At 41.2% G+C, this 72,089-nt stretch overlaps 2 protein-coding genes across 2 annotated transcripts in view; both read right to left on the reverse strand.

The window, feature by feature from the left end:
* Positions 1-11,229: 11,229 nt before the first annotated feature.
* Positions 11,230-53,693, reverse strand: LOC309576606 (vesicle-associated membrane protein 2-like; the record flags this gene model as incomplete). Its single annotated transcript, XM_082288015.1, has 5 exons — positions 11,230-11,365; positions 13,494-13,545; positions 15,519-15,677; positions 19,022-19,139; positions 53,455-53,693. 5 exons carry the CDS (start codon positions 53,691-53,693, stop codon positions 11,349-11,351), a joined length of 585 nt encoding a protein of 194 aa, XP_082144141.1. The 3' UTR covers positions 11,230-11,348.
* Positions 53,694-66,386: 12,693 nt separating this feature from the next.
* PIK3CB (phosphatidylinositol-4,5-bisphosphate 3-kinase catalytic subunit beta) overlaps positions 66,387-72,089 on the reverse strand; it is a 67,948-nt gene continuing 62,245 nt past the window's right edge. Inside the window, exons 20-24 of the mRNA XM_082288016.1 lie at positions 71,187-71,354; positions 70,635-70,758; positions 69,416-69,561; positions 68,436-68,568; positions 66,387-67,961 (exon numbers count right to left, since the gene is read on the reverse strand). Of these exons, the coding sequence (XP_082144142.1) occupies positions 67,824-67,961; positions 68,436-68,568; positions 69,416-69,561; positions 70,635-70,758; positions 71,187-71,354 (709 nt within the window). The 3' untranslated portion in view covers positions 66,387-67,823. The remainder of the gene's footprint in view (positions 67,962-68,435; positions 68,569-69,415; positions 69,562-70,634; positions 70,759-71,186; positions 71,355-72,089) is intronic.

Below are 72,089 nucleotides of genomic sequence, written 5' to 3' on the forward strand. Positions count from 1 at the left end.
CTGTCTCCCTGGTCATTTGACTCAGACTAGTGAGAATTTTTGGTTTTCTCTCTTCTGTACCTTTCTTGGAACATTAGGAAGGAAGTTTAACAAAACCTGGATTGGTGCAGGGCTGTATGGTGCTGGCAACACCCCTGATCTAGCCAGCTCTTTCAGTGCACTGTCATTATGGATTACTACAGATTATATCACAGAAGCATGCACTGTATGGTATTGGGAAGCCTTTCCAGCTCCTGGTGAAACTGGACCATGGAGCAGGTGTTTTCTAGGCTAAGCCAGGGAAGATGTAAATAGCTTGATGTTGTATTGTACATTTCCTAGTAAAAAGAACAACCTGCCAGTCATTAGATAAGTACTAGAAGTCAAATTATCAAACCCACTGACTACATTCTGCAGAGTAAATCTGCTTTATGGCCTACAGAATGTAGAAACACCAGGCTTTACTTGCCTTTGTAAAGCAGTCAGCCAACAGCTGTTGAATTATAATTACACTGTTCAGATGATAAAGGAGAAGACAAGGGTGTTACTTCTGCAGAATCATTATAAAAACTGCCTTAAAAGTGTAATAAGTCTGTGCCAGGAAATTCCCCTAGTAAAATGTTCTCTTCATGGTTACCTTGGCGTGGTAAGAGCTTTTGATTGGAGCTGCCCAACCACAGGCGGTGTTACAAGGTAATTTTCCCCTAGACTAAAAACTCCTGGGAAAGCAAAAAGAGCTGGCTTGGCTCTCTAGTAGTTACCACTGCCTTTCTTTCATATGGAACTCAAGCAGTTTGCCAACTTTTCTTCTCAGATTGCAGTTTTGACCATCTTTAGTCATGTGAGACTTTTTTTTTAAATTTTAAAACTGTCAAAAGTACTTACAAGTATCGTATTCATTCACTTACCTTCAGGACCTTCAGCTTACAAAGCAAAGTGTGTAGGCAGTCACTTCAAGGATTGTTTTGTCTTTGAACTATCTGGTATTGACTTTCCAAAGCATATGCATGTCCCAGGAGTTCGTCACCCCACATAGTTTAATAACCCCTAGGAAGCAGTTCTTCTTTCTGCTCCCTGAACTGTCATGAACTATGCAAATCTATCTGACCAGAATGAAAGATAGATTTTTCATATAATCTTACTGATTCTTCCATATCCATCTAAATATCTCCATTATTTTAAACATAACTTCATTTTCACTTGGTTTTGTCATTTTCTAGAATTCTGTGTAAGCTCAAAAGTCAGAAATTGGGATTTTTTTCAATAAAACTGAGCTAATTACGCAACCTTGCTGTAAGAGTGCTAGTGGAGCATCAGCCCATTGTACTCTCTTAATAAGCCTCACTTTGGCTTTGATCAGCTTCCTGTGTTCTCTAATATCATGTTCACATGCACCAGTCAACATAATTCACTTTCTCACTTGGTCCTTATTTGCTATTTCACATAGACCAGAATGTGCAATGTATGAAATCAGTGATTGCTTTGTCCCAGCTCCTCCTTTTAGACAAAAGTGTCTTCAACTGATTGCCAGGTGCACTGAGTTAGCAAAGACAAATCTATAGTTTTGCTAATAAAGAACCTTCATACAAAAAGGCATCTTGACATTACCTGGGTTTGGGGTGGGGAGAGACAATAATGTGCCTTTTATGTGTTCTGAGACCATTTGCAACAAAATTAGAGTTGTTGAATAATGCCCCGAGTGCATTGAAGGTGTGGAGCTACCCGGGAGTTACTGTGATGCTTATGCAATTTAAAATTTAGATGTAGGCGCTAGGAAGGGGAGAAAAGCAGCTTCCAACTCTTGTCCCTTCAAAGGGCTTAATTGTTCATTAGGAATAACCGTGGCAACAGTTACCATGCCCCATTAATCCATCACGCAAGTGGCCAGCACCAGCTGCTTCAAGTTAAGGCAGAAGAGGACCCTGCAAGAGAGTCTGTATTCCTCTCACTGAAAACCCTTCTTTCTTCATCTAAAAACTGTCCAACGTACACCAAATTGGTGAACTAACAGTATTTCGTGGCATTGAGTTCCCTGAGTTAACCATGCCCTATTAAAGGAAAACCCATGTTACCATTAAGAAAATTAAGAATATTGTCAAATGCACTAAATACATTTTCTCATCTGCTCCTATTCACAATTTGTTAATGATTGTATATTTTTGTACAGGGTTCATTACTGTTTATACAACAGTGATGCTTTTTTTTTTTCTATTACACTGAACATGTAAAAACTCAGTGTGAATTAGAAAATCTTCATTTCTAGAAGTCTCCCATACTTAACACAGAGAGGGAAAGCTGAAGCTGCTCAACTGTCCTTAAACTGTGTGTATTGGGAAGAGAATGATACAAACCCGAACTTCTTAAAACAAGATTTATTGGCACAAACATACATGTTACAAATGTCTACGATATTCTTGGAAAATATGTTCACCACTTCAAAAAAATCACTGTTCACAAAAAAGTACAGTAATATCAAACTTTGTAAGTCATCACAATTTCAGCATCAAAATGCATGCATTCTATCATTTATAAATGAAATTCCACTGACCTCCAGGTAAAGCACTTTAAGAAATGTCCTGGTCTCCACAGCATTATTTTTCCTCTCCAGATAGTTCCAATAAGGTGCAAATGGATTGTTTTCTGTAGAGGCACAAATCACAACTCCTTGCTCAGTACAGCTGAGTCTATGAGGTGAGAGATGCTATTCTCAGCACAGACTTTCAGGTCCTTTCTGAGTGTATTACTACATAGCTTAACACCACTGTGTGGCCCTTAAAAGAATGCAGTTAGACCTTTGGTCTGGGGTTTGGGTTTTTAAAAGGGCAACTGAAAACTTATTTCTGATTATTCCTATTACAGGAAGTAAAGCTTGAAGAATTACAGGGAAAGAGGTAGAAGAAAGGTTTTTATTTTGCACTGCCATTCCATCAGCATTTGAAACAGGTGTGGTATTGCCAAGGTGACTTGTGAGGAGAAAGAGTAATCTCAGTAAATCCTCTTCTTTCTTTGGTGCCAGTCTAGTAACTGAATAGCCACTCAGGATTGTGTCACTGACCTCAGACAATACAGAACAAGACTTCACCAGATGTTCTGGACCTGATTCTATGCCTATTCCCAGTTTCACGGTCAGAGAAGTAGGCTTCACACACTCAGAGGAGAGAGAATGCATTGATATCCTCAGCATGATCTGGCTTAGACCAATGGCAACAAGAAAGAAAAAATTTCTTGATGTCAGTGGAAGTCCTTTGAAAAAAGGGGGCTTGCACTTGCTTCCACTAGATCTGAATTTTATTCTAATCAGATAAATGTGCAACCAAAAAAAAAGGCAAAAACACAAACCACATGCACTTACAAAGGTGTTTCCTGCACTTTTATCAGCCTTGGTAGGGCATTGAACATACCCAATGACAGAATTTGTTGTGGAGTCAAGGGCCTTGGAGATTTTCAGAACTCATCAAGACAATACCTGTACAACCTGATCCAACCTCAAAGGCAGCCCTACTTCGAGCAGGACATCAGACCAGGCATCCCCAGGGGTCCTTTTCTCCCTAATGTTTTTCTCATTCAGATGAAAGGTTTTTCCTCTTCTGAATTAGAACATATCAGGCCTGGATTTAGCAAGGACAAATGAGGGGTTTTTGTTGTGTTAAACAGAAAATAGAAATTCACTATATGCTTAGGCACATGTTGAAGTCACTTCCAGAACAGGGCACGCCTTGCTCCTCACTCCAGGCTGGCGAGTGTGAGATACTACAGTGCTGAATTGATTACATAAACACCTCCAGAGGCTGCTCTTCTGTGTTAAGACTCAAGCATAAGTCATTAAGGAAAATACTAATTAGCTGGCTATGAACTCATTTCCTGCAATGAGCATAACAAGTTTATAATAAGAGTTCATCTATTGCCACTTAGAGAACTTTTTATTTTGCAAAACAAACTAAAGGTTTGCTCACAGTAGATACTGGCTGTTTCATCTCTTTCATACTTGGAAGGAGAATATCTCGCCTAAATGGCAAATGCCTGTATACATATATAAGCACTTCCTTTGGAAAGGGGAAGGAAAAAAGAACAGGAGTTGTCAAATAAAAATTTAACCTCTACACAGTTGGTGCTTCCCCCTCAGAATGTATTTTTGCAACAGACAAAGCATGTTTTTAAGTCCCACTCTTGAGTAGGAGGTACTAATTTCTAATCTTTCAGTGATGCTGATAAACCTAATGTGAGTAATATTTTACCAGGTTTATGGCTGGGGGAGGGAGGATGTTTCATTTACAAGACATTTTCATGACAAGTAGTGTGCTATCTGTAACATTTTATTGTGCAGACCTGTGAGTGTGTCATAGCAACATTAGCATTTTATTGTCTGGGGAAAAAGTAGATGGAACATAGATTGAAGCTAGCTTTTCTAATGAGAAAAAATATTATTTAATCTATAGTTAGGCTTTGAAAGCTAATTATTTTATAATTATTTTGTAATTATTATTTTCTAATTATATTATTTGACTATTTTTATAGCTGGCAATTGCTTAAATAATACTTAAATAAGTAATGGTTAAACTTTATACCCATAGTCTTTCCCATACATTTCTACTTTTATTCAAAATATTTTTTCCCTTTGGGTTTCATGAAGGGTTAAACTTGCATTATTTGGTAGCTTGTTAGTGCCATGGTAGTCATGCTGATCACTGAATTTTTGGTTCCAGCCAAGACTACTTTCATTAATAAAGAAATTTTAGCAAACTTTCAGATCAATACTATAAATATTAATAGCCAAACTTCTGAAAAAAATTATGCATTGTGCATCATGAGTTTGTAGGTCCATTATATGCACTATCTCAATCCTTGATCTTACAAAGAAAATAATTGCAGTTGCCATTATTTAGTTTTACTTCAAACAAACCTGCAATGTATCAGGGGGAAAAACTGATTTAATTCTTTTAAACTTTTCATTACAAAAAGCTCAGGCCACCACCATGTGTTCATATATATATATATGTGACAGGAATGTAATGGATTCAGCAAAGGGATTTTCCATCCTCACCTTAGACCATTTATAGGTGGAGAAGCACAGATACTGGAGTGGATCAAGGGTAACCCAAATAATTATGTTGCATCATGAAGATTCCATTACTGAGACCAAACTGCTCTAGGACAAAGAGGACATTCAGTCTTTATCTTTACTGCACCAGTCCTGATTTGACTTAAGTCCTTGACCACTTCTGCAGCTGGCAGCAGCCCCATGTCTTGGCATAGAATACCCCAAATGGTGCTCTCTGCAAAAAATGCTACACCAGCCTGCCTGCATGTATCTCCCACATTGTCCAGGAAAAAAAATCTACCATCTGTCATAGTTCATTTAAAGTATTTGAATTTAATAGACAAGCACTGCTTAATTTTTATATAAAAGAGGTGCTCTTAGGTAGAGTCACTTATAAAAAGGAGGTTACTGAATGTTAGTGATATTTCACTTGGACCATTTCCCAATTTACTATATTGTAATTAGCACAATATCCTTATTTGCTGTTTCCTCTTTCCAACAAAACTAATGAAATTACTGTTACAAGAACTGTTAAAAAAATTTAATTCAAATTCCAGTGTTACAATTTAAAGTCGTATAGCAAAAATGCTGTTGTTTAGCCTTCTTTTGTATCACATAATTTTGAACCAAATTAAGACCCAAGAGCCATATTCTGCCTCAGGTGTTCTCAACCACCTGCAAGAGTGGAGGATGGTTTGAGGAGAGTTGGGCATTATGGGGAGGAAGTTCTGCTTCACCCAAGGCCTGTCTGAGCTCTGGCTGAGGGCAACAGTGACACTATGGCAGGAGGCAGGGAGTCAACCGAGAGGGCAGAACAACGCTAGCCCCAATATACCGTGTTCCAAATACACTACCTCCAAAACCACAAAGGCTTTCTAAGAGAACAGAAAGAGACTTGAAGAATAATGGATAAGCCAGACACTGTGAGAAGAGCTAAAGAATGGAGAAGGTTTTTTTATAATTGTCTTTGTTGTTCTCTATGATATTTTCTCTTTGAGAACAAGTACTTTGCCCTTTTAAACTTATAGCACATGGCTTCTTTGGTTGAATAGAGTGTTATGTGCAAACCATGAGGCTGTATTCATGTTTGAAACCAGTGCAGGTTATGGTTTTTGCTTTGGAGAGTTAGCAGATGTGATACAGTCATGACAGAATGAGGTTACTGCAGGAATGACTCATTGTTGAATAATCAAGTGTTTGCTCCACCAAAACTGCATGTAACCAGACTGCCACAGTTTTTCTGCTTTATTCTAAGATGTAGCTTTTAAATGTCAGTGCACCAGGAAGGAAGGTAAACTCCTCGGGTGGCTGAGATCTCTTTTTATGCATGTGTTTAAAGGCAGAGAGTCTTACAGTTCTCAATGGAGAAGAAAACTACTGAGCACATCAATTGAGACATACATTAATGAACTAAGGAAGGGAAATTACCTGAAGAGGAAAACAAAATCCTTTCTTGAAGTGGAATAGAGAAGTATTTCTGAAGGAGACCAGACGGAGAAAGAACAACTGGTGTGAGGTTTGGTTGTTTCATACATCCCAATCTAGTATCCCTCCTGACAATAATGTTACCATTTGAGAAACCTTCAGGCAGTAATTTCTCTAGCTACAATTCATTTTTTTCAAACTACTTTCTTCAGCCTTTTAAATTTTGCTTTTAAAGAAGCTAATTTGAGGGTGCTTTTGCTTTCTCTGGCTCAAATGTATCTTGTCTAGCAACAGGGACCTAAATGAGATGAGGAAGAACTGGCTGGAAGAGCATCTCAGTCTTCTGACTACATAGAGGGCCCAAAGGTTATGATCTGTTAGTTCAGGTCAGGATGCAAATCCAGATCATAGAGACTTTGAGACCTTTCTCATACTCACTGTGTACATTGGGAGGGACCCCAGTGCCTTACATGGCTGCTGGTTCAGCCCTCTTCCCCGTTTAAAGGGCAGGAGAAGCAGGGTTGAGATCTAAATCCTGGATCATACCCAAGTGCTCTTTAGGTTATTTGTAAAGGTCTCTCACCAACATGCAATCAAGGTGCTCTCATAAAAAAAATAATAGATCATACATATTCCCACTGTGTGGATAATCTCCCATGGAATAGAGAAAATTCACTCTGTAAAAGCATCAAAGAGCTGAGTAACATCGAGCTTCTAAAAGTTCCTGAAGTTTGAGTCTCCCATGGTAGTTGCACTTCTGAGAAGCAGACATCACCATTTTGCAGGTATGTTCTAATACCGATGCCAAGTCAAGAACTTGCTCTTAAGAGCTAAAATCCATTGTATTCAGACAAGAAGTAGTCCAGCTGCTCATAAAATTAAAGTTAGGTGAAGCCCTGTCAAAGGACTAGTGACAGAGAAACAGTAGAATTTTAAAAGGTCTTGCTACTCAGACAAAAGCATAACAGATTTAGGCTGTTCTAATTCAATCCTTGCACAGACAATAATGTCCTGCTCTTCCATCACTGAGAGTGTTTAAGTCACTTATTGCAGATCACTATATAAAAAGAAAAAAGCCAAATATTTTACTTGCCTGAACTGTTCCCAGGGCTAACATCATGCAGGTTCCAACAAAATGGAAGTGCCAGCTTTAAAAATGACTACATTTCTAAATCACTCCTTGTCTTACAGACTCCAGGTTACATTCAGAATCTTTATCAAATTCTTCCATCCTCCTTCTAATAGTATTGGATTAGGTTTGACTGTGTTGGATTGACTGTGCTGTTACATAATGTTGTCAACTGAAAATCGGGTCAAGTACGTCGTTAGGGCTTCCACACTAAGTTTTCCTGCCAAGTTATGTGCAACAATGTTTTCAGGTTTAAAGCCACATCTGTGTTACTGTAACGTGAGCTAAATTTGAGAGGAAGTGTAATGCCCAAGCAGGACCTCACTAGCCTGTTGATAGAGGGTGCAAATAACACTTGTTCAAGCTCAGGAGCTGATGTACAATCATTGACAAGCCAAGCAGCAGCCATGGTACAGGCACGGACCAGCTGTTAACCACTTCCTTTCAGCTATGCTCTGTGTGAAGGGCATCTCCTGCTATACAGCCTCTGAGAAGTACAGCTGTGGTCCAGAAAGCAGAGGAAGAGCTTCTTATAAGGATGGAATATGCAGGTCTCAAACAATGCCTAATTCTGGATAAAGATACCAAAAGCATTGTTTCCAGCCAGAAGAGTCTTCAGTTTGGTCCCCAAGGTGGCAGTCAGAAAGCAATGGCCTTGGAGTGCCCTGAGGATTTGCTACGGAGTCAAAGGGAAGCCCTTTTGTGATGTTTTACCAGCCCAAGGGAAGAGCCTAGGCAGCAGTCAGTGGTGCAAAGCAGGAGCTGAAATTCTAATCAGTGGTGACTGATCAAGAATGGCTTAACCTCTTCATGGAAAATTTACAGTCAGGCAGTTGTAACTGCACGGACATTTAAAATGTAGGAGCAGCGAGTTGAATGCAATCAATCCTGGCTTCAACACAAATAAGATCTCCAACTGTGTTTATACAGATTGTCCTCTGCACCAGTCTGCACATATGTGATGCTGTTGCACAATCTATGACCCTGAACAGTTCGATATTACCATACTCTCCTTGCTGAAGATTTAACCCTCTGCAAGAGCAGTTGAGCTCTGGGAAAGACACACTTGTTCATGCTTCCTGGGCTGAATTAGAAAGGTTACATGGTTTATCTTACCAATTACAACCAACCACCATGGCACAAGCAGTAGCAAACATTCAGCATTCACAAGCACACTGTGGGCAAACAACTTTGAAAAGTTAAACATATTAATTTATCATATTTCATTACCACACAGGAGGAAATAGTCTCTTCACAAACATTCTACAACCCACTAGAAGGTAGATTTCTTAACTCTTCCTTGCAAAGTCTCACTAACATTTAGCAGTCACCCCCATTCGTTACAGTTTTGAGAGAGAATGGGTCCACATTCCACAAAGAGCAATTTCTATTCTCCACTCTCACCTAAAGGTCCCACTTTGATTATTAACTTGCTTGAACTACATTAGCTGGGAGGATGTAAGCTTTGCATCCTCACAGCACTTTCACTACAGTTTCATTTGGGAGCTTTGCATGGTTGTAGCTAGAGGATTCAAACGATTTAATGTGTATTTGCAGTCCTATCAGCTGAGTACTCAGTTCAGCCTCTCAGAGGAGAAGGAACATCTACATTAAGGCTCAGTATCAGCATATCACCTTACTGATTGCACCACCTCCAGTGAAAGCTATCTTCATCTCATCAGTCTTTTCAGTCGAGAAGCTCTGTGAGGACACCACGCTCAACATGGGTGTGGGTGGCAGGGTCTCACTCTTAGGAGATAATTCTTTCGTATCAGCTATCCAATTATCTTCGCAGTTTAAAAGGGTCCTGAAGTTGGATGGCTTATTCCTCTACCAGTGAAAGCTCAATTATACTTAGCACTCAGGTGTGTCACCTCATGGAGTCAGGCCTTTCATCATCCCTATGATTTTTGTCTGACCCATGAGGATTTCAGAATTGTTTATATTCTCACCCAGCTGAAGGACTGAAGTGAACAGGGCATACCAGGGAGTCCAGGATCAAATTAGTAACTTTGAATATTCAGCTTCATTAAGACTGGAGCCACTGATGACTTAATGATATGAAGCAGTACGCATGACTATAAAGTAATAAATATTTAGGGGAGAATGCAACTGGAACCTTTCAACTGATCATTACTTATTCTCTCTGCAAAATTCTACTTCAGCACAATTTATATATAGATTCACGGCAACAAACTGCTCAGGGTATCCATTTTTTTAATCTAAAACCGTATCAAGAGAGATACTCCACAGTGGGAATATTTACACTACTATTACCACTGTTTCTATTCCCTAATTAAATTGCAGACAAAAAACCCCAACCCACCAAATTATTACGTTTTAAATTCTATGAATTCTTTTTAGAAATTCTGAAGGAGTTATCCTAAAAAGACCCTTTTCTGAATTTCCTGGTTCAAAATGTGATTAATTCGTTTTTAGTTTGGTTAAGGATGATTAAACTATTCACTGCTTTAAAAAGAAAGAAACAAGAAATTCACAAGACCATACAAGAACTTTCTCTCAAGCCACAATATATAATTTCTTTTAATTACATCAAATGTTAGTTTAAATTAATTAAGTATAATAGGTATCTCAGCTGAGCACTTTATAAAGATGACACTTTAGTTTATGAACTATCCACATGCACAAATTAAATTTTTTTTTTTTTAAGCTTTTTAACACCACTACTTTGAACAGTGTTTCTCTTCCTTCTTCTTCTTCAGGAAAGCTTTGCTAGGCACCCTTCCCTTTCTCAGCCTCTCTCCACTGTTCCCCCCTACCTTCTTCCTGATTTTTGAACGATCCTCACAGCGGGGACCATTTCTGCAAACTGGTGCAGAGGCAGCTTCCTACAACAGAGCTGGAAAGCCGCAGACAGCACCAGCGCTGCTCGTGTGCTTTAAGTTCAGGCCTAACTATTGTGGATTAGTATTCAAGAGATGTCCTGTGAAACGTGACAAACAGTGCCTTGAGGTTTTAGCAAGAGACTGTTTCTGAGTAATTTGTGATGCCTGTATTACCACTTCTGCATTTCACCTGGCTTTTTCAGGACTGTGCTAGCTAATGCTTTTTGGTTGTCATACAGCTTTTATTCTTTCCGGCTTTTGTATTGAGGCCATCTTGGTTGTTCCAAACACCATTAGGTGTTTTCCATAAGGAAAAAATTAAATCCATAAAAGATGATAAACCAGTCTTATTTATTTTCTGTAGACAATGTTTTTAGACTTGGATTCTACATCTAATCTCAAAAAAATCTGTGTTTGGTTGGCTAAATTGAAATGTGATATCTTACATGAATACTTGTAGGTATCACTCTCTTCCTTCAATGGGAGTAAGAAACACATCTGACAATGGATTTTGCCATCCAACTTTAGGAGCTCAGATTGAGAATTTTGGTCCTAATGTTTGCTGCAACCTTCGATTTGAGTCCAATCCACCTGACAGTGTCCCTTTAAACAGGAGCTTCCCCACAGCTGCATTCTCTGATTCGGAGATGTTTTAGGATGCTTTTCATATACTACAGTTTCTGAAGGTCAGTGCATACACATTTTAAGACACAGTGATTAGACAGTGTATGGAACTACTTGGCAGTATTTAGCTGGTACGGTTTCTTGTGGAAACAACAGAATTCCAAAATACACCACACTGAATGCTTATGGGTTATTACAAGCAAAAATCCCAAGACACCGGGAATTAAAAAGCGGAGTTCAACAAAGGAGCACTGATATCGTCGGTTGATATGAACAAAGTTGTGCCAAGTCTTCCTTCTTTGCTTTTTCAAGTGGAGAAATAAACTGGGAAATGAAGCAGAAGGAAAGAAAGATTAAAAAAAAAGACAAAAACCAACAGTTATTACAGAGTTACTGTTGTGCTTTATCTTACAGAAGCGTGTGATGTCAGAGAATTGCAAACATCTTTAGCACATCTTAGCTGAAGGAGCATGACATGTCTTGCACACAGTATTCCTTTCTAGCAGACATGGGGATGGTCCTCCTGTGTCAAATGGAATTTGGAGGGGAAACTGGAGTAGAAAGCAGGGGAGACTGTGGCTCAAATGAGAGAAAGGGCAAGGACTGACAGTGATGTTATCTGCTTTCCCCAGCTCCAGCAACACCTGCAAAGCCATGTGTTGTATTGCTTCCTCCAGCAGGCAGCTTGGGCCATTTCACCACCCATGGTAGCTTGCTGCTGTGAGGAATGGCTCAGCTTATCTGCATCTATAGCCACCCCTCATGGAGGGTATGATCTTGTTCCCATTCAAATCCCGGACTGGAAAAGTCATGCAGGCCTTGTGTCTAACAGCACTTGGATGCTTGATGTCTATAGGATTTAAACATATACTTGAGAGCTACTGTGAATAAATACAGCATTGAGATAAATACACAGGGTCCTTCCTGAAGCTGCAACCTTTAGGCACTTACTACAGAAGAATCAGATAGCCTGAAAAAATAATTTGAACAACAGGTACACTTAGATCTCACTGACCTGGTACTAGATCTCACTATGGTGAGCCATGACCTGGGTTGAACAATATGGCACTCAAGTTTGTGATTAAATACCCTAAACTCAACCTAACCCATATCAAACCTGCAGTCTTTTTTTTTAAACTTACCAGGACAGGCATTCAACACTTTAAACCAGGAGTGAAACAATGTTCTTACTTATATATGGTTCAGCCTTAACTTCTATGGAGGAGTTACAAACTATCTTGACCGCTTTTTACTTTCTTGTTAAGATCACATAATGCTCAATGAGGCGTATATACACAGCAATTAGTTCAATGGCTGCACATCTTCTTTTGTCTGGTTGCTGCAGAAGAAGGGCCGGTCTTTCTCTTGAAGCCAGTTGCCTTGAGTACCCAGTTAATATAGTTAATTAATATCTAACCATTTCCCATTCTTGCCGTATCAGTGTTACGAAACCCTGGAATTATTCTGGGTCACGCTGGTGCCATGGTTCATAAGGCTAATAAACTGTCACATGTATCTCATTCCATTTAGTCATTTTTACAGGTGATCCTGTAAGCCTCCTTTACAGGAGCAACAGAGGAAAATGGAAACATGTTTAATACGAGGCATGTAATTTGAGAGCTGGGAATTAACTCACATCCACGGTCTAGCCTTCTGGTGAATCTCTTCTGGGTTACTACCTGGATTGCCCAGCTGAAGAAATCTCCCTTTTAGGAGTTAATGCCATATTACAGTTATGTCACATAACAGCTGTTGCTAACATAGGGTTACATAAATGAAATGTTCAATTCCTGTCATTACAAGATCCCTGAGTCCCAAGCAGCACGACTGCTATTATTCATTCATAGCTAACTTTACTACAACAACTGCATGGAATGAGATGATCTTTTGAGAAAAGAAATCAGTGAGACTTTGGGCCATCTTTTAACAACATTTGTGCATTCGAGATGCCAAAGGATCTTCAGAAACACTGACATCTCAAATTCTAGCTGATATGGTAGAAACTAGGCACCTACATGCTTTTAAAAATTCATCAGATGCCTGTTTGCCTGTGTGCCTTCACCCTCTTTTTATAGGCATGAGGTATTTCAAGAATTACTGTTCTTAGTAGAAAACACCAGGACTGTGGCACTCATCATAATGAAAGGAAGATCTCTGAGACTGCATAAAAACTTACTTTAAATATAAAAAGGGAGAGTTTTTAATCCTAGGGAAAGTTATGTAACGTGCTAATGTAAAAAACATTAAAATGTCAACAAATTCTGCCAATATGTGTCCAGGGAGTTTGCAGTAATTCTCACTATAAAAGCATAACACTAGAAGGGAAATTTCACAAATTAATCAGTTTAAATATTTTATATCCTTTTTTTGTTGTTTTGGTTTTTAATATAGCAGCCATTCTTAAGTCACAAGCCATTGAGATCATAGATAAAAGAGAAAACGAATTACTCACTTATAATTATAATGAGAATGACTGCGCATACTACACCAAGGATGATCATCATCTATAAAAAGAAAGTTATAAGAAAAAGAGAAAGTCAGGTTTTCACATGAAAGACATTAACCCCTCAATTTTTTTGCTTTTACTTAATGACTCATTCCTCATACTTTTAACTCTTGTAAAGACTCACTGCAACAGACTTGTTAAGGCCCCAGATTTAGTGTCAATTTTAAAACCAGCTGACCACCAACAATGGACATAGCCTCTTGTCAAAGCTAGCCAGTTCTTGCCTGTCAGCTAAAGATGCAGTGACCAACCTCAACCTTTTCTAGCAATAAAGAAAAAGTTAATTTCCAAAGTAAAACAACTCCAGTGGCTGGGGTCACACATGGCCATGTACCACTTTATACCAGAGTCATTTGATCCCTTTTCCCCATGTTCCTGAAGTCAGTGAAGAGGCAGCTGGAGATGTCTAAAGCCCAGCAGCTATTTGTGCTGCTTTGTATGCTTGTGCTGTTGGGAGAAGCAGCCCATGCTAGCCAGAACAGTTTCCAGCACGTTCTCCTGGAAATAGCTCATTGCAAAGCAGGAGTCTGCTCCCCCAGGAACAGGTAGAGCAGAGGCAGCTGTGCACAGATCACAGCAGCACTGAGCTGTGTGGCTCAGAACCCCCACTTGAGACTCACTGAAAGCTAACGAGCCCTCCAGGGATGCTGCAGTCCAGTTGCCATTATTACCCCAGCGAGTAGTAAGACTGAAAAACAACAAACATGGGCATGTCAAATCAAGGCCTTCATTCCTCCTAACATGTGTCTGGAGGACAGAGCCAACCATTGGCTTGCAGGAGATTTTTTTTTTAATTTCTACCCTCTCTTTCCAGAGACTGGGAGCCAGAGGAAGGATGGGGAGATTGTTTGTCGGGATAAAGCAGGAAGGGACAATGAGGAAAGGAGAATGAGGGTAGGTTTGACGGTCTAGTGTAGTGCAGATCATTCTGATGACTGCAGTCACATGGGTGAACGTAACTCAAAATCTGTGCTTGTAGCTCCCAAAAGTCCTGCTGCCTGCACTTCTAGGAATAAAAGAGGCCCAGAGGACCTACTCAGTTGAATTTCTAACCTAGATGCTTTTATTTCTGGAGTGTTTGTACATGTGGTTTACCCAGAATATTTTTTCTTGCTTTACATTTCATAGAACTGTGGATTGAAGAGACAAAGCAGACAACAGGCTAGTGAGGGATATATGTGGCATTCTCCCTTAGGAACAGGTGGTTTTATTTTGGGTGGGCATAAGTAGTCAGCAGGAAAGTTGGTATTGAGAAATGGAAATGAAGCTGAACTTTTGGCATAGTGTTCATGTTGGCGGTGCATGAGTAGAAAGAAGCAAAGACGTGAGTCTTAGAAGAGTAAGAGGAAATGAAGTTTCTGGGTCCAAAATCCACAAATACTGGAGAAAGTCTGAAAAAGCAAAGGAGAGTGAGATTCCCTCTGCTCTTGGGAAAGGATTAGACTTTGAAGACAGCAGAGAAGGCAGCTGGTCACTGAAAGTCCTGCTCTATCCTAACCAGCCCCTCTTTATAAAAGACTGTAATTTCCTCCATTCTCACAGCAATTTGTGGAATCCAGTTTGGGGTATTTTTTATAGTTTACCATCCTGAAGGAAAATCAAAAGGCTGATGATCCCCACAAGAAAAAAGCTTCTTTTCTCCCATTGCTAGAGTTCACTGCACCTGACCAGGTTTTGCGATTCACACAGAGAACTGACATGAATCAACATGGAATGCCTTCCCATCCCTATTTGAAGGCACTGGTGAAGCACCAAAAATTGTATCTACATTTTACATGCTGCACAAATTATGGGTTCTGGTAAAGATCAAAGTTGCTTGACCTATGGAGTCTCAAGGTCAAGGCACCTCTTTCTCGCCTTGACAAGAAGAGATGACTCAGAGGTGCCATCCTGCAGGCAAAGTCCCACTAAATGCAAGTGAAAGCAATTCCTGCCATGAAGTGATTCTCAACAAGAATTTATATTCCTTACCTTGCAATTTTTCCACCAGTATTTCCTCTTCAGTTTGGCTGCACTGGTCTCAAACTGTGAGGCACCTGCTTGCAATGCATCTGCCCGGTTGTCAAGCTCCGACAGCCTCTGGTCTCTTTCCAGCACCTTATCCACGTTCATTCTCATTATGTCAACCACCTACAAAGGCACAGACGCATGTGAAACTCCTCACACAGGAAAGCTGAAGGACACCTGTCTGTTCACACCCTGAAATACCACACATCATCCTAAACTCAGCCATTTGCCATTATGATGTGTGATGGCATTACCTGAACTGTGCCTCAAAATCCCAGCCTATGGAAACACACCCAGTGAAAACAAGGTGAGCACAGCTGCACTGTGCTCAGGTGCTCTTAAAGGTAGAAAATAAAGAGACATCATGAAATACCATAGTTAGTTTTATTAAAGTTTTTGATTTCTTTTACATAGATACAAAAACCTGATGAAGATCTCTATACCACAATTTGATTGACATCACTAAGAACAAGCCATTATTTTCCTTATACTTTTAATATCTTCCTTACTTGAACTAGAGAAATTATCTTGATAAAGGCCACTCTAAAGGGAACTGTATGCATTTCCTCACCAGAGAATTTTCTCATTCTGCAGATCTTTTGGGCAAGATGACTTCTCAGCCATAATTTGAAGTCCTGCTTGAAACTGGAGGAGGAGAAGAATGTTTTACCTGAGCAAATTCAGCCTGAAGAGTAGCAAAGTGTTCATGCCACCTTACTGCACAGCCAGTACACCACAGGTAAGGGCTGTTCATACATATATTTTATACCTTGGGTAAGATGAAAATCCTCTTCCAACAAGCCAATAACTAAATGGAAATCCTGTAGAAATTCACCACTAATGCAAATGTCAGACAGTGTAACTACCTCAGTAATGCTGTGTCCAAGTTTTCTAGCAGTGAATGAGGCTGATGATCTGTAAATTCTCATACTCTATAAAAAGGAATTCCATGTTATACATATTTAATAAGATTTAACTATTACCTGCAAAAATCCAGAATTATTTAAAAGATACATTATTCAAATACAGTGAGATGAAATTGGTAGTGAAAGAATCTTTAAAAGGACTAGCAGAAGTCTCAAAAGATTTGTTCCACTTGTCGACCAAACCTAAACCAAAATGAAATGTTTTGGTCGATCCAAATTTCTTACTTGCTTTTCCAACCCAAAACCTTCCAAGCATTTAACTTCATATAAAATAATAATAATTTTTTACAGTATTAATTTCTCAGCTAGTATTTAATTGAGTTTTAACATGGTACAATGATTTGGAGAGAAAATTTTAAACTATTTGAAAATGCTGAAGCAAAATACTCTACTATTTCCTACCCATTCAGTTAAATTTTTATGGTTTTTTCCCCTCCAGAACTACTTACTGAATCTAACCTGGCTGCAGTGAACACTTGTTCCAGATGAGATTTCATTTTTGTCAAATAAATAAATGTTTTCCTGGGCCTTAGAAAATAAGCTCTACGACGTCTGGAGGAATCAGATGAGAAAACCCAATAGAGCTATACCTGAAATGCTATATGGGCATTAGTCTAGCATTAAAAAGATCAGTGGTTTCATGCAGACCCAAGGCTTCCTGCGAAGCCGGGCTGGGGAGCGGCGCTGCCCGTGGCTCTGCTGCCACCTACGGGTGACTTCCCCGCACGGCACGGAAGGAAAACAGCCGGAAAAGGTCTGGGAGAAAGGTCAAAGCCATGCTCCCAGCCCGGATCCTTCGGTATTGCAAACCAGCGTCACCCCAGTGACCGCACAGTGCTGGAAGGGCCGGTTTGCCTCCCTCGGCCATTCTTATAATTGTGATTTCCCTGTTAAAAAGGACCTGCTGACCACGTGCTATCAGCTCCAAACCCGTATCAACTGCAGCCTCTCTCTCAAATGGAAGGCAAACCCCCCACGAACCCTGAATTTCACCCACATAGTCCTCAAATCCAAGAGCTACTCATTGTCCCCTCACACTGGGCAAGAGTTCCTGCCAAACTTATGTCATCATCTTCACAAAAAGACAGATTTTCAAGTGTCCGAGTGAAAAGTGTCAGAATGCAGAGTATCTTAAACACAAAGGAGGGCTTCACTATCCTTACTGATGCCATCTCTACTGATCTACTTGAAGAGCCCTATGTATCTGACAGGCATCACTCATTTTTAGATCATAAAAGGCAATTATTTTTCATCTTTTAGGGACAGTTACTTTTACTAACACTCACATAATCAATTACAGGACCACCATGATGTAACATGTTCAGGACAAGAAGGTTATTTCATTATTCTGACCCAAGACAAAAGCTAAAATGTAACATTCCTTTCCCCACTGGAAGAAATACTCCACTAATGTCAGTAAAGTTAGTGGGATGTGAAAATCAGAGATAAAGAGAGAACGTGGTCTAGACATTTCTGCAACCAGAGGATGTTGTGAACACATCCGAGCACCAACAATGGGGAAGACCAGAAAGTCACTGTTCCAGATTTTCAGCAAAGAAAAGGTTCTCAAAAAGACAAAGCCCATTTTGACAGGTGCATTTAACTCATCTTAAGAAATTCATGTGAGTTGGATATTTTGAGGTCTTCTCTACTATCTTTAAAGCATGCCTGAAGCTTTTGAAAATAGAGGCCTTTATGCATGTAAGAACATGTTTTCTAATGTGTATTTTATCAAATTGGCATTTAAGAATCACACAAGCTCTGCACACTTCACCATAGACAGTAAGCAGTTAGTTACTTAAGTCTTTGGAGGGGTTTAACAATATTCTTTCCTTAATACCCAGCACACAAGTGCACACAGCAGTTGTGTAAGGACGCTACAGCTTCTATTGTCCTTCTGGTGTACTCAGGGACCACACCCATGAGCAGTGGTGTGCTCACTACTACCATTCCAAAAACAGATAGATGGACACTGGCATTACAGCCAAGGTGCAACAAGATTTTAAGGATCCAAGCTGGAACAGGCACATGGTCCTCCAAGATCAAGAAAAGAAGTGGGGATTTGTTAAGGATGCTGTTATGACGTCATGTGTGGGAATAAATTGTGATGATTAATCAGTAGAGCTCTTGCTAATGAACACAGCCCTCAGCTGCTTAATTCTGATGGTTTTAATCTATCTATGAGAAGCTGATGGCCTGTCTCTGTGAAACAGTCTGCGAAATTAGCATCTAACCTTTAGGAGTGCAGGAACACACTAGAAGAGCTGCTTCCACTATGATATTTCCTCCTAACCAGACTGACTGGGAGGAATTCCTCAATTGGCACCAATGCCCACATTTAATCTGCCAAACTGTTACTGGTACAGGGATGTTTATATTCAGAATCCCTCTTGTACTGTCTGCCTCCTCATAACTGCCGTCCTTTGATAAATCTCATTTCCCAGATCCACGGCCTTCAGATGAGCAGGTGGGAACCTGGGGGAGGAAACCAACCACAGCAGCACCATTGTGGTGCACAACAGATCACTTGGAGCCACTTACCTCATTCACCTGGGCTTGTGTCTGCTGCAGCCGCTTGTTGCTGGACACATTGGTAGCAGGAAGAGGCCCTGCAGCCCCTGCAGCACCGGTGGGACCTTGGGTAGAAGCTGGAACAGACCTAGATCAAAACCAGAGAACGTAAGTGACTGAAACTATCTTTATTTGCTCACTACCCCTTCTCTGGAACTAGTAGAAAGTACCTATCTCTTCAAAGAACTTTTCCATTGTTTCAACCCATGTTTTCCATTCCTGGATCACAACCCTACTATTCCATGCCACAATCAGTTTTCACACTATTTCTTGATAGGACTTTATCAAACTCTTCCACCTCCCTTGCTGCCTTTCTAAGCAGCAAACAATTCAGATTATCTACCCTAAGTTAGGCCAATGGCCAAACGGATCACAGGCCTGACTAGCAGGGCAGAGCTTATGTCCCACTAAGGAAACACATTCTGCTCTGGGTACTCTGTGTTAACACAGTAAGAGCCAGGGCTGTGACCCTGTCTTCCTTCTCAGTGTGCTGAGTAAAGCACTGCCCTGCTCCTTGGTGTTTGGACTTAACCAAGTAAAGATAAACAGAAGGAGAGGAGAAAGACATGGAGGAGGAGGTGGGGGTGAGAATTGCACACAGCATGGGGTTAGTCATCGCTGGCATTCAGCAATGCTGAACCTCCCCACTGGTGGTCACCAAATGCCCCACCAGAGCAGCTTAAGCATCTGCCACAGACCCTAGATGAGTATTTGCAGCAATGCTGTGAATAAAGTCCTGATCTTCTGCACAGTAGCTCTTAAACTTCAACACTGGCTTTCTCCAGTTTGCTCTATAACAAAGGACAAAAGAAAGCGTCCTGAAAATCCAAGAACAGATCTGGTCTGTCTCACAGTATGAGTTTGCACAGACAAATCACCCTGCCAGCCTGAACAGGGTCCTTTAACCTTAGCCACTCATCCTTCACACCCATGCTTTAACCTGTGAAACCTCACCTTTTCTTTCAAGGGACCCCTCTCACTTATTCCCACAGGGAAATAAAACCCTTCCTGAAGCTGCAGAGGAAATCCCTAAGCATGTGAACTGAAAAATATCACAAATCCCACTCATGCATTACCAATGCCTTCCCACAGTGACAGACTGAGAGAACACAGTGTTTCTCTGTGAATCATTCCCTTCTACATCCTGGGGTCTGATTAATGCTGCTGGAATTATGGCCTCATTAATACACTGTCAAAACGCCTGGGGGCACTCAAGTTAGTTCCCCAAAGGTACCTTAAGCTGCAAAATTCAGTTTGACAGTATTGCCTGAGGGCTGAGATCCCTGTGGATAACACTGGCCCTCAGAAGCTCCCAGAGATGGAGCAGCTGTTTGCAGACCTGCAGCACTGCTGTAACTTACACTTCACTTTTTAACTGTGGGTGAGAATGTCATTAGCAAGCTTTAGCTGAAAGAAAAGAAACTGAGCCGTGCACTGCTTGCTCATCCTTTGAGGACCTCACAGCCACAACTAACAACATAGAAAAACAGATGCTGCTGCCACCTGCAATGGAATCACTCCATCAATGGCCATGGGCCAGCATCCCAACAGGATTTATTCTGAGTTGTCACAAAGGATAAAAATCTGACTATTATGCACATCACACTCACACAACACAAAACAAGATCTCCCTGGAGCATCAACAGCTTCAAAGGGAGATCCTGGTACAACAACAGAGCCAAAATTGAAACTGTAAAATGTCTTTGCAGTTAAGGAAGTAAATAGGCATTTTCCCAATCAAGACAAGCAGAATTTTTTCTGTGGAAACACTGTGTTACTACCACAAACATTAAGAGAGCTTCTCTCTTGAGTTACACACTGTTAGAATCCCAGAGACTGCAGAAGGGGAGTATGTGAGAAGAGTTTTTCCCTGCCACATGTTTTGCTGTAAGTGTATCTTTAAAATGCAGTGATGTTCTTGGTCAGAGCTACGAGAGAACTCCACAGTTTGGAGCTCTGCCATGTACCTTTCCTGCCTAGTAATTCTCATCTTTTTTTTGCACCTCCCAAGCTGTCCTTAAAATGACTTGACATACAGTAGACACTTTCAAGGTTGTTCTCTTCCAGCATTCTTGCTGCCATCTCATTTGGTTTCAGCTGCATTTTCTGGGGCTTCTCTGCTCCCTGTATAGGGGAGGAAAGGATGGGAAGAACGGGTGCTTTTACAGCTGCCCTGACCGTCCAGCAGGAGTTACTGCAACCAACAAAGAGAGATGACAATCTTTATGCTAAGGCACAGCAAGCTTGTAATTAACATACCCATCTTAATTTAATTACCTAAAATCTAATTCCAGAGTAACCAGAGCTGGGTGCTGCCTGCAGTGCAGAGCTACTCTTTCCAAACCTTTTGTCTCTGGAACTGTGCTCTCCTTCCACAGTTAGAGCAGCAGCCTCGGTCACGGCCTCGACGGTCAGAGCACTGAGCTGCCCCAAGCAGAAAAACACTCACCCAAAGAGAGAGGGACAGCACAAGCTCCCAGACAGGCTCAACAAAGGCAGCCCTGAAGCTCATGGCTTTAATGCCACCAGCAGCCCTTGCAGGTTACCAAGGCACGAGCCCTCTCCCATCATGAGGCAACACACAATATCAAAAACAAATACACAAGATACCTGCATCCCCTCCTGGCCTCCCAGGGCACTACAGAACAGGACAGAGGGGTCCCAGTGCTTCTGGCTCCGCCCTACCAGTGTGTGAGCCCTGTAGAAAGCATCCTGGCTGGGAAGAAGACAGCACCTCAGTGTGCTAACGTGGCTCCAGTCCCACAGAGCAGCTAGTAAGAGTTTGGTTTTGAACCTAAGATTTCTGGGAAAGAAGGGAACTGAAGGCCTGCATCACTTGAAAGCACAGACATTCTCTGTGGTATCATAGTGCAAAAATCCCAGAATTGAAGTCCAGCCTACATTTACATAATTCTTCCTGTATTTACATAATTCTTCTATTATTGCCTCTGTACCATGTCGTATCAGTTTATAATTTCTCAGAAGTGTTATTCAAAGAAATTTATGCAAAAATATTAGCACTATGTTGGAGAAGCCTCCTTTTGAAATACATGAAGCATCACAACTTTAAAATATAATTTTTCATGGTCTGGCATGATTTTGTGGAGCTACAAAAGAGTGAAAAATCCATATAAAAGCTCCACCACTAGGCCCCTAGCCATCAGACTTGTGTACTTTTTTTAGGAAAAGGAAAACAATTACCACTGGTGCTGAGAACCTCCATTCCCAAGAACAAGTCAAATTAATTCTGAAAGAGGAACAAAATTCTATTATTGCTGGTGAAAAAGGATATGAATCCCTAGCAAATACTCTTAAATGGAAGCACTCTGTGACATCAGAGCACTGGAGTACACTCTGGGAGAGTGATGAGTACACTTACTTCGGGACAACTACACCACTTACTTAGAGCGTCAGCAGCCAGGTCAGTCTTTATATAACATCAGTTTCATCCCCACTCCCCACATGCCAGATTTGGATCAGTTAGCACATGAGCAACCCAACAGACTGAAAGCACTGCAGGGTCTGTGTATGCAGCCACCTTGGAAGAAACATTCAGGGACTATCTGAGTGATTCAGCAAAATGGTCTCAGCTGACTCAGACATCCTCAGTTCTTCTAGTTGGGCCTGAAACTGGTAGGTCAAATTCATGACTAAGAGATTTGTCATCTTGCTTAGATGTTTTGCAAGCAACTTGCAAAAGTTAGATCTGACAGTTAAAGGGAGCTGCGACTCTTAATTGAAAGAGAATTGGAGATATCCAGTGTTACTGTTTTGCATTTCAGCACTGGCTGAAGGAACACTAAGGATGATTGTGTATCTAATATTTTGGGAAACCATCTGACACACACTTTCATTTTTGTTCATATGTGTGAGCTACATAGCAGATTTTTTTTCACTTTGTCAGGCTAGGGAAGGGAGATTCATGATGCAAATTCCAGGAGGACACCTGGCCACCACTGTGACTTGGTACAGTTTACATTAGGACCTCCAAGGCTGCTTTCAGCATCTTCTTTTATCCATCCAAAGTGCTTTTTAAAGCCTCCAACTATAGGACCTAATCCCTTCAAAGTCTTTATCCTAACAACACTGCAATAAGCTAAGGAAAAGCTATTATCCCCACATATGGCTGGGAAACAGGTACAGGGAGGTTAAGTGACTTGCTCCATGGTACAGAAAGCCTGTGGCAGAGCAGCCCAGCCCTCTTCATTGTCATCCTTCTGCTCCTCTCCAACTACTGACTCAAGTCAAAGCTCACAACCTATTTCTAATAGCAGGAGTTATTTTCTACCCCTCAGACTTAAACAGTGAGAAACACAGCTAAAGCTGACAGCACAAGGAAAGTGAGAATCACATCAGACAGCTTTAGGGGGTGTCAGCTGGCAGAGCTCAGGGGAGGGGCAGTGAACGTGCAGCAATGCAGCAGATTTGACTAATGATCCCTACCAAAAATGAAATGAAGCAGGCAACTTTTTAAGAACCCCAGTCGGAGTCCTCTTTCCTCAAACCCTTTCCCTGTTGTTCAAATAAAACAAAATTGCACTGCCTCTCTTCCTACTTTTTTTTTTTAACTGTTCAGGTATCATATTCATGTAGTACATATTTACTGTTGTAACTTATGTATATTTAAGACACTCCTTTTCTATATGGACCCCTTCAAAAGGCACCTATCCATTTGGGTTTTGCTGTGTAAGTAGAGTCTGACAGTCTGTGATTTCAAAGGCATTTGAAAAATACACCAATTCCCCGCCCCCCCCCCCTTAACTGTAAAATAAATCTGAACACTTCCATAGCTTTGTACTCTTGAGATTTAACTCTAAAACAATTATTAAAATTAGCTACAAATGCAAATTTATACACTACTTTAGTGGCTATGCATGTCAGTGAAGATTCTAGCCCAAAGAGTAACTGCAGAAACAAACCTGTCTCACGTTGTTCCCAGTGCAGAGAATGTCCATCTGTGAATTGAGATGCACTGGAAAGCTTTGAGGCACGGAGGATCTCTAAGGAAGTAAAGGAGCTCTATAGCCCTGGGGGGTTGCTGTTTTGGACTTGCTTTGTCTATTCCTATGCAGTAACAGCTAAACCAATTTTTCCACTGATAGTTTGCAGAGAGGGACTTTTACTGACAATACTTTGAGTCTTCTGCATTCTGGAGGAATTTGGAGGTTTCCAGATTACTGTTAATCAGATGCTACCACATGGGATTTTTTTTCTGCAGGAGGTCAGTTTAGCCAACACTCGCAAAAAAAGCTTTCTTACCAATCAGTGTGGCTATATGAGGTTTGGCATAATCCTAACAAAATCCAGTCTAATAAATAGAGCAGACTAAAATTCTGTGCTTGTCTATTCACGTGTCATCTCTCAAAGAAATATATTTTTAAACTCCTTAAGATTCTGAGCCTTCCAGACTCAAGTCCTTAGCTGTACAGACTTAACAACAGCATGGGCCTACCACAGTTGTGTGTGGACAGTCATGTTTCTCTTTGTGTCCAGGAAAGAGACATTAGTTATCCATCCCAGCACCTCCTACAGAGTTATTTGGTTTTGCCATAGTGAAATGGGATAGTGTCAAATGGCAGGTCTTGTTACTCTTTGAAAACCACACACTAATTCTGTCACAAAAGGTGTAGAGAAACTTAGAGCACCCCCATAAAATTAAGCGTTCTTCAGGTTCTCATTCTTCTTACAAGTAGACAGTGATGTTCTCTGCCTGCAAAAACTCTCCAGAAAGACAACCGTGGCTAGAGACCGTGACCTCCCACTTCTGAGATAATGCTCTCAGTAGGGTAATTTGCTTTTCAGTTCAGTTGCCCACTAATTATACGTATTTCAGATTTCGAGCTCATCTTCCCCCCTCCAGTTATTAACTAGCCTATTTTAATAGGCTACATTTATCCTTGTTTTCATTCTACTAATGTCACTTTCGCAGGGGAACAAAAAAAAGCTGCTCAATGGGAGTAAAGAAAGCCATGATATCATAAAACTGGTTAGGCTGAGGAGATAATTAGCTGATTGATGGAGGAGTATCACTGCTGGGCTAGTGGACATTTGCAGACTGTGGCTGGAGGGATTTTCAGACTACAGAAAAATGTAGAAAAATTAGCCCTCTGAGATCTCACAGAGGGAGCAGATTTAGCTCTCAACAAGAGCAAACAGGCTTCCTTCACTTACAAGGCAAGCATCACTGCTTGAACAGAGATGTTGTTCTTAACTGGTTTTTTTCGTATCTGAGCCCTTCAGTATTCAGTAAAGATGTGACTATTGACAAGTAAATGGCTACAGACTTAAACTTAGACTCATTCCATTCTATGACTATCAAATTTCAAGTTATTCCTCATGCTATTTGTAATAACTGTGTAATGAGTAATAGTGAATCGGTGGTAGAATAAAACCCCACATATAAAAGAAATTAGCATTTGAGATGTCTTCATTTTGTGAAGAAAATTCTGCTTTGAACACAGTTCTGTTCTCAAATGTGCTTTTCATGTATTACCAACAATATTCTACATGGACTCTCCCTTATTACCAAATATTTACTCTGATCACCAGCCAAAGGATAATACTCTGCATTTAATGTCCTGGGAACACATTTAATTAAATATTCCCACTAGTTTATTATGACTGCATTAACCATCTGGTGTGCTAAATATGCACACAGAGGAAAAGGAGAGGAACCCTAAGACATCATCTTTAATTTGATCAACACTTGTTAAGTTAGTAATGACCAACTGATTTATCTCTTCCAGTATCTTCTATTCAAGCCAAATAAATGTTGCTTACAAAACCACCAACACCTGAATTCTAAATCCCGCCAGTTAGTCCAGCCAAATGATTTTTGTGACAAGCACAAGAATTTTCCAGAAAGAGTTACATTATTTCCATAATTTCCTCTAAATTATGGCCTTCACAACAACTAGTAGTGGTGACTCAGGTGGAGTTTCTGTTAGTCAGAAAAGTAACAGAAGGCAGGATTCCTCTTCCAAACTATCAACACCACAGAATTTTTTAGATCCTTCTTTCCTCTTGCTGTCATCTTTTGCAAAGTCCGTGGCTTAAGATAAAGTCAGCTCAATGCAGGGATGTTGCTTCATGTGTTAAGCTCTGCTCATGCTTTGCAGAGTAGTCCATGGATTTGCTTGAAGGACAATTAAGGGTTAGATGACTCAGGGTGTCAGCATTCACATTCTATATTTGCAAGTTAAAAACTCAGAACTACAGTATGGAAGCCAACCATCTAACATATCCTAGTCTTAAGTGGTCATTAATCCAAAAAAGCAGCTGCACATACAAACCAGTTCTGCCACGCCTTTAGATCCCACTGGACTAGCCTCATCTTGACATTTAACCAGGCAAAAGTAGGGTTTAACAAAATTGTAGGGAACTAATGAGGCAGACAACCAAGCAGACAGTCGCCATTATAACCTGTAACCTATCTGACCCACTGAAAAGAGTTCAGTGTGCTACTTAAACTGCAGTTAGGAACTGCACTGACCCAGACTAGACTAGCCAAGTCTCAGCTCTAACACACCGCGATGTGGGGTTTCATTTTTACACAACAGCACTTGCCTCTCCAAAAGCAGGGGCAGTGGAGAGAGTTCAAATCAGGTCACTGTGGGAAAAACTGCCAGAGGGGAAGGCAGAGGTCCCTCGTTGTGAGCTGGCTGGCTCGTGGGGCAGCCCCAGGCACCTCGCTGCTGCTGGTGGTGAGACCTCTGCTCCCCTGCTGCCAACACGGCACCGGCACAGGAGCAGCGGGGACTTTGCCCTGACAAACCTCTGCATGAGGCTGCCCAGATCTGAAGCTAATCTCGGACCAAACTACAGATATTGTTTCACAGCTACAAGGACTGCAAATTTATATACTTACATACAGACCACTGAAGAAAACCCCAAACCAACTCTAAAGTAAATCTCCTTTTGAGGTAATTTCCATAGACTGACCTGTGACTTCAGCCAGCTTTAGCCCCATACTGTGTGTTTTTTTCTTAGAAAAGGGTTAATTCTCATTTGCTGGTATGAAACTAATTGTAATCTTTATACTAAATAAGATTTTTTTTCATTAGAGAATGGAAGCAAATACAGGTGTAAGCAATAATAAAAAACCTTTCTCTTAATATTTATACGAACATTATATTATAAAAAGAGAAATGTAATTTATTGTTTTCTACATTTTGGTGTTTAAATTCATAATTTGCTTAATTTGCATCAGGCTGCTTTCAGATAGAAATTAGTTTAGTAAAACATATGGAAATAATTTATGTGATATCTTCATAATAGTTAATAACTAAAATCTATCTTCAGTGCAATGTCTACACAGAAGAATACCAAAACACCGTATTGCACTAACATCAATTTTTAGAAGGACATGTTCCTAGGTAGTATTGATTGCACGTTCTATTAATTCTTACAAGATTTCATAATTGGCAGGTTTCAGGCTCTTGAAATAATTTCTCTTCACTAGCTAAAAGAACACAAACTTCTTTTTTTTCCTTTTTTAATTTTTTTGATGCTTTTCAACCTGTTAACCTTGAATATCTGGGTTATGATGTGGGCTAAAGGCAATAAAACTGGCACAAAGATCAGGTCTGTGATCTCATTTTGTCTCAAAATGGTTACTATTTCAAGCCAGTTCAATATAGATTAAATCTTGTGTATGTAAATGAACACACTGTTACAAAAAAAATACCAGAATTTTCTTTTACAAAAGTTCTTTATGCTCCATTAGCCGCATATGTTCTTATGTTAATGTGGGTCATTTGAGCAGAAGTGGTCTTTAAATCCCTGAGAGCTCTTGACTTTGCAAGCTGCAATGGTAGCAACCTTTGCCACTTCAGTAACTTCAGTTACTTCAGCTCTGTCCTGCACACTGAGGTTACGCACCTGGAAAAATAACACAGACACTGACCATCACATGAAGAGTTGCACTTTTCTCCCTAGAAAACTTTATTAAAGGAATTTTAGTTTTTAAATGGGAAAGTGCTTTTACTGGGCATAAGAAGACACATCCCCCCCCCCCAACTACAAAATGCCAACAAACCGAAGCAAAGAAGAGATTCAGCAGAGAAGTCAAATCCTGGATAACACAAAGCCTTTATTTTTCTTGCCCTAAGTTACTGATGGGAAATTAGGGAAAGAAAAAGCTGATAGCAAACACACAACACTGGACTAAAGCATAAATCACTGCAGTATACCAGGCTGTGAGAGAGAGGAAGCCTAACGGAACAACGCTTTACTCAGTGCCTTGGTGAGATACATCTGAAACAACGCAAGAATAAAACAATGAATAGACTGAAAATGAGTCAGTATCATTGCTGCCATTTCTTACTGGAAGATAAGAACTGCAATCTGCCTCGATAACAAACTGTAGGGCAAAGAGATAAATAGCAAACATGCTGCTAGAGAAATGTCTCCAAAACTCAGGACTCTAAAGCTGGAGTACATTTAAAGAAGCCCAGTGATGTTAAATACCCTGGTCTGCCAGACATTCCAGATTCACAACCCTGTTCTTTGAAGCTTCAGAGCAATCCCTAAGGACACAGTTTAATGGAAATGGCCAGCTCTATGCAAAGTCCCTATTTCTGAACAGGTGCTGATGTGTTACATCATAGTTGGACATCGCCTGTGCTTCTCAAGCACAGGAGTAAGAGCATCCACTATTTCTAACTTTCTGTGTAGGCTTCCAGTTTCGTGGGATATACCCTAAGGAGTAAACAGGCAGCAGCTGGGCAGGGAGTGGGAGGGAAGGATCAGGGTAGAGTTTGACTCAGCTATCCCCTACTCAGTGACTCATGTGCTGGTGCAGAAGAGACTGCTGTCATTTGCTGCTGGTTGTAGTCAGTTAAAAGTTAACTCTGAAACAGAGAAGCAAGGAGGGCTCTCAAAGGAGTAGTAAGACTGATAAGCTTTCCTTGCTTTTAAGTAATATTTTCTTAAGAGTGAAGGGTGTTTTTTGTGCCTGTCTTTTAAGAGACTCCAATTAATACCTAGGAGGCTTTGGGGCTTCCCATTTGCCTATACATTACTTCCCAGAATTGCTGATGCATTTTAGAAGTAAATCAACTCTTAACATGTTTGTTTGTTTGTTTTTAAAGTCCCAGGAACAAGAAAACAGCTGAAAGAAAGTCACATTTCCACCAGCAGTGTTTTTGTAGCCTATCTATATATATGCCACTGCTGTTCAGTGACAGTTTCATCACAGCTAAACTTTATAGGGTAATCACCATCTCTACTTATATTAAAGCTTAATTACCAGGAGGCTTGTTAAGTTTAAATCTTGTCTAACTACTTGGCCAAGAAAAGTGCAGTGAATTATTTTATCCCACCTATTCAATACTTAAATAACAGTACGTGCAAGTGTTAGAGAACAGCAAAGGTATCTGCACAGAGAGCCAAACTTCCACCGTTATTTCTCCCAAAAAGTCACGTTCAGTCCCTGAAGAGCTTCCATGAAGCGCAGCTATCATTCACAAGTGACAGTGTCCTATCACAGGCACTCCACCTTCCCACAGTGTTATGATTCACACACAATGTACCTTCTTCCCAGTTTCAACATCCATCAATTGCTAAAACTGCATTCCATTTAACCAATCAAATACATTAAAGCAATAAAGGGAAAGTTCTCATTTCAAGTTCTCATTGAATTTAAAAAACCGCCAAAAACACAGAACATTTTGAATACAACAAAACCAGATATTTAAAGACCTTTTAAAGAAGGTTTTTGAGATTATTTTGCCAAATAAATTGCTTGGTAAATAAATTCATTGAATACCTCCTAACAGAAAATTATGAACTATATTGAAACTTAAAATGTATAAAGTAAGATTGGTCTGTAAGATAACAGCCACCTCTCCTAAACTCCCCATGGATCCTCATGGGATCACCGAGAGCTTTGTAGTTTCTCCTTAGGCTAAGCTCCCACCTTTATTTTACCACCGATTTTTTTAATGACCATCTTTGCTTTACTCAGAGACCTATGTTTAAATCACATTTCCAGAACCCCTAGTGTGATTTCTGAAGCTTGCAGGCATGCTCTGTGGATCAACCTGTACATTTGAAAAATGCTACAATCCAGAAATTGAACTTCAGTTTTGCTTTTTCTGCCCCCAATAAATCCATAAACATCTACTAATTCAGTAAAGACCGGCTTACTCTGGTTGTGTCTTTCAGTTTTGTAACATTCAAGAGACTGCCTTTTGCTATTTGTGAAAAAGCCTGAACATTTTCATGCCTGAAAATCTACAGTGAGTTGCATCACTATAAGCAGTCCTTGGGGTTCTCTGGGTAAATGGAAAAATTCTCCTCCGTGTCTGCTGAAGGAGTATTTCTATTTTGCTTCCCATTCATCTGAAACTTGGAAGTTAATTACTTTTACAATACTTCAAAAGTAACCACTTGTTTCTCATCTCCTTCTTCAGAAATAAAAAGTCATTGGAATTGTGAAGGAACATTTGGGATTTAAATTTATACTTTAAAAGTCAAAGACTTCATCAAAATTTGAATTGTCCATATGTTATTCAAGTGACAAGAAGAACTGCTGAGAGTCATACTTGGGACAAAACAACACATTTACAATCAACCATAAACTCCTGTTTTTATAAATAAAGAAGTCAGATGACTGAAACATTCCCATAGTTAGCATTCCCTGCCCTCAAAACTACTCTTCAAGCTCTTTCAGTCTTTCCATCTGTGTTATATCTCTTGAAGGGCAAAGTATCCTGCTACTACAATTCTGATACAGATACATATTTCAGAAGCAAATGTTATTCATGCATTTTATTTCCATAAAAAAACTAAATAACTTTCTTCTACTATCCCAACTAAATATTGGGAATTACATCCACCTGTCCACAACAAATTCACCTTACCTACAGCAAGATTCAATGCACTGATAGAGTTATTACTTTTTTATTACTATTCCTTTTTGGCCTCTGTACCTTGTGCAGCGGAGTCATCCCTCTGGGGCAGTGCTGTGGTGCACTGGCACAGCAGGTCCCAGACTCCCAGTTCTCCCAGCATGACTGGGAGCCCTGTGTATGGCACACCTGATGACAGGCAAACAGGGGAAGGAATGTGCGGGGCTGGAGCCAGTTCCCTAGGTAACCAAGCAATGTTTTAAAAGGGAAAGTGGTACCACAGTGATAAGTAAATAAATGCACACAATGAAGGCCCACACATATGACTAACTTTCCTAGATACCACGGACAATAGAGAATGGCAGAACGTGGAAATTCATGGATCTTGCACCTGTGAGGAAACAGACAAATTTCTCCCCAATGAGATGGTTAAGTAACACCCTCATTCACAAGTTCCTTGTAGGCAGCCAGAAGCACTCTGCCTCCCAGCCCTTCTCCTCTTACCTCACCATGACTTTCCCAACTCTCTTCCACATTACAAACAGCTCCTAAGCAACAGGAGGTTTGCAGAGAATGAGTCACTCTCCTGTGGCTGACAGGCTGAGTGCAGGATGGAGATTAGTGACCTGTCAATGCACAGTCCAGAGCCACTGTGCTTCCAGAAAGCCAGCATGGTCACTGCAGCAAAACTTGAAAAATGAGAAGTGCTTTAGAAGGATACAGTTGTAAGCCATGCCTTATAACTCTCACAGACAGATCGTGTTGGCTTAGAAAGGAGACTGCTCTATGCTAGATGCACAGCTGACACATCAGAAAGCATTTCAGACCAATAAGGTACCTTAAAGTTAATTAAACAATAGTTAAATTAGATTTTATTTAGATGGTAATAGGAAATCATTAGGCTTTGGACTGACAGTAAAAATTTTGGGAACTAACCATGCAAGGTCAGTCAGCTCCCAATGTAAGCAACTGATTCTGACATAACTGGGAGTGTTTCTGGCAGAAAATTTCCTTCTGAATGAGGTTCTACTTTTCTTTCCCCAAACAGAACAATGGAAAAGAGAAAATTTATCTGAAAAGGGACTCAAGAGGTCATCTTGACCACTCCCTTATCTCCAGGGATGACTGACTGGTAATTCAGACCTGATACAGGTTTGTCTGCCTCAGCCTTGTCTGTTCTTTCCCCAGCAGTGTTTGTATCATTTTGAGGCTCATTTAGCACTTTTAATTCATCCAACTTCCTAAGGCACCAGACAGAGACATTAATCCTTGCAAGCATGCTTTGCAGTACTTAGTGCTAGGGCCCCTACTGGGGGTGCCCAAAGTGTATCTGCAGCACAGGCCCTTCAATCAGGAATCAGCTGAGAGACCACAGCATCCAGAAAAGAAAGAATTGTGACTTGTGAAGAGGAGGAATCTTGGTGCCTGCATGAAAGCCTTAAAATCAAGCTCTTTATTTTATCCATGAAGTCCTAGAGTGGCTGAATGTCCATAGAGAAATTCAGTACAGAAATGAATATAAGTAATTTTCCTTGCTAGAGTATGGTAGAAACCACACCTGTTCTGGAGAAGTGTCTATGAAATCATTGGCAAAATACATTTTAACCTGTTCTAGGCCTATTCGCTTTATAACTGGGTTGATTCAATTCCCTAGTCTTAATTAAAACTAACTTGTTAAAAATAATTTAATAATATACTCATAAAAATCTTGACATTTGCAGTCTGTGACCTGCTGTCCATGAATATTTAAATTATTTAACTGAAACAAGTATTATCAGAAAGAGAAACTACAGTGTTACTGGGAAAATAGATTTTGAAGTCAGATTCCAGCATTCAAATGGAGGAGAAAATTACAGAACTAGTCCAGCCTAGATGAATAGACCACATTTCCATTTTTTCCATGAGATTTTAAATAAAAACCAGCAACATCTTATGAGTAATCCACTGAACAGAAGTTCTCAGAAATTACTTTCAAATGATTTTTTAAAAAAAAAATTTAGATGATCAGACTTTTCATAGGCAATTCTGAATTGAAAAGTTAAATAAAAAACTGTGAAGTATTGATTCACTTCAAAATCATAGAAGTTACTATCACAAGACTTAGTTATGCTATTTAAGAACCTGAAGTAATTCCACAAATATGTAAGCATGAATATATGTGCATGTATATCTCAAAACCAGTAACCATCAGAGCTCAGGGAGATGTTAGACATTAGATTATTCTCCAATCTAGCAAACAAAACCATAATGATCTAGGATTAGTGGGTTATCAATTTAAATGGTTAACTGAAGGCTAAATTTCAATTTTAAAAACTTGAACATCAACACACTAGTCCCTGCTGTAATTCGAAAAACTTGTAATGCCTTAAAAAACTAAACTGTGAAATAATATATCTACACAGCACAATAAATCAGGATTTAATGCATTTTGGCCTTAGTCTGTGTTCCAAGCTGCAGTTCATTCGAAAAAAAAATCAATTTCTAGCTGAATTAATTTGATTTTTATCAATGGCTGCTAAATGAAATTCAGATGAAGTATATATTTAGTGATTATGCTAATCTCTCCATACACTAAATCCAGGTTATTCAAGTAAATGAAATGTAATCTGTAACTTGCAGAAAAAACCAATTCTGTTAACAATCTCACCTTCTGGATTGTTGCTAATTTTAAAGGTTTTATTTTGCTCATACACTGTTTATATAGTCACTAAACACTAAGAGATTCTCAAATCTGTTAGGAGTTAAAAGAACAGCATTCAGTTTCCAGTAATGAACCAATAATTACCACAGTCTCACCAACATCATCCAACCAAGCAGGGTTAAAGCAAGTTATGTTTTATTTTGTGCTCACACAGGGGAGCAAACATGATGAAAAAATTTGATCCAACTTCTTTTATCAATGGAGCAACTGAATAGTTTCTTACTCCTCTCTTGTACTCTGCTATAATCTTCTCTGGATAAAGTTGCACCAAATTCACAGTTTCCCTCCAGTCAGTTTCCTGAGGAATCAGGACCTCACAAATACTAGAACAGTTGCAATAATTTTGTTGCATTCACATGCATTCCAGCAGCCACCAGATGTGATGCACCCCTGTGCCTATGTGGATTAAGAGCAATACTTCCAGAAGCTTCAAACTAGCATAAAAGAACAGTTTCTAACTGGTTATTGATATCTTGACACCCCATAACCACATTCTATGGCAACTTTCCAGAGAAACCTGCAGCTTACTTCCATATAGAACCTTCCTAAACCATACCAGAGCGATAAAGAACCTTCTAACACGATTTGTTAAACATTTTTTCTTATTAAGATTTTGACTAACATTTCATGGGATTCAATAGATTTGAAGGGCCCGATTGTCTGAAAAGGACTCTTTTTCAGAAGTTTGCAGTACCGCTTTGTACTGGGATTTTTGTTGTTGTTTTGGGGTTGGGGTTTGTTTTTTGTTTGGTTATTTTTCTGGTTGATTTGTTTTGTTTTGAAAGAACTTCAACTGGGCCTTCAATCTTAAACATGCAGAGTTTTACATCTGGGACTAATTACAGACATTATGTTACTCCCTACCTGATGGTTTGTGCAGGTAGTTCAGAGATTTTGCTTGAATTCAGTAATATTACTGTCCTACCATTGTAAAGGAAAAAGGGCTAATCTGACACAGGTGTTTTCCTGGTGAGAAATGCCTTGATGAATTGCTTTTAATCTGAAGAACTTTCTAATCATGTAAATTCAGAGCATTCTGTCAGTGAGTAGCTCTGAATCACACATCTTTGGTTTAACTCATACAGAATAAGTGACAGCAACTTCAGCACCCTGTCATCACCTTAAGAAAGCAATTACAGTAAAATATTACTGTTACAACTCCACAGTGTATCAGGCAATGTCCAAGGGGATTTTAATAGTGGGGTACAGCTCCATCTTACCACTTTAGATATCTTCTGGTGCAACTGGAGACAACAGTCGATGTCCAAAAGGAAAGAATATTTTCATTTTATTATCATTTGTACGTTAGTTTGCTTAGAAATGAAATGCATCAAAGCAGGACAAATACTCAATCTACTGGCTTATTTACTTATAGAACAAACTTTCACGAAATATTATCATACGTCTTCACTTTGTATACATTTCTGCCTTTTTTTGTGGTTAGGGTCCCCCAGGAGTTGTTACTGATACTGAGCCTTATCCCTTCTACTGGTCTAAAACATCAGCACTATTCAGAACTACTGCATTTATTCCCTGCTTTATGATGTTATAATTGTCAGCAAAAAGCAGCCTTTGCAGGCTGTGTTATGAACTGTTCCATGCAGAACTAAACCAATAAAGCCTTCATATCCAAAATTGCTACATCCCTCCCCGGTCACCAAAATACCTCCAGCTTACCTCCGTTACCATCTTTCAAGACTTGCTAACATGCAATACTTCCAGTTCCTGCCACATTCACCAGCTCTCCTCCAGCCTTTCCCCCTCCAGGGAGCATCAGCACAGTTGGTGTGGTGAGGTCCCACCATCCCTGCACACAGCCAACCGCAGCAACGAAAGGCTCCTGAGCTGCTTCTCCTCAGCTGGCAACAGTAACTGAGACCTCAACTCCACCTCGCTACTGATTTTCCACAGCTTTTAAGGATTTGCATCTATGAGGTCTTTACCACCCCATCAAGTTTAGCAAAATGGTAAAAAGGCAATCACACAAACTGTATTTCCTTGGAAAGGCTGGCCAAAGCCACTACCATTTAAAAGCCTTGTGTGCATCTCTTTTTAGCCTCTGCTCTTGCCTTTGTTACTCAGTTTTACGCCTTAGTCGTGCCAGTGTGCTCTCCAGTGGAGGACACTGTTCATTTTATGGAGAAGCAGCATAAGACATAAGTAGGCTATCATTCAGCTTCCAAAGAATGTTGTGGCTTTGCTTTTCTTCTGCATTCAGTCACTCAACTGCCCTGAATGGAATAACAACATGAAAAGTGTGGGCTGTTTTGAAGGTACAAGTAAAGAATCCACCACAAATGTTTGTATTGATTTCAGTTCAGAAGAAAATTTACAATACTTGCCTGAAAATCCAGATGTATGGCCACTGAATATGTAGTCCAAATACATTTCCATTTAAAAAAAAAATCCTACTGGAAAAGCATGATGGAACAGTTCAATTCTAAATACACCAAGTATTTTGAATCTTCTTATAGAAGTCAATGCCAATTGACTTCCATTTCCACTACAGACTCACACAGTAAAACAGTAGTCAAAGAATATTTATTGGTTAACATGTAGGCAAGTACATACTCTTATGCTCAGTTTGATGATAGGTTTTAAGGATTTAATTTTGAATTAATTTTCTAACACCTCTTTCGAAATCATACACTTGGGGGTACACAGGAAAACATGTACAGACACCAATGGATTAACATGATTGATGTTTAGTTTCTGTAACTTAGCATTTAACGAGCCACTGATAACTTACTGTCTCCCAACCTTATGCATATCAGTCACTATTGTACTTGTTTCCTTCAGTTTTTAAAATCTTTTAAGCATTTTAAAATCCCTGGGGAAAACAGAAGTGGGTAGCTCATACACAAGAGATCTTTAATTAGAAAAGAAGGTTGGGGCTTCAGAGTCACTTCTCTTTGTAGCAGCTGAAGATCTGCCTCAGAACTTACACAGCAAACATACCAATCTTCAAGGTCTGTTAGGAAGAGCTTTGTAATTTCTTAGGTCAGAGTAACTGGTGTGAGGAAAAAGAGAAGCTGACAGAATGGAAAGAAATAGCGGAGAGAAAAAGAATCCTGAGCAATACATTACTTGTAACATCATTTCTCCAGTTTCAGCCCCCACAAACTCTTCCGTAGAAAACAAAGAGTGAGAACCAGTGATGGTTCACTTCATTCTTACCTGCAGATCCACACAAAGAGAATTTTTTTAGGACAGCAGTTCAAAGCTAACCCACCTGCAGGCCCACACTGACTCAGTGCCACATCAGACTTCCCAGCCAGGCAAATGTGGAAGCTGAAGGTGGGTAGTTGTGCAACATGTTATATATGTTGTGCTGTGAGATGGGGACTCCTTGACTAAGAAACCTACACATAACTGACACAAACAGGCTCTAGAGGCAGACCAGGACACAAAACCCGTAGCAAAAAAATCTACACAGATGTTTAAGAGCTTGTAATTGGGTGAAAGATAAGTAACACGAGCCTTTTGCGACAAGTTAAGAGGTTTACAAAAGAGTAAATTAGCTTAAAAAAATCAATTCATTATTTCTTTTAAATTTCATCTGTTACTGCCTGCTTGAGTTTGTTGTCTAAATTGAACAAATATTTCTGAGTTATTTATTACAAAGAGTATTGGCTATGACGTCTGCCCCTTATTCAGTGCTTGAGTATTTTACACACTGCATTTTCTCCTGTTACATTCATGATACAGACAGCCCAAATTTCAACCAACAGTTCATTTATTATTAGGGGAAATCCCTCACCCTCAGGCTTGTATGTTACATTTTTGAACTTGTGAATGTCTACTTCTCAACAAGATCAACCAGAGAGTAAATGTGCTTCTGCAATTAGTTCTTTATAGTGAGATTTACAGTGAGATTCTCAGTATTTCTTCGTTTGTAATCTTTGGAATTACTTAATTCCCACCCAATTAGGCACAAGTTCTGAACAATGAGACACCCTGACTCACAGTACCTAGAATGCAGATAAGCACCTCTTGTTTGTTTAGCTTGTTAGCTGTAGGGACAGGGAGCATCTCCTGCAATATTTGTACATGATCAAGTAGAGCAGAGACTCTGAACTCCACTGTTATACCAAATACTAACAGTTTTAATGTGGATCTGATGTTCCTTTCAAGCAAATATGGAAATTAAAGGAACACTCAAAGCTCTATCTCAGCCACACTAATCCTGTGAAAGCAGTGACTCACCTAGTAATGGCTTTCCATAAATTAGGCAGCTAAAAATGGGTAGGAAGCGTGAAACCATTAACAGTTCCTGTAGTGTAAATTCTCTCACTGCATGTGAAGAAAATCCATGGCAGTAAAAATAAGAGATGAAGGTGTCAGCACCCGTCATGTTTAGATATGCTGTTAATAATTCAAATCTTCCTCCCTTGGAGCGTATGGTTTCAGAATGAATCACTCTATTTCCTTTCTCTAATGAAAACTGAGGTTCTGTTGCTTACTAATCCCATATGTTTTCTTCCCAACTATGAAAAGAGAAGAAGTCAATGTGGCCAGTTGCCTGTGTTGCCAGCACCCTGACACAGTGGAACCCTCCAGCAGCAGTATTGTGTATGCTGTCATCTTCCACCCCTCCACACTGCCAGGGAAATGATTGATGGTAAAATTGACAATACACAAAAGAAAAGCCACATAGAGCTGTGCAAAACAGGAAGAGATGGAAGAGAAGGAGTCACTGCACCTTTGGGAGTAGCACTCCTTTCTACCACACAGAGCAGCCCAGTTGCTCTAGGCCTGGCAGGAACAGAGTGTGCCAAAAGGCTGCCACTGTGATTGCTGCTTTGTACAAGTGCACCATGGTATAATAAAGGTTGAAAACTGAAATTTTAGGATTGGTATCTAAACTTCGCTGCTGAACTAAGATGGCATGGTTATACAAAAAGCAAAAAAAAACCAAAAACCCAACCAAAAACCCTAAAGTGGTGCCAGACATAACAAAGTGCACAATTTTCTCATGACACAGAAGACTATAACAGAACATTCTAGAAAAGGTGGGAACAGCATGGTCTCATACTGAGAGCTGGCAATAGCCTCAATACTGTAACAGTTCTTGACATACCGCCTCAGTCACTCAGTGGCAGCTGTCCAATTACTCCTGTCCAATTACTCGCTTGAAATTCTGTTGGCATCCTACTATCAATAACTCTGAATATCAAATATTCAGCTCAAGGTATCTTATCTTCTCATTTCTAGAGTAACAATACTTTTCATCAAAACCATTTGTTCTATCCAATCCAGTGTTGCTGCATCTACTTCCCATAACTTCTTGGGTTTTGTCTATACTTTGCCAAACTAAACAAGATCTGAAAAGAATAGAAGATAGCAGTGCTTTGCTATTAATAGCTGAATTTTGCACTCATGTTGCTCCATTCCTTCTGGACTACGCACCCACTGAGATCCATTCCTTTATGTAATTCCTTCTTGTCATAGGGATAGACGAGAGATTGCTCTTGCAGTTGCTCTTGCTTTAAAACTAGGAAAAATTTCTAGTTTAAAGTAAAACTGTCTAACCAAAAGAAAGGCTTCCGATTTTATTTTTAACTAAGTTAATTTTATTTCATTTGAAGTTGCCTGCGAGCTGGAAGCAACACAAATCTTACATCAGTTTAGCCACTTCTTAGGACAGCAGAGGAGCACACACAAGGCACAGGCAGTATTAATGAGGAGCAAGGGCTGGGAGACCAGGATTTACCCGGGCCTTAATCTCTCTCTCACCCCATCCAGTAATAACACCCCTCCCACAGCATATGGTCACAGGCAAAGCACTAAATGGGATGTGCTGATGAAGTGCACCCCAGTATTGTTCAGCTCTCCATCAGATTGTCCCTACAGAGGTGACCCACAGATATAAACATTCCTTCCTTACGGTCACTATACAAATCTACTGCCTTTATCAAAATAAACTTCTGGAGACAGAAAGACGAGAGATGCAGGTTGTTTCTTAAAAACTGAAAAGGCAAATGAGAAACTGACCCAAGACAGAGGGCAAGCAGGTGTTGCTAAGAAGCAGTAAACGTTGTTTAGACACGACTGTCAATAAAGGAAACAACCAGCAGGTTTGTGGAGATGCAACTGCTCAAACATTTGGAGCAATAAACCTGAGGGGCAAGCAGCAACACCTACAGATGGCTCTGTGTGGCTGAGTATCTCTCAGTAGATCCAGTGCTTTGTAGTTAGTGCAGGTGAACCTCCTCGTTCAGGTAAAGCACTGGCACAAACCCTTGGGACTTGTCCTTTGTGGTGAGACTCAGGGAAGGATGGGGGTCTAAATGGGAGAACTGAGGTGCAGCTTCTGCTCTGCCACAGAAGCCCAGCACAGCCTTGGACAAAGTCACTTGATCTCAGCTTCCTGAGGCATTTCAAAGGTCCGATTCCCACTGACGTGCCACTGAGAGGGAGATCTTTGAGGATCTGTCTTTGCTGCTCAGCGTTGGTTCCTGTTTCTGTATGACTGTGACACACCGAACGCTGCGGGGGTGAAGAAGGGCCATGGACACCTACAGCAGTGCAGATGATCTTTGCTAACAATAACCTGGACAAAAGTTTTTTTCCAGAGCTTTTCACCCATGAACATCTCCTAGCTCACCATATGGGTTTCTGCCTTTTTTTCTGTGATAACTTCCATATATTTTTAACCTAGCAGGACCTACTCAGACTATTAAAGTGACTTTAAGAGTTATTACAGTTACATCAGTCTCTTGTCAGTCTGAGAGGATCTGTTTGCAGTACAAGGTGCATTAGGCTGTAGTCACCAGCACAGAGCACTGCAATAGAGCAGGAATTCAAGACTGCAGCTCCAAGGCTACCTTGACACCACATAAGTGGAGGCTGCAACAGACAGGAAAAAAGTCCCTATTCCCACTAATAACCCTTTAGCTACAACATATAATCTCAAGTACTTAGCCAGCCATCTAACTATCTTTTATCTCCAACAAAAAACCCCACTCCTTCCTATTCCCCTCTTTTGTTTGAACTTACTATTTTCTCCAGGTATTTTTTTACCTTGTCATAATCCATTAAATTCATATGCTTTGATCTTTCCATAGGAAATTTATTTTCTCTCTTCAAAGATCTTTTCTAGTCAGAAGGTATGTTCCCCAGTACACAGACTCTGTTCCATTCAGATGTCACAGCACAATGCTTTTTTTCCCTGCCTTTTTTTCTTTTCTTTTTTTTTTTTTTAATTTTATGAACACTTAAGAAATCGAATTTCAAATTAGAACCAAGCCAGGCAAGTTTATTCCTGATGACAAGATGTGGCCTCTGATGAAAAATCTAAAAGACACACATTGTACACACACTGCTGGAGCAAATTCACTCCACCAGAAGGTTTTGTGAGGCAAAATAATTACAGGAAAGCAAAGATATTCAAAGGTCAGTCATAGATCAAAGGTGAGGAAAGGCAAAACAAGGAGCAGGGCAGAGATGGTTATGATTTACCACAGTAACACCCTTTACATGTATCTCACTGGACCAGAACATCTTTCCTTATCCCAGTGTCATGTTATTAAAATGTGTTGCTCCCCTATTTCGCTCACCACTTCTCTGGTACTCAATATCATGTGTATCACAAACACCAGCACACTTGCAGGGCTGAAAATGAACTGCAGAAGCCACCACCCCGAAGCCACATTCCCAGCCAAACAGTGGGTAAGGATTCTTGTAGGCTGGGTTTTATCCCAGCACTTTGGGAGAACAAACATTCAGGAAGAGGACCAGAGTCCTAACATCTTTTAAAACCTTGATTTCTGGAGCATTGCGATGGAGACACAGTCCCACACTAACTCAATTCTGCGAGATACTTTTGAAGGACATCAGCAAAGGGAAGACATTCATTAAAGCTCTGAGACAATCATTAGCACACAGGAGAACTACATAAATCATTTTTACTCATCTATGCTACTCAGCATAAACCAGGATGCTCTACTCTCTTAATTCCCATTGGCAGTTGTTCATTCTGAGGGAAAATAATCCATAAAATATATTCTATACGGCTATATTTGCCTTAGTTTTCCAAGAAGATTTTAATTCTTCTTTGGTTCATTTGTCAGTGTTCATATTGTGTAAATCTGCATAGTGCTGAGGTTGCCAGTATTCCAAGAATCAATTTGCTTTACTTACATGTATATTACAGACTGGGGACAAGAAGGAAAGAGAAAGATGCTGGATGCATCCTCTTCTACCTAGTACAATATTATACAGCCTGTGACCTTCTTCTTTTATGAACAGGGCCAGTTCCTGTGCAGTCAGTAGCCACCCACTGTCCTTCTATGAAATATATTCTCAATTTCTCTGATGCTGTAGACACAGAATAATTGTTCCTGGTTTGTTGCCATTAAACTTGCTACAAATGATACCTCCACATAGAGAGGATGAGCACCAGCAGCATATCCTGTGCAAAGCAAAGTACTCCTGACAAGAAACAAGTACTCTTCAAAGACAGATACCCAAACTGGGACAAGAGCCAATCCAGTGGACTGCAGATGAGGCCCCAAAAACAAGATGTTGAATTCCAGCATTTAAATTTGTCAAGCAACTTCTGCCTTTTAGATATTCTGAACAATAAACAAAACAAATTGCCTATCCCAAAACAACCCATCTAAGGCACACACATAGAAAAACTATCAGCCTCTCAGGGCTTTATTTCTAAAGACAGAACAAAACACTGAATTGTCAAACAGAACATGCTTGAAATCATAATGCTCATATGTAAAATAGCTCTTGCACAGTATCATGGAAACTTCTAAACTGCGCTTTCTTTACATTTACACAAAGCAACTGTCATTATAAACATCAGCAATTTGAAACCAACGTCTGCATGCTCCTGGGCAGAGGTTTTGTTCCTCTGCTGAACACCTTCTCACCTAAAATCTCACACTTCTTGTGGAGTGTTAACATCTTCTCTCCTAATCCTTGTCAGGTCAACTTGTCTTTTTGATCTCTGAGCTACACATCCTGAGCCTTTGTCTGGATATGCCCAAGAGCAAGTGCTGTGTAAAATCTGTTGTCCTTGGAAATACAAAATAAACCACATTCTGGAAAAGCAAAGGCTTCTCAAGAAGAACCCTGCTTTGGTTATATACAGTACCTGTAATATATAATTAAAGAAGTTTGGAGAGAAATAAAGCTTTGCTTAAAATTTCAAGTCTCCATTCTGAGACAGAATTGTGCTGTTAGGCCTGATGAAAGGTCACACCATCTCCCACATGCCTTGTACAAATGCTGAGACACCTATGATGCTCTCATTTGAGATGTGAGGTTAAAGTAAAAGAAGTCTTGTCCATCATGACAATTCTCAGTTTTCTGTGCTGCTCCCCAGAAAAGGATTTACCAGGTTGGAGCTTGGAAGAACAGAAAATGCAAAGGCTTTTCAGAAATTCGAATGTTCCATAAGAAAGAGTCAAGGCCCTCACCTCAATTCCTCACATATTCTAAATTAATTTTCTTCTGACCCCAGCCTACATCCAGTCTGTTCTGTGATGAAAGAATGAGCAGAGTTTGCCTAGTTCATTCTCTCAAAGAGACAACCAAGAAGAATAAATTCAGATTATTCTACTTTGACCAAATTAAAGGAAACTGTAGCTCAGAGCAGAGGGATTCCCTTTGTTTACCTGACAACACAAAGGAATTACTGCAATCCTGTCTCCTGTCACCACTGACAGGCTGTTGGATATGCTTCTGTTGCTACTCCCAAAATGCACGCTACCAACCCAGCAGAAATTCAAAGGAAGACCATTTCCACAGGCTGGGAGCTGTCATTGATGCTTGCTGGTTGATGAATCTATAATCAGCCTGTAATCAAGCCACCTCAGGAAGGGAAAAGTCTCAAATACAGACAGACAAGTCCCATTCAGCAGGGAAGTGGCAGGAGAAGGCAGGTTTTGAGACAGACCATCTGCAGGGACCCGTGACACAACAGAGAAGGGTGTTCAGCGTGTGAGTCACCGCCCAGGGCACCTGGCCGCGGGGATCCTCTGTGTCTGTGCTGTCCAGAGACTGAAAGCTGCCTTGGAGTAGCAGCCTGCAAGAATAAACACCTAGATTTGTCTCCTCCATATACTCATCAAGCTGCTACCTCCTCTCTGTTACTCACAATACTTCCCCATGCCTTCCAAATAAGAAGAGATTCTCATTTTGCAGCCTAAATCCTAGATGATAATTTTTTTAAAGAGAGGATGCAATCTTTATGAAGTACCTTCCTTTGTCATTTACACGCAAAATCCCATCAGCAACCTGCACAATCAATTTCAAAGCAAAACAAAGATAACAGAAATAAACGTAAGCCATTGAGAAAAGTCCTTCCCAGTAGAGGAGTTTTACAAAAGGTTACATGTATCCAGTGAAGCACAAATATTCTGCTGCGCTTTGAGGAAACAGCTGCCTTTGCTGTAAATAGACAAGAAGTACTAGAACAGACCCAGAGACAAGCACCACCACCAAAGTACAAAAACAAAAAAGAAAAAAAAGAAAAAAAGAAAGAAAAAAAAAAAAGGTGAAGTTTTAAATTAAATGAACATTTGGCTAGTCATTATTTAGGTTTTGTTAAATGTTTAATATTTTGCAATATTTGGGGATTTTTCACATTCACTCAGCAAAGTAAGTAATCCTTAATTCTTTGGGAGTTACCTTCTGAACTACTCTTTGCTACTTTTTTGAATGTTTCCCTTCACGTTATGCAATGCTACTGCAGCATCTCAGAGTGAAAGTACCTTGCACAGAATGATTTAGCTCTGAGCTGAGCCTGATCCAGAGTCAGTAGCCATGTTGCCTCTGAGGATTTTGGATTTAACTTCCTACACAGATAGGACCCCTCTGGACCCCTGTCCCCTTGCTACATAGCACTTAATCTTCTAAGGGACTTAAGTACTAGCACCCATTCAGTGCAACCAAATGTATGATTTCTGGAGTTCTTTCACTTGATACAAGACCTACAGATTCCTCCAAGAGTACAGCAAGTTACTCAGAAATCCTGGTACCCCTTGTTCACCGGCAGCACACAGGAGCAAGGGTATTCTAGAGAGGAACTCTGCTCTGTGGGTTTCTTGTTTCCTTCTCCAAGGTGCAGGCCCTCTCTTGATTCTTAGACACAAACATTCTGAGTTGTTCTTTCTTCTGCCCAAATATATAGTGTTTGACTCTAACTGTTTTTCTCTAAGTGCCTCCTTTCTGCATGATGAGTTTCACCATCCAGGCTGCTCATGAAAGAGGAAGGGCTGGGAGACGCAGATCAGGATTGAACAGGCTTTATTTCTAAAGCTGTGGTGGTGAAGGAGCTCTTGAGCAAACAGCTGTCTGGGAGTCAGCAACAAAAAAAATACCAACTTGCATAGTGCATAACTGGCTTTGTCAGGTGGGGGTTAAACAAGAAAAGCACCTGTCAGCTGTGATTTCTGTTAGGAGATCATCCTAATGCTAAGACATCTCGGTCTGCACAGAACTTAATCAAATCTGCTCATTCTCCCCTAGAGTCAAGTGCATAAAACTGATTGTCACTACAAGGGCAATGAACATGCTGATGGAAAGGTCTTTGCTTTAACACTGCTGCTGCTGAAGCCACGTATCAGTTACAAGGATGAAATACAAGAGACCATGTTGCTTCATGTACATGAAACAGTAGAGACTGAGATGAAAAATGTGGCTCCTGTCAACATGCCAAGACATGTGGAGCATATTCTGCCATTCCACTCCCTCTCCCCTGTCTCCCTAAAATGTTCAATGCAAAGAAAAAAGCATCAAGGTGTTAAGTGACTTGAAATATTTTTGTATTTATATCATCTAGTAAACAAAGTTGCTGAAAAATGTCACTGTGTGATCTTCATATGTGTGGGAGACAGTATCTCAGCTGTCAGGGAATGACTGTACAGCTCCCTGCTGGAAAGAAGAAGTCAAGCATTTCACAAGCAGACTTTTATAGCCTGGTGGGATCTCTGCTAAACACTTGGGATATCCAGACTGTCAATTGCTTCCAGGAAGATATCTGCTGATTCATCCTGGCAGTACCCACTCCCAAGCTGAGCTGTCCCCAGATCCCAATCAGCAGAAAGGCTCTCAACCACAGCGCTGACACCAGCTCAGTGAATTCTGCCTTCATATCCTTGGGTGAGCTGATGGGCTGGAAGTCATCATCAAATCCCAGTCACCTTTTGAAGTGCAGGAAACAACCCAGTACCCAAAGCCTTCTGGAAGGACTGTTTTGTTACTCAGTGCACTTGTGATGGTTTTGGTGCCATTGATTAAAGCTCTTTATTCCTTTGCTTCCCTTCCCCTTTCCCCATCTGAATTATCACCACGGGTGACAGCTGCTGGGTGCAGGTATTGTCTCTGTGCACACGCTGGAAGTGGATACTACTGGAGATTTGTGAAGGAAAGAGAAGGGGGAACCATTCTCTGTCAAAGCTATCAGCAAACCTAGCTGCAGTTCAGAAAGCCTTCCCACAAGTCAGCCTAAAAGAGTGAGGGGGAGAGAGGGGGTGAGAGAGTTTTGTCTCTTCTTTTTAATGTTGTTCAGGATCACTGACAGCAGTAAGGAATGTACAGGCTTAGAATTCCCCTCTAAACTCCAGAATACAAAGTACAGAACACTAGCCCATGCATTAGGTGGTGGGTGCCAGCAGACCAGGTTTATCCTTTCAAGCAGCAGTGCCCTTTGCCTTACTGCAGCACACTGTAATTAAGGCCCTGCACAGGGCCAGTCACTAGCATGATAAAGATGAGCTATTCTTGTATGTGAATTCAAATGAACAAATGCAATTTCTAACCATTAACCTCCTGAAGCAGATAACAAGTGAGTTTCAGGATAATTAATGATTTTCATAGTTTCTAGAAAAGCTTTATCAGGATCCTTATATTTCTAAAATGCTGACATTGCATGATCTGGGACCTCAGTTCTAAAAAGGCAACGAGTACAACACCCCCACCTCCTAGAGCCAGCACCCCTGACTTTCTGTGTGTGCTGGGGAGATGCTGAGAAGCCTAGGGAGCCAGTTCCCAAGACCTCTCCCTCATGGATGCACACCTGCTCTTACATAGGCTCCATACTTCAGCAAAGCTGAGTACTTTGGGTGGATCACTCACTGTGAAGGTTCAGAGATCGATTCCAGCAAGAAATGCAGTTTGCATGGCACACTGGGAAAACTCACTCCTCACCTCTCCTCCACAGGTACATGAAATCTAGTATGAGGAAGGAGATCTGGAGAGGCAGGGAAGGTGCTGGGCTAGGGATCCACCCTTCTTCTGACACCCAGAAACAAGAGGTGGCCAGTACCAGCACGGGTATAAAGAGCCTGCTCTGCAGAGTGTGCCCACAGAGCTCCTGCACAGCTCCACAGACAGGGATCCACCTCCTCAGCCATGTGCTGACACACACAGCCCTTCGTGCCACTCCAACAGCCACCAGCTGGTAGACAAGCCAGGGATTAAACTCACCATTTCCAGAAGTTACAAACCCAGCTGCTAAAGCCACAGCTCTGTAGCAGTGGGTCACAACTCCTGCCTCGGCCAGCACACCACTCCTTGTCTGCTAAGGGCGACTCCTGCTGTGTGCTGCACGTGGCAGTGAGATTTCCATCTCCTCTGTTACAGATCTGAATGCTCTAACTGGATATAAGCACATACGGTTTTAGTAAATTGATCACTCTGCACTACTGAGGCAGCATTTACAGGGGAACAGCACAATGGCTTTTTCCAGACTATCAAGGTCTTGTGAGACATGGTGTAGAGAGCTGGGAGCTGACACCAAGCTAGAGAAGATTGCTCTGAAGATGAAAGATGAGAAAGCTCACTTGCAGAGAACCTGGGTTTTGTTCTCTGTGGGAGGAACATGAACTTTTGCATTCAAGCCAAATTTAATAATGCATTCCAGTGATCTGCATTTTTCCAAGCTTCTACATTCCCTTCCTGAATACCATATGTTTTCCCATTCTTTTAGAGGTATTTCTGTGGCATCCACTGCCAATGGGTTGAAAATCAAACTGCTACCAAGTTATCTGGATGAAACATCAAGATCTTGAATGTTTGGGAAACAGCCAAATGTTAGTTTAATTAACTCGAACATATTCAATTTTGACTGACCTTTTCAAACAGAATCAGAGAAGCACTGAGGTTGGAAGCAACCTCTGGAGATCATCTAGTGCAACCATCTGTTCAAAGCAGAGCCCATTAGATGGACTTGCTCAGGACACCATCCAGTCAGATCTTTTATTATCTCCCACAACAATTTTCAAAACATCTCTCCTGAACACAGGCACTGCAGTCCTTCAAGAAGTTATTTCAACCCAAATTTTGCAACTTCATTTCCTAGAATGCAAAGATATCTTTTGATAATTTCGTAACAACACATTGTCCAGAATAGGAAGTAGGAAAAACCTTTTTGCTACAATGACTTCACTTTTAATACTGCTCACTTTTCAAATTTCAATGACCAATTAAAAATTTAAAATTTCAATATATAAATTCCCATCTGGACCTTGTGTAAGCATTTTAAAAGAAAATCAGCACCTATCCAGATCAAGCACTAAGAAGAGTTCAATACAATACTTATCACTGTGTATTTCTTCTCTTCAACTCTTTTCCAGATCACATAAGGAGTTTTGGAAACTCTATGGACACTTGCTTGCCTCGTCAGACTCCAGCACATGGAGATCATTTGATGAGACAGGACCCATCAGAGTCTCTGGGGTGTTCCTACCACCCAGCAGTTCTGTTTCTGTCTCCAGCTACTGGCAAAGGCTGTTGCAATTGTGTGGTATCGACAGGTTTCAAAATAATGAAACCTCCAGTGAAGTTCACAGCATAGTCTCCTCACAAACACAAACTTTCAGCTCTCTGGTGCTTCCAAACAGGCAGTGACCACACACTGGAAACCATTCCAATACATTTACTGGTTTACACTGAAAGTGCACTGCAATAGATGAGAATGTACTTTAAAAAAACCCCAACAAATAACTGAACAAAGCACAAATCCTGAAACATTATGGGGTTTTTCTTCTAAAAGGTAATAATAGGAGAATCTCTATTTTCCAGAAGAGTTCTCTTTTGATGCTGTGATACTGAGTCCAGGTATAAGTTAAAACACCTGAAAAATTCAATTTTTCTCTCATTTATTCTGAAATATAAATACTTTTATTTTTCTTATTAAATTTTTCATCCGAAAAGGTCAAGGAACTGGATCACGTAATTCAGATCATTTGGTCAGGAACTTCCATTCTAATTATATCACCCAGTACAGAACCAACAAAACACTTGCAAAGGTACAGGCAGTTCTATTTCAGTGAGTTACTTACTAATTTACACTGAAAAAACATAAGGTTGTTGTAGCTGAGCAGTTAGAAAAACCCTACCTTGCAATCATTTGATGGTTCTTCACTGAATAATGGAAAAGGGTTTAGAGTGCTCAACCACAGACACCAGGAAAAAAAAGGAATTGCACCATTAAAGAAACCCAGGCCAGTTAATTGCAGGTAATGGCTATGAATAATGACAGCAGAGAGTGCTGAATGACGTAGGAGAGAGAATATTCTGTCTCTGAGTTGTAATTGCTTAAAACAAACAGTTTGGTCAATCTGAACTTATTCGTGTCTGTGCTGCTCCTTCTGGAACTGTAAACATTTGGCTAAAGCTGTCAGGGAGCAGCTTCCATGTGTTCTGCATCCTACAAATGGTGGCAGAGGAGCCGTGCAAGGAGAGAGAGAGAACAGTGAATACATTGCTCTCCTCTCCTCAGCCCTGCCTGTTCATTCCCCCACCCAGGAACATTCTGTACACACGTGCACACAAACATGGCTTTGCCTGGTGCTCCACAGCCTAATCACTGATTCTTCAGGAAGACATTAATTATGTAAATAGCTCCTAAAAAAGGAGACATGTTCCTTTGCCAGACCAATTCATCTTCGACTGCAGCCACCCTCAGTGTCCTGTGAGTCACTCCACAGCTGGAGCTACCTGTGCAAAATGCCTGGAAGTCAACTGGAACAAGTTATGGCTGACGCACAGCAGAATGAATGAGAGCTAAGAGACAGGGAAAGGGACCACCAAACTAAATGTATTTGGGTTTCATCTACTTCATATTAGCCTGTTTGGAAGAATGTTTATTAGGACACATAATCTTTGTCTGTACTTGTCATATATCATTCCCAGTAGCTCCCTTTCTGAGATTACTTTCTTAGCTGAGGCCCTCAAGACACCATGCAGTTTGATCTCTACACTTTCAAATACTCATCACCCAAATATCCAAAAGATTCATTACCTACTTGGGCCACCCTTACTTCAAATGGCAAGTTGAGTGTATGAGGAATAACACTTCATTTGAGCTGGAAGCATTTATTTATACCACATTACATGAAGCTGATCTGTGCAGAATGCCACAAGAGAGCATGTCGAGGGAAGCAAACAATGAATGAAACACGTATATCCCTCTGGTGATGTCTCCAGGCAGCAGATGAAACAGCAACTCTTAGTCCTAACGCCCTTACTAAGAGCTGTGAGCCTTAGAACCAGCAAACGAGTCAGCATAGAACTATGCTGAAAATGGGGTGTTTTCTACTTCTCAGCATCCTCTTCTCATGTACACAGCCCTGCTCCTCTGAGAACAGCTTGGTTATTTTCACTACAAGCTCCATTACATCCCTTAAATGAGAAGAGCAACCCACTCCTGCACAGCCCTGGTTGTGGGAAACAAGTACTACAAGAGTCTCAGACCATCAGTCCCTCTGGCAGACTGCAGGGAGGAGGAAGAATGTCAGCAAATGTCAATCCTGGCCTTGGCTTGTCTGGGTCTGAGGCAGCAGGCCACCAGGTATAAAATCCTGAGAGCTCCAGTGGACTCACATCTCCCTGCACAATGCTCTTGTGGAACATACTTATAAGGGAACACAGACACTTACAGCATGGAACAGCTGCACCACTTAGAAAGTGTATCCCTCCATTTCATGCTTGTTGTACTTTCCTAGGACATGCACTAGCTGTATGCACTTTTGTAAGCCACTAAACTCCCTGAAAGCAGTGGATAAGGACTGTGAAGAGGATTATACTGAATCGTTTGTCTCTGCTGATCAGTACAAGAGAAGGGCAGGGAGATTTTGACAAGTTTTATAAAATTATGCCCACAAAAGCAGGGCTAAGTACTGCTCTACAAACAACAGGAGACAATAGTCACGACATTCTCCTCAGAGAAACCGAATAGACATTCAACCAGAACAGACTCATTACTACTGCTGGAACCATTTTAATCCCACCTGTCCCCTCCAGGATGGACTCCTTGCTGCTCTAAAACAGGCAGAAGGATATTTTTTTTAGGAAGCTCTAACTGCTACCCGAGGAATGAGATTCCAATTTTGCCCCAGGGAGAGCCAGGTGCTTTGCTTTGGTGCTTGTCTCAGGAAAGTTGTCCCCTGCAATAGAGCACATTTGTATTGGATTAATGTAATCAAAGGCACCCTGCTGTCTGGTCACCGACCTGTCTGTAAACAACAGATGACGTGATGCCTTGAGCTGCTATTGTATATAATTACCTATTGAGTTGTGACCATTGTAAACTAAACAAATCCATAACTTCACCTGCTGCTGTTGGCCTGTTTTCCAGCAAGGAACAAAGCCTATAAGTGCCTCAACTTTGAGCACCATTTTGTCCTTCACTGCTTCTCATATCTCCTCCAAATGAGTTTGTGTGCTCTCCCTCACACCCAGAACAATTTTCCTAGCTGCACTGGCAAGGTCTAACCTTTCTCTGTTCTTGCTTTAAATCCCTTTTATATCCTTCTCCTTTCATCCAACCTTTTGATGTTACAGCTTCCTCTCCTCTGCCTGCATAAAGGTGAAAGTTGCCTGTTACCTGAATGTATCTCACCTGCCCTAGATTGTGCTCACTGTGATAGAGGCCACAGGGACAGATTCCCACCTGATGTGAATCATGCAGGTCTGCTGGGGAGATACACAAACATGGATCACAGAAAACATGGTGAATAAGAACATTGTTCTCTGGTTTCCAATGCAAGAGTAAGATCAGGTGGAACCTGCTACCTGTCAGCTCAAAACCAACAGGAAGCTGCTTCCACGTGCTGTATTGTCCAGCTGCAGGGCTCCTCACCCCAGGACACTAAAAACTGAGCCACTGGACACCTTACTGAAAGAACAAAACCCCCTGGGAGCCATGAAATACAAAGAATTCTCCCCAGGTGTCTTCCTTTTCCTAAGTTGGAAACTGGAAAAGTATTCTGGGAATACCTCGGCATACCCACTGTACTCTTCCCTGAGCAAACCCTGCAAGCTGCTGTTGGGGACAGCACACTGGGGTAGGTGGAGCTGGCATCTGGCCCAGTGCAGATCTTTATCACAGCAGTTCACACCAGGGAAGACACAGCATTGTGTGCGTGTCAGTGCGGGTCTGGACAGGCACGGGAGGAGCCTGATACTCCTGCAGGTCTAACAGCAGGAAAAGCGACCTCCAGAGAGTGTTTGGTGCTCACTAGCAAATGGCTCTGATAGCCAGTCAACTGCTGCAAGTCAGTAGCTAATACACACTTACCTCTGTTGTTCATCAGTAACTCAGAAGTTACTGGGACATGACATTCATGGAGACTTTCAAAGAAAAGGTTCCATTACAATACCTGGCAATGAAACAGAAGCCAACTGACACTGCCAATGACAAGCTGCTTATTTGTTTTGGTTTTCTTTCGATTATCAAACTGAAAGTCTATTTGGCCAAATTAGACAAAACCTGCTTTCCCTTTTTCCTCTAATTTTTGTCAGAAGTCTGATGTAAAGCCTCTACAAAAGAAGTATAACCAAGTTATATTAATATCACCCTTTCTATTTCATTTACAAATGAAAACCTATATATGCCAAGACTGAAACACACACAGGTTATGTTAAACGTTATCTGATTACTGCTTAGTGTCAGAACAGCTCAGATTGTATAAAACTGCAGCAGCAAGCTCATATTAATCATTGAAGAACAGCTCACAAACAAATAAAAATATTTGATGTAATCATCTGTTTCAATATAAACACAGCTAGGCAACAGGAGCCTTCAATGTACTGATTTTAAGTGATAGACTTCAGTGTTTGCATAAGGAATCTTCTTTTAGAAAGTTGTTTTTTTGACTTCCAAAGAGTTCCTTGCTTTGGAAATATTTTTGACGACATGAGCAAAAGCTTCTTGTCTGAGATATTATATAAGAAATAGCATTGAAGACAAAAGCTAACATTTCAGAATATGTGATTGTAGACTCTATTTTGAAAATGCCTCCTGAAGAACAGTTAGTTATTGGAAATATTTTAAAAGTAATTTAATCACAGATTTCCAGGACAGTTTGCACTCCTCATGTTCTCTGAATCAACCAAGCTCCAGTTCTTACAAGATCACCCAGTACCAGCACTGATGACTGTTTTCGACATCTTCTTAGGCTCTCCCTTAAGGGTCACGGGGAATGAGCAATGAATTGAGGCAATAGTAAAATGATGCATTTAGCTGCCTGAATCCTTTTGTGAATGAAAAGGGGTCTGATCAATTCCTATTTACCTCAGCACACTTCTGGTTTCAGAACGGGCTTTGGGGGTTTCATCATTGCCTAGCAGAGAACGTTAATGCTTCCCTTAATGCTACATGCAAAAACTTGGATAGGTTTTAGGAGAGATGGGAACAGGAAGGAACAGATTACTATCAAGCACTGCTGACAGGAAGCCATTGGTACTGGAGAAGGTGAGGCTGGACTGATCAGACGGCAATCATCTGAGAGAGAACATTTCATCAAACAGTGAAAACAAGCAGGACCCATTTGCTGTGGAGCAGCAGCGCTGAGTGACTCATGCTATTGAACAATCCTGACTCGAACCTGTTGAGGATCTTGGCCCAGCCTTCCCTTTTCAGTATTAATCCGACTAGATACGTGTCAATAACCCCCTGGGCTGCTGCCTGGCAGCTGGATAACCAGCAGAGCAAGCCCATCTGGGCGCTCAGGTGCCCGGCAGCAGCAGCCCGGTCAGACCGGGCGGTGCTGCCGCAGGCTCCGAGCGCGGCACCTGCCGAGCCCCACGCCCTGCGAGCCGCCCCTCGGAGCCGCCCCGCGTCCATCCCCGCACCCCCGGGCGGCACAAGTTAAACCCCTGGGCTGCGGGAGCAACAGGGTGCCCGCGGTCCCCTGCGAGCCCGCAGCACTCCCGGGCCGGTACTCACATGGCGAGGGGCCGAGCGGGGTGCGCTGCCTCCCTCTCCAGCAAAGATGGCTTTCGGCTCCGCGCCTGCTGCCACCAGTCTGCTACTGTTGTAGGCACTGTTGTTGGGAGAGGAGGGGTAGGCACCGGCTACTGAGCATGCCTGCGCCTCACATCAGAGTAGGAAGCAGAGGCGAGGCACGGAGGTACCCCCTCCACACCCTCATGCCAGGCGGGAGCGAGTCCTGGAGTGACAGACGGGAAGGCAGCCTCCGGGTCCTGCCCGCATCCCGCCCCGCACCGAGCAGGGAAAGCCTGGGTGTGGTCACCGGAGCGGGCTCATTGCGGCTAGCAGGCTGGGAGGGGATTTAGGTGAAAACCATTGTCTGTTTCTCTAACCATCTTCTTTCTCCCTCTCCTCTCTAGAAAGAAAAAATTTTAGAAGGGAGAGAATGGCGAAAGGTGCTGCTGTTCAACCCCTGCTGTCATGGGTGAGTGCTTGTGAATGAAAACCTATAGCACAGAGCAAATCCAGAGACAGATAAGCTACTAGATCAACTGCTGATTCTGGAAAGGTTGTGTCTTTCAGATGAAGTACAGCTCTTGCTTCTGGCTTAGATATCACCTCACACTCAACCTAAATCCAGGTATCCAACCTCACCCTTCATGCACATTAGCACTTCCCTTTCATGCCCCATCCCCCAGTACAGAACAAAACTTATTCTGAAGCAACACGTGTTCCCTTGCATTCAAACCAAGGCCTTCACATACTCTAAAGAAGAGGTGAAGGAATAAAAAAGTCTGCATGGTTTTCCAAGAAGTGGCATTTAACATTGCTGTCCCAAATGATACCTTTTTCACTTGTAAGAAGATACTTCACCTGTTGCTGCCTTCACTAATTTTCCATGGATGTCAGTGGCAGCTAGCACTAGCCATTCAAACCAAGTATTTGGGTGAGGCAAGTAGCTTTTCTGAGTATCTAGACCTCAAATCTTGGGGTGCCTGTTGGGAATAAAGTGCAACAGTGTCAACAGACCAAATCTGTGTTTTCTGACGTGGAAATCTAAGAAAAGGTGAATTGTTCCTCAAAGCAACAGGCACCACAGTTACTGGGGGAGAGCAATGCATCAATCCTAATTTCTAAACTTGTTATCAAGCCAGTTGAGTATTTTCATGGAGAATGTAGCCAGGGAATGTGACAACACCCAGAGCCCAGACATTAGGACACTCAGTTACTGCCCATATACAGGCTCAGGTGTTATCACAGCCTGATTCAGATGTAAGCCAGGGCCTGTCAGCTCTGAAGGGATCCAGTTCCTTGGGGAACTATGGAACTCCTCAGAGTGACTTAGTCACAAGAACCTCTCTCCCTTCTCCCCCTGCTGCCTGAGAGCTTGCTCACTGCATTAAAGACTCCTCATACCTCCTGCCACTGGAGGGTGATTCTGTCTCTTCTGCTGAAGCTAATTACCTGCATGAATGAATAAATGTCACTTTGGGCAGCACTTTAAGCCTGAGTTTTTTTGCTCACATATCACACTCATAAGACCCTTGCTCTGAGAAACTTTTCCTGATGGAAGCAGAAGACACTTCAAACTGTATTTTCTCTATGAAAAGATGGAGTTTCAAACAATTGGTATGCCCTCATGACAATTAGGAGATTCTCAACTACCTTTAAGCTTTATCCATCCACAGATTACTTAGCTCAGCACTTCTAATCTGGAATTCCTCAAGAGCTCTTCCCTCCTGAGGAGAGTTTACTTTTCAGATGTCCTAGACAAAGATACATTTATATGATACCCTTACAGCACACAGCCACATCAGCACCCACACACAGGCTTGCACCAAACACAGGTATCACCTGCTACCATTATCACCTTAATCTTCAAACTCAAGCCTCATCTGAATACTGAGAAAGTGAGAAGTCATGCCTGGCTTGTGAGGCCAGGAGCTTCTAGGAGAGAGAGACCTTCTGCTAGATCTTTCTGCCCTTTCTGTGGTCTCACTTCAAGTCATTACTACAACTACATGGAGGGTGGAACAAGTACTGACTCTAGACCAAAGCTCACAAGACTCAAAAAAACCCCCCACAACCCTGGAAGACTCCAAGCCCAGCATATTAAAATGTTTTATTATACAAACTATCCAGACCAAATGATACAGTGTTTGTGCTGACTCCATGGCAGCTTTATCCTGAGTGAAGGGGAACAGAAAATGCCCACACAAGCATAAAGGTGAAATGGCAGTCAGAAAAATTAGAGATCAGAAATTAGCAGAAGCGCTCCACTGCAGGGAAAATACCTCCGACCTTGTGAGCGTAGTGCAGAATGAGCTGAAGCTACATCAGTGCCCCACATCATAAAGCCATGGCTTCCTCCAGTGTGGTACCAGAGAGTTCTCAAAACCAAATTAAACAACATCACTGCAATATAGCTGCTAAAAAAATAATTTCCTACCAGCTAATGAGAGCATCACCATTCCAATCCAAGAAGGCTCATGATCCTGAAGAAAATCCACAGCTCACCTGAGGGACATTTTCCTTTAGCCCTACATTCCCTGGAGCTTGCAGACTATCATTAAAGGCTACCAGAGCCTTTGGTGTTGGAAGAGATGCAGAGACACCCTGTGGTGGCAAAAGTAATACAACCAGAATTAGTTCAAACAGCTTAATTTCATTTAAGTCACAGAACTGAATCAGAAAATCTGCATCCCAGGGACACAGAGAAATTGTCCCCCAGTTGCTATTCCGCTACTTTCCTCTCTCCAGCTCTCCTTTCCTGTCTGGCATCTTTTGCTCTGTGTGTTTGCACAAAGATTTTACCTCTTACTCTGTTTGGTATAATAGTAACAGCTGGATCAGGGCTGGTGCAATTGGAGGAATGCCATAGAAATGCTCCATTTTTGGAAAATAGCTTCCTGCACCTTTAGCCTGCCCATCTTGGGTATGGAAAACAATCAGTCTGCTTTGTAAAATGGTGGTGGTGGTTTTTTACCCCATCCATAATTTGTATTTTGTACTGAAGCAAAATTTTGTATATGAAGGCAGTTTCAGAGCCACCAATACACTGCTTAGGATGTTCAAGAATGAAAGCCATCAACAACCATCATCAGTGGAAATCAATTCTGGCATCTGGAGTCTTGCAGGTACTAGACCTTGCTTATAATTAACTAGGGACAACCTGTAGATAGAACACCGAGGCTCCTGAAAATGTTATGTACTGCTGCTACATGATCTTCATCTGAAGGAAATGTATTTTCTCACAGATCTGCAAGTAGGATCCCCATTTGAAGAGTCATCATGTAATCTATAGGTTTATAAACTGCCCATATAATAGAGTAAATCTCAGGGCTAGCCACAATAACACTGGTATTGGTTATTTTGGCTCACAAAACAAAACACAGTGCTAAATAAGAAAGGTGAGAGCAGTTAATTGGTTTACAGAAAGCAGTTGTAATTAAGTTTCACAAGATTTAAGCAGAAAAGAAAAGCAAGCTAAATAAATCAATTATTCAAATGCCGTGTTTTCAAATCTTCTGATCTAGCAATACATTTAAACAAAGTATAGGAGGAATTCCCCCCTAAATCATCAGAACTTATGACACTGGAAATTCAGCATAGTCAGACAAATTCATCTTTAAAAGAGAAGTTAAATACTATACATGTCCAAAGTACAAGTTTTCAAAAACTATGGTCTAAAAGGATTAAGAAAAGATCTATTCTAAGTATCTTCAATCCTTTGTCACCAAGTCTTACATGTTTATTTTCAATGCCTCATTTTCTTCTCTTGACTTTTTAGACAAGTGGAATTGGTAAGAACCTGCCTTTGCAGCTCCCTTCTCAGAAGTAAGGCAGATGCCTGCCTGCCCAGCTGCTGATTTTATTAGCCACAGGTGGTCTGTTCTGCAGAGCTTCACCTCAGAACCACTGCATGCCTAAAATGGGTCTTGAATTTGCAGATTCTTTTGCTGCAAATTAAAACATCAAGTCTGTCACTGTGGGGTGTGTAATTTTCTTTCACTCACAACTTCTCTTCATTCCTTCATAACATATTAGCTGCTTTAGTGATAGTTTACTTTTACAGGTCAGTGAACTGTTTGTAATTCCTTTTATAAATTGTCTTTTCTGCCATTTCAGTGAGAGATACAGGTCCAACATAGCTGGGTTCTGTTAAAACCCTAGGTGTCTCATTTCCAAGCCTGAGTAGCAAGGTGTGATGCTCTGTGCTCCTTCAAGGTATTTACTTTCCTCGTTAATGGTATTAATGTATAATTTCGGTAAACATTTATAACACAATGAAAAGCTTTGCAGGTGTGATCCTGCAAAGCATTTGCATAGTGAGGCCCAGTCCCTCCTGCCTGTGTGTATCCCTATGGTAAGAACTGGGTGTAGGGAACTCTACTTAAAAGGCTGTGAGGGGCTGAGGAGAGAGGAGGTACAAGGAGGGAAGAGAAGAGTAAAAGCAGAAGAGTTAAAAATGGTTGCCAGTTTTGTTTTTAAGCCTACAAACTTCGTCTGATTTGTTTTAGAAGATTTGTGGAAAATATTTGTAATGGGCAGGAACAAGACAACAGACAGAGGAGGGGGTGAACATGACCCTCCAAGTCAAGCAACCAAAAGTTAACGCAATTACCAAATATCAAATGTAGAGCAGAGGGACTAATTTGATCAGAGAGGCCAAGGGGATAATTCTTGGAGACAAAGCATTGCAACGCGGAAATGCAGGCTAATCAACTGCTTTATCAAAAGAAAAAGGAAACAATTTCCAAGCCTTAACTAAAATCTGCAGTTGGTTCTTCATCTTTTTGAGGGTCTGGTTTTTGCCTAGCAGAGTTTGTTCCATCTCACATTTATTTCACTGCTTCTGTTCCCAGCACAAAGCTGTTTCCCTGGCTCCTGGCTCTTTGCTTGTATCAAACAAGCCGCCTCTACTCTTGGTTTAAGGAACCACTTAATCATGAAAGAGAGCATGCAAAGGGAAATATTCATTATATTTAATGTCCAAGCCTACTTTCCATAATTACATGGAAAAGAGCAAGAATATCCAGAGTCACTTTGTGCCTGCAGGATTTTTCAGAGCAGGTATTTGCTTCACCTGATGGAAAGCGGCTGCTCACTGATCTCCACTGAACTCCTGCATGACCAGGACCCTCACACATTTGTAGAGTAGCAGATCCAGACTTCACCAGGTACAACACAGCAAAGCAGAGGCTTTCAAACAGCTACTCAGACTTCTGTTTTCAGCTAAGCAGGTGCTGTTGTTATGACAGATAAAATGAGCTGGCACAAAGGGAAGAAGGAACTCACAGAAGAGAGCACAGGAGATGGGAAGCACGGCCGAAAAAAGCGAGACCGGCTGTTTAAGAAGAGATTTTCTCGACTGAGCCTCTTCTCTGGGTCTCCTAAGACTAAACTGTAAGTATATCCAAGATTATATTTTGCATGCATTTTCAAATGTAGAAATTTTGTGCGTATTTCCAGAGCAGCTTTGGAAGAGCCACAGACACCTTGTTACCCTGCTGTATTAACTGTTTCACAAACAAGGAAACAGCCTCTAACAACTTCAGGTAAAAACTAGTCAGTCACTGGCAGCACTAGAGACGAAATTAACTTCTCTAAGTCTTGTGTGTCTGTGTATTTGTCTTATATCCATTTCCCTATGCTTCCAGCAAGAGATTAGCAGGAGTAGCATCTCTGTTTCTCCAGGTACACACCAGCACTGCCAAGGGGACAACCCAGGACAGTTTCCAGCAATAACTTTGCTGCAGTTTTGGTTGCACCAAAGCTGTAACTCCAGGGTGCAGTGGAAAATGCCAATGTATGGGGAGCAGCAAAAATCACTGTTCAACAAAGTTAATGATACTAAATTTCTGAGAATTCATAATTAATGCTTGTGTTCCTGCAATAGTGCCTTTATACTTACTCTTTTCAGTTAGAAGGAGAAAAAGGGAAACAAAACAAAAAGACAAGCAAATAATAACTATTTTTTTTTAACCAAAGTAAGCAGAGGCAAAAGTGATTTTGAGCTTACTGCTTTGTGAATGTATAAGTTTTGAGTTATTGTAATCATTCTTATGGGATTTAAAATTCTCCTCTTGGGTCTTTCTCCTTGGTATTATTCTTCCTAAACATGAAGTAAACGGAGTGTATGCAACATGCTAAAATCAGGAGGGGTTTCCAAAAAGTGTCTTTTCTCATCCAAGAGCTGTTTTCCCTACAGATCTCCTAAAAGGAGTCTGTCTTTGGTAATTATCATGAAATTACCGTCTTAGCAGGAAGTGCACGCAAGTCTCCACAATTACTCAGCTAACTGCATTAGGCTTGATATCCACAGCAGCTGGTTACAGGCTCCACAGGAGATTAAAATACACTAACAAGAAATGAACCTGAGAGCCAGATTTTTGATCTAATTGCAGCATAACTAATACCAAGGGCTTGGTTTGGGGATTTTTCTTGCTGCACTGCTGAGGAACTGGACTAGAAACATAGTCAAACATCCAAGAAGTAAATTACTGCTGTGAATGTTCTCTGTTGTTCATAATTTCACTGAAGAATGCATTCAGGAGGCAAACAACCACAACGGAAGCAGTAAAATCATGTTTTCTGAACATTGATCCTTATTTGTATGTGATAAATATGAATTTTCCTCAGTTTGAGCTAAAAGAAAAAAAAAATTGAACAGTAATCTAGTAACCTCCCAAGGTACTCCCACATTAATGGGGAGAGAGTCAGCCTTCAGACTTTACTGGACGTATTTCTGCACTGCATGGCAGTGGTTTTTAAATACATTCAAGCCACCAGGGTTTGCAGAACTTTCACAGTGGTGTAGCCAAATCAGATCATCTCTGCAATTCAGCACTGATTCATGAGCTCTTGTAAGGGATTATGTAGGTAAAATAGAAGGGTATTTAATTTGATCAGGAGAGCTTTCCTTGCAGTTCTTCCATCTCTGTTCAAGGCCAGTGTAACACAGGGCTTATCTACTGGCCAGCATTAGTGTGCATTGCTAGTGCACACAAGTGGGAAAAGAACCTTTATGATGGTATAGGGAAGCACTAGGTCAGATACACAGAGCTGCATGGAATTTGTCTTCATGCAAACACGTGAGGCTCATGCTACAATCACGCACAGAAGAGTTGCATATTAAAGCTCCTACCCCGTTAGCTGACATCACTCTTTTACGGTTTTGTTTAAATGATGAAAATCCTTTAATAATTCTGTGTTCTAAAACTAATGGCTCGTCACTGCCACCACAGTACCAGAGCCAGACTCTCCTTTTTGCTGTCCATTCCTGTTTTTTTCAGGTGATCACACACGGGCACCCACTCCTAGTGTGTCACAGGTACAGCCTGTGGAAGAGTTCATAAATCACACACTAATTGCTTCTGCTGCCCTCATCCATCCAGGAAGTGCACGGGCTGAACTTGTCACCTCTCTTTGTGACTGTTCCAGCCCTCAGGGAAGAAGCCAGCTTTCTGAAGACAAGCGGAGGTGTTTACACGGGAAAGGTTCCAAGAGGCTGAAGCCAGCGCGGGAGGAAATGTGTTCCCTGAGGCAGCCGCACTCCGGGAAGATGTGTCCGAAATGCGAGATCCTCCTGTGCCGGAAATGCGGCACCCTGCACTCGCAGAGCGGCTTCATCGCCCACAGCCTGCTCGACCACTACGACACGGGAGGGGTCGCAGCCCTGCTCTGGTGACGGCTTCGGTGTGGGGGCCCTGCCAGTGCCTGACCACATCCCAAAGGCCAGAGCTGGGATCCATCAGCCTGACTGGATCCTGGGCCTGCGCAAGCTCTGCGCAGCCTCAGCCGCTCTGTAGTTCAGTCTGTGTGTAGCAGATGCACTCATTTAACCAGCATAAACCTGGCAAACAAAGATCTGTAACCTAAACATTTCTCAGCTGTTAAGGACAGGGAATTGTTTCAGAAATATTCTCCAGATCTTTCCTTTTCCTCTCAAGGAAACAAAGATTATCCCATTTAGCTGCAAAAGCAAGCGTGACTCTTACATGCAGAGCCACTGGGTCTGCTTGCAATACCTTTGTTTGCTTCAGTGTTGTTTGTGGTCTGGAATATTAAACGTTTTATTTTTAAATTAACTAGCTCAGAGATATGACTTTATGGGGGAGAGGGGCTTCTAAACGCTGTCCTGGCCATAAGGATTGCAGATCACATCCAAATTCCCTCCTGGAATTTCCAAACTTTCACAGGATTTCAACATCTCACTTGTGATCCTGCACCTTGCCTTAAAAGGAGCAACAAAAATCACAATTCACAAAGTATTTAAGCCTTCTTTGTGTTCTTATACACAAACCTGTATTTTTAAGCAGTTCTTAAAACAGTGTAGTACAGCTCCAGATAAGGCCAAGGCTCTATGGTAGGGGTGGGTGGCATTAAGGTCCAGGCATATATAAGACACTTAACCACTGTGGAATTCCCAAGTACAGGTGAAGGGTGGAAGTAGCCTTTGGAACAGATTATCCCAAGTCTAGCAGTGTGCATCTTCTCCTCCCATGCCAACAGGCACAACTCTATACGCAGGATTAATTCCTTGCTCTTTTGTAGGGAACAGGCTAAACAGACTTAGTCTCCCACAGCCATTAATATTAAGGGTTCTTTTATTTAGCCAAGCAGAAGAACACAGGCTGGGACATTTGGACCTTTGTTTCATCTCTCCTTTTCCTAAATTCGAAAATAACAAGTCCTTAGGGAAAAGGGCTCTCTGTCCTTCCCACTCCTCTTTTGGAACTGTTCCATTTTTGTTCGAATGAATGTTTGGTAAGGTGACTGGAATCCAGATTTTTTTCTTCTATCCCTAGGGAATACTTTGACTGAGCTATGACATCTATTCTCATGCTTTTTTTCCACACACCCCCCCTGGAAAAGAGTTCCAACAGGAAGAATTCAGAGCCACATGTACAACATTCCTGTGCTCCAGAGTATCCTGAACAGCAGTGCTCAGCTCCCTTTGTGGAATGTCAAACACTCCATGCTCCTCATGCAAGAGGTACAGAGACTATTTCAGAAACTAGACTGAGCTGCTGACAGCTCCCAGGGCAAAACCCATTAGGAATCTTATGTAGGAGGAAGCTTTAGGCAGGATTAACAAACTGGAATGAACTGCTACCAGGTTCCTCCCTTCTGCCCAGACTTCACTGGTTCTGCACACTGCTAGCAAGTACCCAGACTTCCTGCCCAAATTGAGACTTCTAAAGCCAAAAATTAGATCTTACAAACATCCTTGTGCTACAAGGGCCCTAATCCCTCCAAAACCACATTTCCATGGTGCTTGATTGTCACTTCCATTCATTTTAAAAAGCCAATTAGTGCCTGGAAAGCCAGAATTAACCTTTCACATTTCTCTGGGACTGCTGTTCCTAAACTGGGACCCTTCACAGCTTTCCCAAGAGTAAGCCACTCTTTAAGAAATACATATTCAACCCCATTCCTCTTCATCAAGCAATCCAGAGGACACTTCTCCAAATAATCGCCTGAGGAAGAGCAAGGTGACAGACTGAAAGGATGAAGGACTAGCTCATCACAACAGCATTATTTTAAATCCTACAGTCCCATACAGTGAAATCAGTTCCAATAGGTCACATGACTGAGCCTTTATCTGAGTGTTCCAGAGGGGACAGAACAAGGAAAGTTCTATCAGAATCTGCTTGGTAGGGTTTCCTTTGTGGCTTGCTAAAGGACACAACAAGCTCCTCATGTGGGCTATTAGGCTGCAAAGGCATCCAAGTACCAGCAGTGTGCAAACCCAGCTCATTGAAGAGAAGCTCACTCTTGTCCTCGATGAATGCTGTTGTGCTGTGCTGTTTGAAGGACAGCTGCCAACACGGGCAGGGCGAATCAATGCCCTGCTCAGCACTGGCGCCAACACCTCCCCTCTTCTCTATCAGGCATGAAGTTGTATTTGGGGAGAATAACTACAACATTTTTGTTATGCACGTAGGTAGCATGAACAGTTTCGTACTTTTTTTCTCAGCAGCTGTTAAATTACTGCACCTTTCCTGCACTGACTACCAAAATGTGCTGCAGTGATCTGCTTGGTACAGCGTTTGTTCCTACCATACCCAGGTTAATGCATGTGGCATTGAGGTCAGGCGATAGCACCACTACCTTGAGCTTAACCTGGCTTTTATCTCATCAGCCACTCCACAATGAGGCCCTTTTGTCTCTAAAAACCCCAGAGCTCCATGCAAACAGCGAGGCCCAACAGCAACAGGAAACTGTCCTCTCATACAGCAGCACCTATTGACACTCATCCACCAGGACAGCTCACTCCCTCAGCTCTTGGCAGTGTCATGCCAGACAAGTCATTTTTAAAATTATGTTAGCAGAGGATTTCAGTCTTAGATTTTAAAGCAGGCTCAGACATATAATTACATTAATACACTATATTGTGAAAGAATAATAATAGAAATACTGATTACACGTTTAAAAGATTTAGGCTTGAAACCATCCTACAGAATAAAGCTATGATATAGCCTGACATACCAATTATTAAGAGCCTCTACTATTTAATTATCTGATTCCAGTAGCTTTGGGAGATTAAAGAGGAATATTGGACTCTATTATATTAAATACAGGAATGGGCTCTGTCCAAGGCATTTGCTAGAATGTGAGTGACTTGACCATCAACAACACCCCATTGCCAAAACCACCAATACAAGCATGAGAGGGAAAGGAAGCAACTCCACAGCTGAGGGGCAAATCCATGGGAGCACTTTCCCTGGAAATCCAAGACAGGACAAGCAGGAGTGTAAAAGCAGCAACTGTCACCATTTGTCACAAATGATTCAAGGTACAGAAAGCAAACCCATCAAGTAATCATGCGATCAATAATAAACCAGAACAAATAAAGATCATTTACACACTGCATATACCCAATTTCAGCTGTGGTTTTTAAAGCAGCCTAGGCAGCTTTCCCTTCTGCCAGATACAATGAAGGCCTTGAGAAAGAAAAGTCATTTTTCCAGTGGACAAAGAAAGGTAATTAACATGAAACCATGTGAACTGAAGGTTCAACACAATCTTTAAAGTCTCTTATTATAATCTGACCATTTGATGACTTCTGAATTCAGAAAATCATCTAAAATAATGTTCCAAATCAGCTCAAATTAACCTGCCAATTTATTACTATAGCTGGATATTGGGAGGAAAGTACAGAAATAATCAATGGACTGATGTGCCAAATTCCAGTCTTCTCCTGGATGACAAACTGTCTCTCCTTTTACTTTTCACAAACCAGTTTATTTATGTGTTTTCTGAATCAAAGTCTGTATGCCACAGGCTGTAGCAAGTATGATGAAAACCAGGGAAAGTGGTGATCTATTTACTAATATAATTCAGCAAACCAGGACTGTGCTCAAAACTTAACATGAAGGTATCACAGTATCAGCTTTGGTGATGTGGTAAATGCTGCTTCCAGTCAGGTTCAGCCCTGAGAGGTCAGCCTGGAAAGCGTTCCTGGGATCTCTTCTCAGCTATTTGAAGACCAAGATCAATTCACATGAGGAAAATGCATCGTCTTTGCTGCCAAACACTGAAAATAGACCATCTAACACAGCTCTTTCTTTCCCCATTCTTGTTAATTAATTGCCAAGAGTAAACATAAAGAAAGACAACCAAGCACAACACAGCCATTGAAGGGCTATTAACCAACACAAATACTGAGCAGAAGTAGCTTTTCCTAATAATCCCTAAGTATTCCTCCAAGAAGGGAGGCAATGGGATTTTCTCACCATCTCAAGTGCTTTTATAACCTGCATTAAAGTCGCATGCAAAAAACCATCAAACACCACAAAACCTCTTTTCTCTGTGCAGTAACCCTGGTGGTACTGAAGGCAGGGAAGGTGTTCTTGCATCTGGAGGTCACAGCTCTCACCTGCAGTTCTGCAGAGGGGAGCCTGAGGCACAGACTTGAACCACCTGTTCCAAGTCTCACAGGAAGCCTGCGGTGGAACATGGAATCGAGCTGCCATTTAGCTAAGGAAATAAAGGAAATAAAGATACCATCATGCTCCCTCCTATCAGATTCCACACACACCAGCCTCAGGCAGCCAAGGTGCACTTGCCAACTTCATCTCAAAGTTCTGGGAAAGCTGATGTCTCCCTCAAGACCAGAGATGTCCAAGTGCTCTGTCTCACAGAAAAATAAAATGTGTCCAGGAACAGTTCCTTATGCAGATTCACATGCTGTGAATTACCTGAGGATGAAATTACTTTTTTCAGAGCTATCACCTTCAACATAGTTTCTTTTTAACTTTCCTGCCATCTGCTATAGAAATAATAATAATTAAAAAAAAAAGACATGGCACACTTCAAATGCTATTATATTGTATATAGAAAAACCAACCCTAAACCCACCAAAACCAACCCACATACCACTTGTTACTTTTAGAATATTCTAGAAGCACAAGTCTTTTCAGACAGATAAGCCCAAAGGGTGAGGACAAGAGAATCAATGCCCTTCACAGAATGCCACCCAGACTCCAGGTAAGTTCTAAATCTCTAAAAGAAACCAACAAAAATAAAACTCTCTCAACAAAGTAAAACCAACTTTAATTAAATTCCTACATAATCCAACATTTCTATGCAGAACAACTGTTTAGTCAAAAAGTAAATATATATGTTTAATTCTCTTTCAAATGTCCACAAGAATCAAGAGCTACCAGTGTTCCTTGGAGAACAAACAGTAGTCAAAACCTCTCTTGCTGATGTTCAGGAACAGTTCGTTACATCTTTTAACCAGCAGTTCCCTATTGCACGTAACAAATTTGCTCTCCATTTAAGCACCTAAAAGCCTGATACCTCACTAAATAAATTAAAACAAATCCAGTTTCTTCAGCAACCATCTTCAACATATATATCTTGGTAAAGCAACATTACTGCAAGCTTTTAATAAATACAGAGAGAAGATCAATGACTTCGCATTGGTGTTCTGTGGAATGATCTTTTCCCATCAACACCTGCTTCTCCAAACAGTTGGGGTTTTTGGTTTGTATGCTCTAAAAATCACTTTGTGTAGTATATTTAACAAAAACATCCCTTACATAAGTCAGTACATTTTGCAGGGAAGGACTGATATGAGATATGAATTTCAGTGTAAGGCTGGCAAGAGCTTCTTGCTGAAACCAAACCAAATTGTGCCTCTCTGGGAGCTGAAGGCAAAGCCCCAGAGGCAGAGTGGAGACTGTAACCAACGAGGGATTCCCAGGCACGTTTGGAATTGGCCTAACCTTCCTCATTCTGAAGGGCTTCTTCTGTGTGTTAAGTCAGAGGAACAAAATGGTGCAACCCTGAACATCTGGATGCTGCATCACTCTCAGAGGTCTCCCCAACCCTCCAAACACCCACCCTTTCCTTCGGCAGCAGCACGAGACATGAAGCAGCTCCCTGCAGTACAGTGATACCATGGTTGCTATTTACAGTAGAATTAATGCATCTGTGCCAGTAGGGCGGAGGTCATATGAAAAATATACACAATGCGCTCATTTTTAGCCAGATTAGGATATAAAAAAAAAAATTTACTCTTCAAGTCCTAACTTTAAACAAAGAACAATTCTGTCAGAGGTCTTCAAACCTCCTGAGGATATGTTAGAGCACATTACCCTAACGTATAAAAACAAATATTTACACCTCCATAAAGTACCAAAGAATTTTTAAAAATGCCTAGTAGCTCTCAGCGTGCAAAGTCAGCAGGAACTGATTATCCAGGATGTTCACAAATTGTAGAGACAGTCTTGGAACCAAGCATTCAGAAGCAGAGTGCAAAAGACTCAGGAATTATTTCAGTCCATTTGTTTTCATTGTTGTTTCCTTTCTTGTTTTGAATCAGTTCATAGAATCACAGAATGTGCTGAGTTGGAAGGGACCCATCAGGATCAGAGTCCATCTCCTGACCCTGTGTGGGGCCAAGAGAACCACCATGTGCCTGAGAGTGCTGTCCCAACGCTTCCTGAAGTTTTGTTGGTCCATATGACAGAAACCCTTCACAAACACTTATCAAGGTAACCTTCAGCTTAGTGCAAATGCCACAATCTTCTAGGACCTGTAATCTTTTCTAACAGTGTGAGCCATCCAGTTCACTTTAGTAGTCCAACTTTCCCGCAGAGCTTCATCAAACTTTTGCTTAAACTGTTTTAGTGCTTCTTCCTCACTCTTCCCTAAGGCAAGGGAGTCCTAAGACAACAGGAAAACAAGTACTGTTAGGAATTTTAAAAAACACAGTTAAAGCCTCCTTCACCTTTCAACACAAGCCACAGTCTGTTTTGTTCTGCTTTGACACTTTTTCACTTACTATTCATTGAGCAATACATCAGTTGGTTTAAATAATACATCTTTCTGGGTCTAAAGATAAAACTGAAAAAGAATGAAGCAAATCATTTTCACCTTTACAGGTCTATGCTTGTGCATGAGCCAAGATGTAAAATACCCCTGAGATGACCCCATTTAAGATGCAGAAATCCTGAACTCATCCTTTGAGCACTAGGACTGACTACAGACCTTGTACTATAGAGCTGAAAAAGAAAGCTTTGAGGACTGTGTGGAAATCTTGACAGAAATGGAAAACAACTAAAATGTATTAATCTTTGAAGCAAAAATTCACATCCTGGAAAAATGCTGAGTCCTGCTGAGCCATAGATCTTACTTTACCTTGAGATACTGGATGTCCTTGACAGAGGTTAGCTCTGGCAGCCCTGCAGTCAGCATCAGTGCAAAGAGGGTAATAAATAGGTTCCCGTGCTTGCGCAGGATCAGGTAGGCTTCCTCACAATACTGCCGGAACCTGTGTCCAGCCCAGGCACATGCAAAGAGCACAACATGGGAGAGCTCACACAGATGGAAATGCGTGCTAGCACTGCCAGAATTTGTTATCAAAGACAGACTGTAGGAACACGGTAACAGAAAGGACAGAGATGTCTGCAGAACCCCCAGTGCATTCTCACAAACACATCCCGTGTCTCCCCAACAAGCCCTTGGTACAAAACATCACAAGCTGTTCTTCAGAAAGAACAAAAGTGCCAGAGGTCATGGCAGTGTCCCATCTCCCTGAGAACTTAAGTGAAATGCTCTGATGATCCTATCGGGTGGGCTACAGTGGAACAGCCAAAGCTCTGTTGCAGTCCCTCTGCACCAATCTAGCCTTTCTCTAACCTCTGTCATCTCTAATTCCTTCCATGGTCAAAACTGAACCCACTGCCAGGGCTGGTGGATCACAAGCATGTGGCTCCTTATGCCCAAGCATCCAAGCAAGGCCAGAATGGAGCAGCACAATGAATGTGCCCTGATGGACAGGAAGGGCAGAAAGGGAGCCTGTTCCTAAAGGCAGTGCTGCATCTTGCTTGAACAAGAGTCTGGCAGCCCTGCCTGGAGCCTAGAGCTGCTGAAGGCAGAGCTGAGCCCAGCAGAACCTGCTACCTTCTGCTGTGGGAGATCAAAAGCAACTGCAGAGCTGCAGCTTCTGGTTCTGAAATAATCTGTGGACATTAGAGCTCAGGGAGTGCAGCAGATAGTCCTGAAAATGCGTGTTGGCACACTTCCACACAAGTGCAAATGAGCAAACCAACCCCAGATAAGTTCTGGTATGCTGGAAATGATCATCTCAATTACCAATAGATCAAAATAACACTCACCGGCCAAATTTTTCAGTGTTCCCTGTTTTTCCTTGTTGAATAACATGAATGAAATCATAGGTGAGTATGAAAGGTACCCGTTCCCTTTTAATTCCAAACTTGGACTTAAAGTTTCCAAGAATATGACCAAAATCTATGTGAAAGAGCTAAAAAAAAAAAAAAAACAACAAAAACCCAAAACAAGAGAAAATTAATTTCTGCAGCAAAATGTGTCACTTGTCTAATATTTCCACAGGATGCTGGTATCAAGAACAGTTAACTCCTAATGCAACTCTCTACAGCCTGTGGTTCCAACCCTTTGGGAGTATATAGTTCTAAAACATTTTAAGATTTAAAGTCAATTATAACATCCATGCTCTTATGAGTGACCACTGCAGCAAATCAATATGTGAAAGATTCTCTCAGGTCTAAGCTGCTGCTGCCATGAGACATCTTGTTGGCAGTATCAGACAAAAATGAGCCCAAGGATGAGCCCACAAGGCTCAACATCATCATATCCAAGGCCTTCCTACACAAGGAACAGAGCCAAAGGTAGCAGAGCTGAGTTAATCTGAAGGAGCCTGTGGCCATTCCCCCTGTTAGAACCAAAGAGATAAGGGCATTCCAGCTTTCTTCCAGGAGGTACAAACTTAAAAGAATATTGCAAATGTCTGTAAAACTCTCAATTTTATAACCCTTGCTAGTTTTCCAGGCAGAATAATTTCAGTTAAATCAGACAAGTTACAGTACAAAGTAACAATTAAGAAATTTATATCTAAGAGCTCACTCAGGTTCTGAGTGCACAGCATGGTGCTGGTCCTGGGTTCCACACTGAGCATTTCTGCAGGGCTGAGTTGTAGAGACTCACTTCAGGGAAACCACACTGCTCCAAAATGCCATTCATGGATTTTTAAGGGCAGTCTTTTGTAAGATACTCTAAGACCACTTTTATTCAATAAATCTGAACCATTAAAAGGCTTCTTGGATACTCTGTAAAAACTCTACAGAACAGCCTCTCTCAGTACAGAATTGCTGATGGACCAGGCTTTGCTCTGCCCTTCCACCAGCATTGCATTCCCTTTCCTTGACGCTCTGCCCAACTCTCAGTGAACCCCAGACATCAGTTCTGACCATGTGCGGCTTTCATTTCACCAAGGCACTAAAGAAATTACAAGTTCTCAAGAGAACTCTTGTACACCAGAGATACCAAAGGCATCCTGCCTACGGAAGGGATTTTTACCTGCCCATTTTTCCTGACCATGATGTTGTCACTGTGTCTGTCACCAATTCCCAGTACATATGTAGCTACACAGTAGCCAGCACAAGACAGAGTAAATTCTTCAATGGCTCGATCCAAGTCCTCTCTGTAACCACGAAGAAAATTATATTAATGCACACTGTTGGAATTCATGTCATGCCTTGGCCTCAAAAAGGGTTTTTGCTTGTTTAAACCAGAAGCCCATTAGGATGCTGTAAAACCAGAATTATTTGAGAAACAAATACTGTAAAGGTAGCTATGGAGAATAAGCAATATGAAAGGCAACATCAAGGCTTGAAACTCATGTAGTTTTCTTGGGTTTGTTTGTGTTGCCAAATTTAATATAACTTACACAACAGCACACAGCCAAAATGCTGCAAATGCTAGGCCCAAGGGCACCATGAATCTCAGTCAGAATTTGACACACTAGAAAAATAATTAGCAACAAACCACATCTTCCTCAACACTGAAAGAGAAACTTAAGAGGAATTTTGTAGCTTATACTATAGCTGAGAGAATAACTGTAGAAATTACCCTAAATTGTATTCCTTCAGCCAGTTCAAGAGCGCGTCCTTGTTGAAGGCAGCAGCTGCAGCAACATTGCTGCTGTTTAACTGAATGTCAGCAATGGTTTCTGAACTAGAAACAGCCTCTATAAGGCCAGAGTGATCTCCAGTTGCTAAACAGCCATATGGCAATATCCTGAAACAAAACACAGAATCATGTTAGAACTTAAAACAGCAAAATGTTTCTTTAGTGTATTCATTTTTTGGAGAAGCTGAATACTCATTTGAACAGGAAACTCTCTAAGGTTAATATACAGGAATTGCTTGTAAAGGCAAAAGACCAGCAATACATTTAAAACATTCATTTTTCCAATTATGTACATATATGCAAACAAAGGAGACATTTTAAAAAGCCAATTTTTTCCTTTTTACTGGAACCCTGTTTCTTGTAATTTCCCAGGATGAGCCGCAGAGGGAGCCCTGTGCCTGCATTTGTGAATTCCTGCCCGGACAGACACTGACCTGCTCCAGTTCTTTCCCGATAAATTATTGCTGGAAATGGAAAAGAGGATCTTATCCTTTTTCACTGTCTTCCTGCTTCAAATGAAAACACTAGAAATCCTTCTAAATAGTAACATAAAGAATGCTTTCTGGCTTTCACTAAATTGAAGCATAGAAACCCAATGAAAAACAGGAATCTACCTCTTAACTTGCTTGGTATCTCAGAACACACCCGTGCATCCACATACTGTGGCCAGTGAAAATACCTCTTACCATCACTGCATTAGAGTAAGACACAGTTAAAGATGTAAATTAAGGAAAGATGTGTCTAAATAGGTAAGTGTATTTTTTTCCAATACATTTCCTCACTCCACATGCTTAAAAAGCTAAACAGAATGGCAACATCCCATGAGATGGGAGCTCAGCATGT

Source organism: Coloeus monedula, assembly GCF_965178545.1.
Source record: "Coloeus monedula genome assembly, chromosome: 10".
Lineage (NCBI taxonomy): Eukaryota > Metazoa > Chordata > Aves > Passeriformes > Corvidae > Coloeus > Coloeus monedula.